Source organism: Rutidosis leptorrhynchoides, chromosome 4 (assembly GCF_046630445.1).
Source record: "Rutidosis leptorrhynchoides isolate AG116_Rl617_1_P2 chromosome 4, CSIRO_AGI_Rlap_v1, whole genome shotgun sequence".
NCBI lineage: Eukaryota > Viridiplantae > Streptophyta > Magnoliopsida > Asterales > Asteraceae > Rutidosis > Rutidosis leptorrhynchoides.
Window position 1 is genome coordinate 191222357 of NC_092336.1, and position 72089 is coordinate 191294445.

Below are 72089 nucleotides of genomic sequence, written 5' to 3' on the forward strand. Positions count from 1 at the left end.
GAAAACCAAAATCACAAGAACAATAACGAAAAAGAGTTAATCACCAAAAAGACTAATGTATTTTGGACCAAAAAGACTAATGTATTTTGGTCATTCTGTGCTTTGTTCTAATATTCAGTATTCTAGTAAACAATCAAAACCAAAAGGATTAAAGTATAATATGGCATGGTTATATAACTATTAACACATGCCTCATTTTCGGATTAACTCTACAGAGATTTAGGGTACGATAGACGTTACCAACCACCCTACGAACATTGCAATGCCATTTAACATGTAAAGGGTGGAGTTCTTCTTACTGGCAACATCCAGATACCTACATACGAACATGTAATAATAATCAATCTTTGGTCTTTAAATGTTAAAATAAAATTTGAAAGTGTTTTTTGGGGCCAATGATTACCATCTTAGATTCACAAAAGGAGTCGTGATCTCCGTAAAAAGAACAATAAGGATATAAAACTGAACTTGACCACTTATGAGGGATTGAACAATGGCGAACAACGATAGCCCATGGTGCCAAAACTGTCAAAGCAAGAGAGATTAAAATCAATAACAATAAAGATACAATGAAAGGTTAATAATGCTTTAAAGGGTCTTAAGTAATCAAAAGCTTGTTTGGCCCAAGTCAAGATATGGGTATACGTATACTTACGTATTCAGCACCACCTAAAGTCGGATATGTCCATACAATCATCGCGAAATCTGACAAGAAATAGCCAATGGATATCTGCATAAGCACATTCCATTTTCAATGATTTTAGTTTGCGGATCCCACAAATTACAAATATAAACTAAACATACTAAAAATCATATTAAGATCTCAACAATCCATAAAATGAGGACGTTAAATGGTGCAGAATTACGGGGTTGGAAAATGGGCGAGTTGGGTAACAGTGTCAGCTAGATAATCAATGTGTTAACAAGTATGTGAAAACTATGAGTAAACATATATGTATAAAATTCTACTCCGTAATAAACTGATTTGAGATGTTGAAGACATGTGTCTAACATGTTCAGCAATCATCAACCCGCTTGAACCATTTCATTTCTTGTAAGCTAATACACTTAGAGTAAAAATGGGTCAAAATTGCCACCTCTATAAAAAGTGCAAATAAAAAGACATACCCCAAGTAGAGTGTCGGATGATACAGAAGATCGATTGATAATCAATTCTTTTTGGCCGTGTTCGTCAAAAAGATTTGAAATGACCAAAAAGTACAGAGAACCAATGGCAGCAAACATTGCATGGAACGTCGAAAAGCCCCTAAATCCGTAAACTAAGACCAAGTTAGCTCATAAAAGGATAATAGTAAGCTTTAGGCAACAGAACCATTCAAGGAATAAGTAAAATTACCGATTTTTCCATTCAAGTTTCTTCTTTTTATCAAGTTTAATAAATCCTTCATAGACCAAGGGGCTAATTATGCCCGTCAATTCATAAACCTTCAACACAAAACTGTAACCTGCTTAGAATTCGAGGAAAAATACAGCACGTCTATATAAACAGTCAAAGAGAACTTATTAGACACTTAATGACCTTTGATTTTAAACTAACTAAAATGTTATGGTTCGTTAGGATTATTGCAACTTGCCCAGTTAGTAGCGATAATCATATTTATGGATGTTTGGATGTTTGCTTTGAAAGTGATTATCTGATTAACCTGTAATTGTACCCTTATTTGATCTATTACATTCTTTTTACATAAGTTGTGAAATACTCTACCCCATGAAAACTGAATATCACTAGTTTAAGCAACAAAAACACATCCAAACACCATCTATCACAGCACATATAGTTCATGTGATTATTCAATAATCAATATCATATCATTACTATAAGATTCTAGATTTTCAAGGCATAGTAATCACTTTGAAAATGGCGATTACACATTTCATTTAATTAATCTTTTTTTGGTTTTTGGTCAACAATTATAAGCTACTCTACTTTAGCACTTTTTGACTTTTTGTTTCAAGTTACAATTCAACATAATACTCATGGTGCAACACATTGTTCAATCAAACTGGAATCTATGTACTATCTATTCCATTTTATATATATACCATAAAAAAATATAACCACAACCCAAAAGTAAAATACACAAAATTAAAAGCAAAACTACTTACAGTTTTACACATAATAATTCCTCCAAAAACAGCAGACAACCACAAGATTTGGTTACTTAAAGTAGCATGATCAGAAATAGTCTCATAAGCAGAAACAGCATAATCCATATTTCTTCCTTCCATAATTCTTTTTGCTTGCAAAAATCTAAGCAAAAAACCAAAACTGCATAAAAATCACACCTTAAACAAAATTAACAAACACCCACTTCAAGATTCACACAACCCCATAAACCCATAACAAAAAGTTGCAAAATTGATTAAAAAAAAAAAAAAAACTAAAACTTACTCGGGTGTGTGAATAGGTACAAAAAGTAAACGTTATAGGTGGAAAAAGCTAATAATCCCTGAGTTATGAAGATTGTAATCGGGTAATTGATAACGCCAGGAAGTAGATTTTAAATTATTGCTTGCTCATATAAAGATTGTACTTACAAACGGAAATTATTTTATTTAGTTCATAAATAAATAATGTATATGTATATGAAATAGTTTTAAACTGGGGTGATGATGTGGATAAAAAAAACTTGAAGGCAGATAAATGGTTGATGTTTGTTGGATATTTACAGTAGACCGCACAACTGAGAAGACCTTTGATTTTTGGGCCCCTTTAGAACGGTCACCGGTGTGGGGGCAATAATTTTTTATTTATTTATATAGTTAGTGTTATAATTTTGTAGGCTTATAACTACCTTTAGTGGCCTAGTTCTTGACTGTAGACTACTAATAAGAATATGAGAGAATATATTTAGTGTGTGTTTTATAAACTCATAACACACATATTTATACTCAAAAAATCTACTATACAATATCTATAATAATAATAAAATTAACATCCAATTTAACTTTTATAACACTCCCCCTTAGATGACAATTTTATTAGAGAATAACTAGTATTGCCTCGTTAAAAACCTTGATAAAGAAAACTCATTGGGATAAAACTTTAGCTAAGGGAAAAAGAGTGCAGCATAGAGTTGACTCCCCCTCAAGTAGGCAACGCCTGAATTGTTACATCTTCTGAACATGCCTCATGCCAATATTATGAATGTGTGTTCTGAAAATAGCAGTTGGAAGTGCTTTGGTGAAAAGGTCAGCAGAGTTTTTGCTGGACTGAACATATCTCATTTCAATCTGGTTGTCCTTAATGAGATTTTGAGTGTATGAGAAGAATCTAGGAGGTATGTGTTTTGTTCGGTCACTTTTGATATACCCTTCTTTCATCTGTGTTATGCAAGCTACATTATCTTCATAGATAGTTGTTGGACTTTTATTGCGTTCTAGTCCACAAGAATCAGTAATGAGTTGTGTCATTGATCTCAACCAAAAACATTCCCGAGTAGCTTCATGTAATGCAATCACTTCGGCATGATTTGATGATGTTGCAACAAGTGTTTGTTTTTGAGAACGCCATGATATTGCGGTACCTCCATTTAGGAATACATATCCATTTTGAGATTTAGCTTTATGTGGATCAGATAAATAACCTGCATCTGCATAACCAACCAAATCTTGTTTCGATTCGTTAGAATAAAATAATCCTAAATCAGTAGTTCCTCGAAGGTATCGAAATATGTGTTTGATCCCATTCCAGTGTCTTTTGGTAGGAGCTGAGCTGAACCTTGCCAACAAATTAACTGCAAAAGAAATGTCAGGTCTTGTACAATTTGTAAGATACATAAGAGCTCCAATTGCACTAAGATATGGTACTTCTGGTCCTAGGATATCTTCATGATCTTCACAGGGACGAAATGGATCAGTGTCAACATTAAGTGATCTAACAACCATAGGAGTACTTAATGGTTTTGCCTTGTCCATATTAAAACGTTTTAAAATCTTTTCAGTATATGTTGTTTGATGTACAAGTAAACCATTAGGCATATGTTCAATTTGTAAACCAAGGCAATACTTAGTTTTTCCGAGATCTTTCATTTCAAATTCTTTCTTTAGAAGTTGAATGGCTTCATGGATCTCTTTATTTGTACCTATGATATTAAGACCATTGACATAAATAACTACGATATATATCTGGTCATTGTTTTCATAATTAAAACACATGTGCAAATAAGTTTATATGTATACACTTTTCTTATCAAGTAATCACTTAATCCGTTATACTATTGTATCAACCCATATAAAAATCTTTGTGATTCAATGGAATACATTTCTTTAGGTTTTGCGTTAGATGTTTCTGATACCTTAAACCCTTCAGGTATATTCATATATATCACTATCAAGTGATCCATATAGATAAGTAGTAACAACATCCATGAGATGCATTTAAGTAACTACCAGGTTGATTAAGTATCTAATAAGTAATTGTATCCATTACATAAGGATAAGTTTTCCTCATAATTCATTTCTGGTCTTTGTGGGAAACCTTGAGTTACAAGTCTAGTTTTGCCTTGTATCTTCATTTGCACATTTCTTTTTCGGATAAAAATTCATTTATATCCCATACGTTTCACATCTTTAAAAGTGATAACGATTGATCCGAAAACTTTTCTTTTATTGAGTGATTCTAATTCAGCTCGTATTGCTCCTTTCTGTTGAGCTCAATCATGTCTATTTTGATATTCAATGACAGATTTTGGTTCCAGATCATCATCTTTATTCATGATGTCATTGTAACATTATATGAAAATATCTCATCAAGATTTTTCATTTCATTTCAGTTCCATAATATTGCATAATTTATTGCAATTTATGTATTTACATTTATCAATATCCTCTGCAGAAGGAATATTGATTTGTGGTTCTTCTTGAACACTTTTTTTTTACCTCATTATCAGCTGATTTTTCTTTTCTAGGATTTTTATCTTTTGAACCAATTTGTCTTCCACGTTTCAGACGTGGCGAAGACTCATGAGTGACATTATTGCCAGCTTTTGGAATTTCAATTCTAGCTTAAGCATTTACTGCTGGTATATATGATTTAGTCACTCTTTTTGTATCTTTAAATGCATAAAGTAATTAATTTGCAAGTTTTTGCATATGCATTATTTTTAAACTTTCGTTTATTCTTTTGTGCGAGTTCTATATACCTTAATTGATGTTTACATAATGAAGCATCTTTTTATTTATTTTTCATTTCTCCCCCTAATATAGGGAACAATGTTTCATTAAAGTGACAATCAGCAAAATGTGCTGTAAAACATCACCCGTCATGGGTTCAATATATCTTATGATTGAAGATGTTTCATATCCAACACATATTTCCATCCTTCTTTGAGGAATCATTTATTGTGGTGGTGCAATTAAAAATACACTGCACAACCAAATGTTCTAAGATGGAAAATATTTGGCTCTCGACCAAAATTAAGTTGGTAATGGAGAATATTTATGACTTGCACTTGGTTTAATGCAAATTAATGTCGCATCATGTAATTTTACATGTCCCCATATAAATATTGAGAGTTTTGTACTCATTTCCAATTGTCTAGTTATTAGCTGCAAGCGTTTATCTATTGATTTAGCTAAACCAATTTTGTGTATGCACATGAGTAACTGGATGTTCAACAACAATCCCTGTAGACATATAATAATCATTCAATACTTGAGATGTTAACTCACCAGCATTATCAAGTCTCATCCTTTTAATGATGTAATCAGAATAATGTGTTCTCAATTTAATAATTTGTGCAAGAAACTTTGCAAATGCCATATTACGGCTTGATAACACACAAACATGAGACCATCCGCTAGATGCGTCTATTAGAATCATGAAATATCAAAATGGTCCACATGATGGATGAATTGGTCCATATATATTCCCTTGAATTCTTTCAAGAAATATTGGTGATTCTTTCTCAATATGCTTTTCATTAATCACCATATGCACTTTTAATCATATGCGCTGCGCTTTTCATCATATGCGCTTTTCATCATATGCGCTTTTTATCATATGCACTTTTAATCATATACGCGCTTTTCATCATATGCGCTTTTCGGTGCTACATAGATATTTCTCATTATCTGTTATCATTTACTGATAATCATATCCATTATGATATATATATATATATATATATATATATATATATATATATATATATATATATATATCAGGGAAACTCAATTAATTTCTCTTTGATTTTGAGAAAACAAGGCATTGTTTATCAGAAAATTTTTACCATTTGGTAATATGAATTTTTGCCTTTTCCGTTCCTTATATCAAGTTTGCAAGACCTGATATAGTATTTATAATTCCTTCATTTGATTTAAATCAATAAAATATTTCTTAGATTTGATCATAGTGTGTATGTTACCATTATCTGCAAACAAGTTATAATCTGAGAAAGAACCGCATTAGAAAGCGACTTAACAATCGTACTAGTAACCTAGTAGCAATAGTCATGATAAGCCCAATTAATCATCATAAAACTGGACTCCACATAATTTATTTATTTTATTATTTTTTTTATTAATTTTTTTTTTTGCATAAAATAATATATATCAAATATAACGTAACATTTCAAATATTAAATTACCATGTAAATCGATCTAATATATCAAAGGTCTGTGAATTATATTCACTTGAAAGATATGCATATTAAGTATACAACTAATTTATGTACAGATCAAATATATTTCTAATCTTAAAAGATCATGATGATTATCAATTATGCATTAAATATTAAAATAATCCAACATGCAATTTATCGTGATTTAAAAAAAAAAAATTGCATCAGTGTATAGCACATATAATCATGTATATGGCGAGAGTTTAAAAGAGTACACCGATCTCAAAATAATATGCCAATCTAATCCACTAACTTATTAATCAATTAGATTAATAATAGCATAGGTCATGATATAACAAATTAATATAACCACTTTTTCCAAGTTTCATGTTAGACCAATTAAAAACTTACAAGGTAGCAACCATAACCATGTAGCATATATAATCACAATATATACATATATACATATATAAGTATAAAATTACTTGATGCATACATCAAATACACCAAGTATACTTTGTCTTAAAAAATCATGATTATGATTCATCAATATTCATTTCATAAATAGAATATTCCTAGTCAATACAAAACGTAAATCAATGATTATATTCATCATGCATAAGACACAAAAATAGTTATTCTATCCGAAGATAACTAGACACAAATATGTTCTATAACATGCTCATATGTAGTCGGTTTATATAATCATACAAGTTAAAACAGTATACCACAATATGATAACATGAGAGTAGCAGATCATAGTATTGCAATAAATATATATATATATATATATATATATATATATATATATATATATATATATATATATATATATATATATATATATATATATATTCTTCTTTTTGGAATAAAATAATATTCACAACTATTTAATTACTTCATTGATCTAATGTGTTAATAACTCAAACGAGAAATATCCAGTTTACGACTACATATTGTAACATCCCGCCTTTTTCCGTTTAACTATTTAAATCCCGTTATATGTTTATAACATCTCCCATTAATACGTGTTTTAAAAATATCTCGTCTAGGTAATTCACGCACCCGCAACCGAACTTGAGGACTAGTTTCGCCAAAATTCCAAAGAGGTGACTAGCCTTTGACTAGTCAACCCCCACCCCCATCTTTTCTTTTTCATTTTCCCTTTTCTTCTTCTACTTCCATATTTTCTCTCAATTTCTCAAACAAGGAATCATCATCTAAATCCAAGCTAGCGGGTGTCTTGTAAAACAAATTACATATTTGAAATCCTTGCAACTTCCTCTTCGATTCCGTACCGACTTCATCAAGTTTGGGTAACTTTCTAAAATCACTAGATTTTGTGTTCTTGATATTTTTGAACTTATAAAGTTGTTAATTAGTGTCTATGGCTCAAGTCTAACATGAATATATGATTTATATGCTCGATTTCATTATTTGAAGTAACTAGCTTGAGTATGAACTTTGGTGTGTTTGATTTGGTGATTTGGTTTTTTGAATGTTGTTAAATGTTATAAATGCATGTATTAAATGTGTTCCTAGTATCACTAGCTTCAAATTGATGTGTAGGTTGCTTGAGAAAACTCCATAAACTTGATTAGTGATTTTGGTGAATTCGGGTTAGGGTTTGATAAGCTTGAAATGAATATTTGATGCATTGAATGACATGAATTGTAGTTAGTAAGTAGTTAGTTGTATTGTATGCTCGATTACCTACAAAACGGCATGTTATATGTATGCATTAAATGCCCGAATCATAAATGTGCACTTATCAAATTTGTGTATTAAATGTGTGCATTAATTGATCATTTACTTTGGAAAGCCGATTGTTAAAAATAACATTTTTGGTTGGTGAAATGTATTTAGTTGTGTTCTTTGTCAAATTACCTTTCTAACGATATAAGATACGAGTTCTAAGTATTAGCGGTTTGCGAGTTATGCTTGAAAGTGTTTGGAATTGAGACTTGGACATTTGAGACTGACCAGGTACCAGTTCCCGTGTATTGTCGCGGCGCGACAATTTGGGGCCGCGGCGCGGCCTAAGCCGTGTCCAGTTTCTGACCTCTTTGGTCAAAATACGAAAAATGTTTGGCACACTATGGACCTCCGATTCACATGAGACTTGTTCTAACATGCTTATATATGAATAAAAACCTCAGAAAAATAGTTCGGGACCCGACCCGAACGTGTTGACTTTCGTTGACTTTGACCGATCAAAGTTTGACTTTTTGTCAAACTTAACCAAATGATTATGCAACCTTCCTAACTTGTTTCTGTACTTGTATCTTGCATGAAACTTGACAATTTGATTCACATGCTACATAATCGAGTCGTAACGAGCCATAGGACTAATTATACATCTTTGACCTATCGTATTTACCGTTATTGATACGACCTATTGGTTTAGGTCAAGACTAGCACTATCCTTCGCACACGTTACTTTGTGAAGTACTTTTCATACGTGCACTCAAGGTGAGATCATAGTCCCATCCTTCAAACAACTTTTATGCTTTAAACTATGGGATGAGAAACATATACGTATCATACTTTTACACTTTAAACACAAGTACGAAAACGAACATTCCACGTACGGGTTTGAACAAAAAGCCTCAATTCAATTATCATTAGTTACACTTGCAGGGTGTAAACGTGAACTTATATTATGTGATCACATGGGCTTGACGAGCCTCATTCGGACGGTTCGCTACCGTTAGCGGATGAAATATATTTTCGGGTCTAGTGTATGTTCTAACACTACGCGAAGGGTGCAAAACAGTTAAGTTTGATAATTGGGTGCCCGCGAAACAAATAACAACTTTGGAATGCAAATGATTTAGATAATCATATTATATTAAATCTTGTGGTTCAAATGCAACGTTTACTAAAACACCTATGATTTCACCAACGTTTTCGTTGACAGTTTTCTATATGTTTTCTCAGGTCCTTGAAAGCTACTTGATACATACTTCCGCACTCTTTTTGATACTTGCTTGGATGTCGAGTATACATACATAGATGGAGCGTCTTTTGACTACTTTAAATTGTGTCGCATAGGTTTCATTCGTACGTTAAACATTGTAATGTAACTAGTCTTTTGAACTACATTTGTAAACTTGAAACATCCTTTTTCTTATAAAATAAATGCGACATATTTTGGTCAAAAGTCATAATAAAGACTTATGACCACGCAACGGGACCGAAGTAGTCGGCGCCGTCAAACATGATTTGGTCGGGTCGCTACAGATGATATCAGAGCGTTGGTTGTAGGGATTTAGAGTTCATTGGTGTCAACCCCGAGTCATAGGGTACATTGGTGAGTCTAGACTACAACCGGCATATAGACTTGAAGTAGGAATTACTTGACTATTTGTGCATTTATACTCGAACGCTTCTACTCATATCTACTCTTATTTCATCTAAATCTCACGTTGTTTAATTTGATTGACACGCCACCTTGACTATATGAAATAATGTTGAATGCACATATGAATCAGGGTAATATAATTTCCAGGATTATATTACGGTGACTCACATGAACGTTCCGACATTATGAAATAAAGAATTTAAGGCGAGTCAAGGAAAATTTTCTCTCTATCTTTATTCCATATCACGGTTAGTATTATTTAGAATACTAACCAACGGTATTCTTTTGTTTTGAAGGAACAATGCCTCCTCGTCGTGCACCACACCGTGAAACACCCGAACAAGCTCTACAACGCATGATAGCCACCGCCGTAGATGCGGCCATGGCCGGTCACTCATCCAACAACAATAACAATAATAATAACAACAACCAAAACAACAACAACAACAATGGAGCCGGTAACTCAAACGAGGGATGCTCCTATAAAGCCTTCATGGGGTGCAAACCTCACACTTTTGATGGAACCGGGGGACCGGTTGTGCTCACCCGATGGTTTGAGCAAACGGAAGCCGTCTTTAGCATAAGTGGTTGTCGGGACCAAGACAAGGTCAAATACTCCACTCACACTTTCGCCGGTGTCGCTCTTACATGGTGGAATACTTATGTACAATCGGTGGGTACCGATGAAGTTCACGCCCTCTCTTGGGCCGATTTAAGGGAAAAGATGGTCATCGAATATTTCCCTCGCGAAGAAACCCGAAAGCTCGAACAAGAGCTAAGAACCTTGGAGGCGGTCGGAAACGATCTCAATGCCTATAATCAACGATTCGCCGAACTATCCTTGATGTGCCCAAACCTCGTGAACCCCGAATCTCAAAGGGTCGAACTTTATATGTATGGTCTTCCAAAGAGCATCAAACAAGGGGTGATGTCATCCAAACCCGCTAACCTACAACAAGCTTTGAACATGGCCCGCCAATTGATCAAAACGGTTGACGAAATCGTAGTACCGGCGCCTAAAGCCGAGGACAAGTCGGGTAACAACAAAAGAAAATGGGAAGCCCCTCAATCAAGCAACAACTACAACAACAACTTCACCAAAAAGCCTTTCACCTCCGACGCCAAGAAAAGTTATGGCGGAAATAAACCCTTTTGCAACAAATGCCACAAACACCACTATGGTGAATGTAGCAATCTATTTTGCCACCGGTGCCAAAGGGGTGGTCATGTGGCCAACGATTGTAGAAGTGCCGCCCCCGTCGCTCAAAAGGTGCCCAATGCACCAAAATCGGGTACTTGTTATGAATGTGGCCAAACGGGTCATTTTAGAAATGCCTGTCCGAAGAAGAAAGCCAACCCCAACACACGCGGCCGAGCTTTCAACATCAACACCGAGGAAGCCCGAGATGACAATGAATTAGTCACGGGTACGTTTCTCCTCAACAACACTTATGTTACTTGTTTATTCGATTCGGGTGCCGATAAGAGTTTTGTATCCAAGACTTTGACTCATTCTTTTAGCACTCCACCACTTCCACTAGATACCACTTATACCATTGAAGTGGCTAACGGGAAACTATTAAGTGCCGACACATATTACCGGGGGTGTACGTTAAACATTTTGGGTAAGGAATTTGAAATTGACTTGATACCCATGGAACTAGGAAGCTTTGATGTAATAATCGGTATGAATTGGTTAGTCAAAACGAAATCTCACATCCTTTGTGATCTTAATGCAATCCGAATTCCTATCGAGAATGGTGAACCTTTGATTGTTTATGGCGATAAGAGTTGCACCAGACTTAACCTCGTTTCGTGCCTTAAAGTTAGAAAACTACTCCGTAAGGGTTGTTTTGCGATCCTTGCCCACGTTAAGAAAGTCGAGTTCGATGAGAAGCATATCGATGATGTGCCTATTGTTAGTGACTTTTTTGATGTATTTCCCGACGAATTGCCAGGTCTTCCACCCCATCGACCGGTTGAATTCCAAATCGATCTTATTCCGGGAGCCGCACCCGTAGCACGTGCACCATATAGACTCGCTCCATCCGAAATGCAAGACTTGCAAAGTTAAATCCAAGAACTACTTGATCGTGGTTTTATCCAACCTAGCCATTCACCTTGGGGCGCTCCGATTTTGTTTGTTAAAAAGAAAGACGGATCCCTACGAATGTGCATTGATTATCGTGAACTAAACAAATTGACGGTTAAGAACTGATATCCTTTTCCTCGCATCGATGACCTCTTTGATCAATTACAAGGGTCTTGCGTATATTCAAAAATCGATCTCCGCTCGGGTTATCATCAATTAAGGGTTAAGGGGGAAGATGTCTCCAAAACCGCTTTCCGAACTCGTTATGGTAGTTATGAATTTCTTGTAATGCCATTTGGTCTCACTAACGTACCGGCGGTGTTCATGGATCTTATGAACCGCGTGTGCAAACCGTATCTTGACAAATTCGTTATCGTGTTCATCGATGATATTTTGGTCTATTCAAAAAGCGAAGAAGAACACGAGGAACACCTCCGACTTGTGCTTGAACTTTTAAGACAAGAAAGACTCTATGCCAAATTCTCCAAGTGTGAATTTTGGTTGAAGGAAGTTCAATTTCTTGGTCATGTTGTAAGTGACCAAGGTATTAAAGTTGATCCATCAAAAATCGAAGCCATTAGTAAATGGGAAACTCCTACTACTCCGACTCACATTCGTCAATTCTTGGGTCTCGCCGGGTACTATCGTAGATTCATCGAAAACTTCTCTTTGGTTGCACGTCCTCTAACCGCATTAACTCACAAGGGAAAGAAATTCATTTGGGCGACCGAGCAAGAATCCGCGTTCCAAATCTTGAAGACAAAGCTTACCACCGCTCCTATCTTGTCACTTCCCGAAGGCAACGATGATTTTGTTGTGTATTGCGACGCCTCGAAACATGGTTTTGGGTGTGTGTTGATGCAACGAACGAAAGTCATTTCTTATGCTTCTCGACAACTCAAAATTCATGAACGAAACTACACGACACATGATCTCGAACTCGGAGACGTTGTCTTTGAACTTAAAATGTGGAGACACTATCTTTATGGAACCAAGAGTACTATCTTTACCGATCACAAAAGTCTCCAACACATCTTCGATCAAAAGCAACTAAACATGAGACAACGAAGGTGGATTGAAACCTTAAACGATTACGATTGCGAACTTCGTTACCATCCCGGGAAGGCAAACATAGTAGCCGATGCCTTAAGTCGAAAAGAAAGAGCGGTGCCTCTTCGTGTCCGAGCCTTAAACATCACCATCCACACCAACCTTAATAGCCAAATTCGGGTAGCCCAAGATGAGGCTCTCAAGGATGAAAACGTTTCACACGAGCTCTTGAACATTCTCGTCTCTCGATTCGAAACTAAGGAAACCGGACTCCGATATTTCGCCGGAAGGATTTGGGTGCCTAGTTATGGGAACCTACGAAGTCTCATTTTAGATGAAGCCCATAAGTCACGATACTCGATCCACCCCGGTGCCAATAAGATGTACCACGACCTTAAACAACAATATTGGTGGCCGAACATCAAAAGGGACGTAGCTACTTATGTTTCCAAGTGTTTGACATGTTCCAAAGTCAAAGCCGAACACCAAAGACCGTCCGGACTACTTCAACAACCCGAGATCCCGCAATGGAAGTGGGAAAGGATAACGATGGATTTTATCACCAAACTACCAAAAACGACGGGCGGTTATGATACCATTTGGGTTATTGTTGACCGTCTCACCAAATCCGCACACTTTCTTGCCATGAAGGAGACCGACAAAATGGAGAAACTTGCGCAACTTTACATTAAAGAAATCGTAGCCCGACACGGTGTACCTTTATCGATTATCTCCGACCGAGATGGCCGTTTTGTTTCTAGATTTTGGCGTACCTTGCAAGAAGCGTTGGGAACGCGTTTAGACATGAGCCATATCATCCTCAAACCGATGGACAAAGCGAACGTACAATTCAAACCTTGGAGGACATGTTACGAGCTTGCGTGGTTGATTTTGGAAAAGCTTGGGACAAGCACTTACCTCTCGCCGAGTTCTCTTACAACAATAGTTATCACGCGAGTATTAAAGCCGCACCTTTTGAAGCGCTATACGGCCGAAAATGTCGTTCACCTCTTTGTTGGGCCGAGGTAGGCGACGTGCAAATCACCGGACCCGAACTCATTCACGAAACCACCGAGAAGATCGTACAAATCCGAGATAGGCTCCGGACGGCCCGGAGTCGTCAAAAGTGCTACACCGACAAAAGACGCAACGACCTCGAATTTCAAGTCGGTGACCGAGTAATGTTAAAAGTTGCACCTTGGAAAGGTGTAATCCGTTTTGGGAAACGCGGGAAGCTAAATCCGCGGTATATTGGTCCTTTCGAAATCTTGGAGCGTATTGGAAACGTTACTTATCGTTTAGATCTTCCGCCTCAATTGAACTCCGTTCATCCTACCTTCCATGTATCTAACTTGAAAAAGTGTCTTGCCGAACCCGATATCGTCATCCCTCTCGAGGAACTTACTATTGATGACAAGCTTCATTTTGTGGAGGAACCGGTTGAAATTGTGGACACCTCAGTCAAGACATTGAAACAAAGCCGAATCCCGATTGTTAAAGTCCGTTGGAACGCCAAAAGAGGACCCGAGTTTACTTGGGAAAGGCAAGATCAAATGCAAAAGAAATACCCTCATTTATTCCCAATTCCGGAAACGCAGGATTCTGAGGAAGAAACAACGACTACTACGCCTACTTAAATTTCGGTACGAAATTTCTTTTAAGGAGTAGGTAATGTAACATCCCGCCTTTTTCCGTTTACTTTTCCGTTTAACTATTTAAATCCCGTTATATGTTTATAACATCTCCCGTTAATACGTGTTTTAAAAATATCTCGTCTAGGTAATTCACGCACCCACAACCGAACTTGAGGGACTAGTTTCGCCAAAATGCCAAAGAGGTGACTAGCCTTTGACTAGTCAACCCCCACCCCCATCTTTTCTTTTTCATTTTCCCTTTTCTTCTTCTACTTCCATATTTTCTCTCAATTTCTCAAACAAGAAATCATCATCTAAATCCAAGCTAGCGGGTGTCTTGCAAAACAAATTACATATTTGAAATCCTTGCAACTTCCTCTTCGATTCCATACCGACTTCATCAAGTTTGGGTAACTTTCTAAAATCACTAGATTTTGTGTTCTTGATATTTTTGAACTTATAAAGTTGTTAATTAGTGTCTATGGCTCAAGTCTAACATGAATATATGATTTATATGCTCGATTTTATTATTTGAAGTAACTAGCTTGAGTATGAACTTTGGTGTGTTTGATTTGGTGATTTGGTTGTTTGAATGTTGTTAAATATTATAAATGCATGTATTAAATATGTTCCTAGTATCACTAGCTTCAAATTGATGTGTAGGTTGCTTGAGAAAACTCCATAAACTTGATTAGTGATTTTGATGAATTCGGGTTAGGGTTTGATAAGCTTGAAATGAATATTTGATGCATTGAATGACATGAATTGTAGTTAGTAAGTAGTTAGTTGTATTGTATGCTCGATTACCTACAAAACGGCATGTTATATGTATGCATTAAATGCCCGAATCATAAATGTGCACTTATCAAATTTGTGTATTAAATGTGTGCATTAATTGATCATTTACTTTGGAAAGCCGATTGTTACAAATAACATTTTTGGTTGGTGAAATGTATTTAGTTGTGTTCTTTGTCAAATTACCTTTCTAACGATATAAGATACGAGTTCTAAGTATTAGCGGTTTGCGAGTTATGCTTGAAAGTGTTTGGAATTGAGACTTGGACATTTGAGACTGACCAGGTACCAGTTCCCGTGTATTGTCGCGGCGCGACAATTTGGGGCCGCGGCGCGGTGATAGTGCTCCAAATGAACATATATTTAGTATCAATATCCCTCCGATATGTAAAGATTTCAGTTGCAATTGTTCCATTTTCATGTAATATTCATTTATATTAAATAAGTGCGAAGACAAAAGGCGAAAACAACGAATTGAAGACGCAAAGGTCCAAAAAGCTCAAAAGTACAAGATACAATTAAAAAGGTTCAATTTATTGATAAGGAACGTCTAAAAATGACAAGAGTACAAGTTACGAAACGCAAAGTACAAAATATCTAAGCGTACGCAAGGACGTTCGAAAATCCGGAACCAGGACATGAGTCAACTATTAACGCCCGACGCAACGGACTAAAAATTACAAGTCTACTATGCACAAGAATATAATATAATATATAAATAATTATATTAATTATTTATATTTTATATTTATATATAAAAAACGTCGGCAAAGAAGATCCAAAGGGATGTGAGCTGTATTCCATATCCCCGCGACTCGCGGAGTTCTCAGGCACAAAGTGCCGCGACTCGCGGAGCACAGAAATTTCAGAATCCCTATAAAAGGTCGCGAATTCTGACGAGTTTTATAACATAATAATAATAATACTCCGTATAATATAAATAAATATATATATATATAGTATAGATTAGTGTTATATTAGATTAGTTCGGGTTATGTAAAGGTTATTTTACGGGTTTTCGAAGTCGAAATTCTGTCCGTGTAACACTACGCGATAAATACTCAATGTAAGTTATGTTCTCCTTTTTAAATTAATGTCTCGTAACTAAGTTATTATTATGCTTATTTGAGCCGAAGTAATCATGATGTTGGGCTAATTACTAAAATTGGGTAATTGGGCTTTGTACCATAATTGGGGTTTGGACAAAAGAACGACACTTGTGGAAATTAGACTATGGGCTATTAATGGGCTTTATATTTGTTTAACTAAATGATAGTTTGTTAATGTTAATATAAAGATTTACAATTGGGCGTCCCTATAAATTACCATATACACTCGATCGGACACGATGGGCGGGGTATTTATATGTACGAATAATCGTTCATTTAACCGGACACGGGAATGGATTAATAGTCAATGGACTCATTAAAACAGGGGTGAAATTACATTCAAGGGTAATTGGTGTAATTGTTAACAAAGTAGTAAAACCTTGGTTTACACGCAGTCGATAACCTGGTGTATTCATTAAACAAAGTATTAAAACCTTGTTACAATTCGAATCCCCAATTAGTTGGAATATTTAACTTCGGGTATAAGAATAATTTGTTGAGGACACTCGCACTTTATATTTATGACTGATGGACTGTTATGGACAAAAACCAGACGGACATATTAAATAATCCAGGACAAAGGACAATTAACCCATGGGCATAAAACTAAAATCAACACGTCAAACATCATGATTACGGAAGTTTAAATAAGCATAATTCTTTTATTTCATATTTAATTTCCTTTATTTTATATTTAATTGCACTTCTAATTATCGCACTTTTATTTATTGTTATTTAATCGCACTTTTAATTATCGTACTTTTTAATTATCGTAAGTTTATTTTATCGCACTTTTATTATTCGCAATTTAATTATCGTCATTTATCTTTACGCTTAAAATATAGAATCGACAAACCGGTCATTAAACGGTAAACCCCCTTTTATATATTATTATATATAATTATATATATTTTGTACAAATATAGTTGTTTAAAAATATAGTGTGCAATAAGCCCGCTCCCTGTGGAACGAACCGGACTTACTAAAAACTATACTACTCTACGATTAGGTACACTGCCTATAGTGTTGTAGCAAGGTTTAGGTATATCCCATCTGTAAATAAATATATAAAACTTGTGTAATCTGTATCGCTTTTCGTATCAAAAATATAATACTATTTCGTACCCCCACGCTACCACATCAAGTTTTTGGCGCCGCTGCCGGGGACTCGGCAAAACGCTATATTTTTAATTTATTTTTGTATAAATATATTTTTATATATTTTTAGAAAAACAATATAAAAAAAAAAAAAACACGTTTTTCAATCTCCGCGACTTGCGGAGGTTTTCTGGTACGGATCACCGCGACTCGCGGAGCCGCCCTGGCAGACTTGACCACGGAACCCTAATCGCATTTAATACGGAGTATATTAATTATTATTATTTTTAAAACCCTAATTAGTTTAATTAATTTAATATTTAGTTTTAATTTTAATTAATTAGTAATAATTAATTTTAATTAGTTTTATTTATATATAAAAATTAATACTATTATAAAATAAATATAAAAATAAGTAATTTTATCACTTTTTGTAATTTGTATCCTTTTATTTAGTGTAATCGTAATATTTTGTATATTTTTCATTCGCAATTAGTTTTAAAATTAGTTTTTCCGTAGTTATTTTATATGTATAGATTCTTAGGCTTTGCCTTAAAATCCCTTAAGTGCTTTTTCTTTAGATTAAAATTTAGGCGCTTTAGAATTTTGCGAAGCCGTTTTTCGCTTTAGTTTTAAATAGATTTTAGTGCCTTTAAGTAATTGACGTTTTCTGAATAAAATTGCATTTACCTTTAGACCTTTAGGCGCAACTTTTTAGATATAATTTTTAGACTTTTAAGTTACGATGCGCTATTTTCTTATTTTTTTTTTTCGACGTTTTTCGACGCGCATTCTTTTTCTTTATTATTTCTCGACGCTTTAGTTTTTAGGACTTAGAAATTTTCTCTATTTCTTATCTAATATCTCAAACGGAAAGAAAAATTATTTAAGCGGTTAAATTAATGGACGTTGACATTTTTCTGCTTCGTAGTAATAGTTGGATTTGTTAGTGGCTGAGTTGTGGCTTTTCCGATTTAAAGGTGCCTGGCTCCCTGCTACATCTTTTGGCTATTCGAAACGTGGGCAAAAGCAGAAAAGTCTATTAATTGGACAACTTATATAAGTTTTTCTATTTTTATAACTAATAGGATAATTAGTGAACGCACCACATTGTAGCTAAAAATTTGTCCATCGCAATAAAATGGAAAATTTTGAAAACAGGGCCTTGGAAACTCTTTTTGAACTCCAAAATCAATTAAATCAATACCCTCAAACGAGTGTTGATAACAATTCATTCGGTCAATCTTGGATCGCGAACGACGAAACAATAACTGGTTGTGAAATCTGTGGAGATTATCACTCAACATGGGAATGTTACTATTACGTTCCTATGGAAAATTACGCACCCACGGAACCTGAATGGAACGATTACGAAGAATACAATTCAAATTGGGATTATTCCCAAGAATATATCCAAAGTCAACAACCAGAAGACGAGGAAAATTACGTGTCCGAAAATTCTTTAAACATTATAAAAATCAAACTCGAAGAACTCGATGCTCAAAATGAACAAATGAGAGAGTTTGTAAACCGGCAAGCTGAAACTCTATCAAATTACACACCTGTTGATCTGAGGAGACATGTTCAAAAAAATCCCATATCATCGAATTTTGATGAATTCGAGAGCTCCGAAATCACCAACTACCCCGATGATACTTTTTATTCAGTCTTACCAAATTCACAACATATCGACACATTAGCCTCTACCGACAAAATCATCAATCCATCAATGAATGATGAAGAAGAAATAAGGGTGACAAATTGGTACTCTTGGGAAAACGATAACGTTGAAAATTTTAACCCCGAGACCAAACCGAACTTCACCATTCCACAACCTTCAAACCCAATATTCTCTATAGAAGAGTCATCTACCGAAGATGAACTACGAGCTGTAATAGATAATGACACCTCAGATTTCACCCAATTGGGTAATAGAGGTGAAAACTTTGATCCCGAGAATAACCGGAAGGAAATATTAGGAATTGTCCACCCTATAGAAATATGTATGTCGGTATATATCGATCCATTTGACCAAGAACCAGAAAAGAGACATATCCATTTACTAAAAGCTACACTTAAAAAAGAATTAAGTAGTGACGATCGGGTGAGTCTAAACTTTAAACCCATTGATATATTATACACCACCCGAGATATAAATAATTGGCTCACTATTCTAATTCGTGGAACTTATTCTACCGACTTCACATGTCGTCAGCTAAGTGTGGGGAAGTCTAACCCCACTTAACTTTAAATTAGGGGTTCGGGTTAGTGCATAACTCGTTAATAAAAATACACGATGAGTTAGGGTAAAAGACGCTTTTCCAAATATTAGTAAACAGTTCAGAAAACCAACCGTTTTTGAAAAAAAACATGTGTGATAAAACAACAAAAGGAATGAACGATGAGGCGCGCCATCTATCATTCGAAGAGCTTTGTAAGTACAAACTAGGTTTCTTAATCACTTTTCTACACTAATAACCCTCATGAATTTATAATTATAGTCTGATTTCATGCAAATGAGGGCATTGCATGATCTCAAGTGTGGGGAAGGGTTATAAATTCTCTCGGGTTTGCACTTGGTTTATTTGCCAAATTTTGTGAAAATTTGAAAATTTTTCAATTAAATGAAGTCAAAATTATGTTTATACATATTTATGAACGATGAAAACTAGGTGTTAATACCGAAATTATCGTTACCTCGAAAAGGACATAAATTGAGAAACAACCCAAAATGCTTGAATTCATTTAAGAATGGAATAAAGGAGAATAAAAAGGCAAAGAAAGAAACTAAGTGTGGGGAGAATGTACCAAGTTATTCAATTAAAAACTATCTATCACATGTTTCTGTAAAGTTTATTGCAAGTGCTTTTGTTTTGGACTAAATTAACTGTTTTACCCGATTTACTGTAATGAAAGATGGATCTACACGATGAATCAATTCCATCATTTAAAGGAAGTAAAGTCTTCCGAAAAAGAAACGCGCTTCTTGATTTAGGTCAAGAAGTTGTCGTTCAGACCAGCTGTAGGTTGACGAAAAATCTAGAAAAGTCAACACTAAAATCAGCAGGAAATCCACGGACCTCAGCATAAAACAGGGTCGCCAGGTGGTCAGATTTATCCTAACCATGAGAAGGATTTATCTCGTACAATGGGGGGCACAGTGCAAATTAGCTTGATAAGACTAATGAATCAGATCCCCAGAAAAGGATAATCTCCTTAAAGATTAAAAATCAGCTTTTAAGACTGATAATACTCAATCCTAGAGATTGACCTTAAAGATTGAGAATTCAAACTCATGGAATTCGATGATATCTAAACTCGAGCATGAACGAGAAAATATTTTGATCAAAAATAAAACCGATTTGTTTTCTGAAAACCCATTTTCAATGCGTTCATTACCTTTGAACGTAAAATCCTAGGAATTCACCTGGAATTCATTAGGTCACCTGAACAAATCGGGTGTCAACCGTAAGAACGGTGGTTGCATAGCATGGTCGGAGACAGGACCTTTTGCCAAGACCGAAAAACTATAGGGTGATCTTTACTAATTGCTCCTACAAAGGATAGTATTGCATCCGACACATTAAAGACCATAATCAAAAGCATGTCACGGGACATTGCCTTAACAGTTGCTTGTTCATCGCTTTCCTTTACAACCGGACGGTAGTTTACTGAAAGGTAATATACGGGACAAGTAAACTGGACGTGTTGCTTTCCTAATACAAGGTTAGCAAGTGGGTGACACAAAACCATAAGTTTTGAGCTAAAATTTTCAAATCTGAAACCCACCAACCCACAAAAATATTTTGCAAACACCGGTGAAGGGTTATTCCGGAAAACCTGTCTAGGGTAAAATCTAGCATGAATTTTCAAAAGATCAAATGTTTTTATAAAGATCCAATTTCCTAACGGATCTAAATTTTCATAGTCATGTGGGACTGTAAACCACAAATGCTACTATCATTGTTTATACCGCCGTATCAAAATCACTGATGTACAAAGTGTGAAGAATAAAGAAGTGATTCTAGTGTGTTTTATTTCAAGACTGTATTGCTTGAGGACAAGCAACGTTCAAGTGTGGGGATATTTGATAGTGCTCCAAATGAACATATATTTAGTATCAATATCCCTCCGATATGTAAAGATTTCAGTTGCAATTGTTCCATTTTCATGTAATATTCATTTATATTAAATAAGTGCGAAGACAAAAGGCGAAAACAACGAATTGAAGACGCAAAGGTCCAAAAAGCTCAAAAGTACAAGATACAATTAAAAAGGTTCAATTTATTGATAAGGAACGTCTAAAAATGACAAGAGTACAAGTTACGAAACGCAAAGTACAAAATATCTAAGCGTACGCAAGGACGTTCGAAAATCCGGAACCAGGACATGAGTCAACTATTAACGCCCGACGCAACGGACTAAAAATTACAAGTCTACTATGCACAAGAATATAATATAATATATAAATAATTATATTAATTATTTATATTTTATATTTATATATAAAAAACGTCGGCAAAGAAGATCCAAAGGGATGTGAGCTGTATTCCATATCCCCGCGACTCGCGAAGTTCTCAGGCACAAAGTGCCGCGACTCGCGGAGCACAGAAATTTCAGAATCCCTATAAAAGGTCGCGAATTCTGACGAGTTTTATAACATAATAATAATAATACTCCGTATAATATAAATAAATATATATATATATAGTATAGATTAGTGTTATATTAGATTAGTTCGGGTTATGTAAAGGTTATTTTACGGGTTTTCGAAGTCGAAATTCTGTCCGTGTAACACTACGCGATAAATACTCAATGTAAGTTATGTTCTCCTTTTTAAATTAATGTCTCGTAACTAAGTTATTATTATGCTTATTTGAGCCGAAGTAATCATGATGTTGGGCTAATTACTAAAATTGGGTAATTGGGCTTTGTACCATAATTGGGGTTTGGACAAAAGAACGACACTTGTGGAAATTAGACTATGGGCTATTAATGGGCTTTATATTTGTTTAACTAAATGATAGTTTGTTAATGTTAATATAAAGATTTACAATTGGGCGTCCCTATAAATTACCATATACACTCGATCGGACACGATGGGCGGGGTATTTATATGTACGAATAATCATTCATTTAACCGGACACGGGAATGGATTAATAGTCAATGGACTCATTAAAACAGGGGTGAAATTACATTCAAGGGTAATTGGTGTAATTGTTAACAAAGTAGTAAAACCTTGGTTTACACGCAGTCGATAACCTGGTGTATTCATTAAACAAAGTATTAAAACCTTGTTACAATTCGAATCCCCAATTAGTTGGAATATTTAACTTCGGGTATAAGAATAATTTGTTGAGGACACTCGCACTTTATATTTATGACTGATGGACTGTTATGGACAAAAACCAGACGGACATATTAAATAATCCAGGACAAAGGACAATTAACCCATGGGCATAAAACTAAAATCAACACGTCAAACATCATGATTACGGAAGTTTAAATAAGCATAATTCTTTTATTTCATATTTAATTTCCTTTATTTTATATTTAATTGCACTTCTAATTATCGCACTTTTATTTACTGTTATTTAATCGCACTTTTAATTATCGTACTTTTTAATTATCGTAAGTTTATTTTATCGCACTTTTATTATTCGCAATTTAATTATCGTCATTTATCTTTACGCTTAAAATATAGAATCGACAAACCGGTCATTAAACGGTAAACCCCCTTTTATATATTATTATATATAATTATATATATTTTGTACAAATATAGTTGTTTAAAAATATAGTGTGCAATAAGCCCGCTCCCTGTGGAACGAACCGGACTTACTAAAAACTATACTACTCTACGATTAGGTACACTGCCTATAGTGTTGTAGCAAGGTTTAGGTATATCCCATCTGTAAATAAATATATAAAACTTGTGCAATCTGTATCGCTTTTCGTATCAAAAATATAATACTATTTCGTACCCCCACGCTACCACATCACGCGGCCTAAGCCGTGTCCAGTTTCTGACCTCTTTGGTCAAAATACGAAAAATGTTTGGCACACTATGGACCTCCGATTCACATGAGACTTGTTCTAACATGCTTATATATGAATAAAAACCTCAGAAAAATAGTTCGGGACCCGACCCGAACGTGTTGACTTTCGTTGACTTTGACCGACCAAAGTTTGACTTTTTGTCAAACTTAACCAAATGATTATGCAACCTTCCTAACTTGTTTCTGTACTTGTATCTTGCATGAAACTTGACAATTTGATTCACATGCTACATAATCGAGTCGTAACGAGCCATAGGACTAATTATACATCTTTGACCTATCGTATTTACCGTTATTGATACGACCTGTTGGTTTAGGTCAAGACTAGCACTATCCTTCGCACACGTTACTTTGTGAAGTACTTTTCATACGTGCACTCAAGGTGAGATCATAGTCCCATCCTTCAAACAACTTTTATGCTTTAAACTATGGGATGAGAAACATATACGTATCATACTTTTACACTTTAAACACAAGTACGAAAACGAACATTTCACGTACGGGTTTGAACAAAAAGCCTCAATTCAATTATCATTAGTTACACTTGCAGGGTGTAAACGTGAACTTATATTATGTGATCACATGGGCTTGACGAGCCTCATTCGGACGGTTCGCTACCGTTAGCGGATGAAATATATTTTCGGGTCTAGTGTATGTTTTAACACTACGCGAAGGGTGCAAAACAGTTAAGTTTGATAATTGGGTGCCCGCGAAACAAATAACAACTTTGGAATGCAAATGATTTAGATAATCATATTATATTAAATCTTGTGGTTCAAATGCAACGTTTACTAAAACACCTATGATTTCACCAACTTTTTCGTTGACAGTTTTCTATATGTTTTCTCAGGTCCTTGAAAGCTACTTGATACATGCTTCCGCACTCTTTTTGATACTTGCTTGGATGTCGAGTATACATGCATAGATGGAGCGTCTTTTGACTACTTTAAATTGTGTCGCATAGGTTTCATTCGTACGTTAAACATTGTAATGTAACTAGTCTTTCGAACTACATTTGTAAACTTGAAACATCCTTTTTCTTATAAAATAAATGCGACATATTTTGGTCAAAAGTCGTAATAAAGACTTATGACCACGCAACGGGACCGAAGTAGTCGGCGCCGTCAAACATGATTTGGTCGGGTCGCTACACATATATATTATAATAATAAAATATATTCAACAACTTAGGCAGAGTTTTGGTATACACAACGTTTGATTTCATAACCTGCTTCATATTATCAAATAAAATATAAATCATATTATACCAATTTTATAGGCTGAATAATCGTTTACATATTCAGTTAACAAAAAAAAAGGAATATATTCGGAACTTATGTTCCTTTCTTATTTTAACTTTTAAGATTTACTTTTAATAAAAATACAAACTAGTTTTTCTATTTTAACTTTTAAGATTTACTTTTAATAAAATACAAACTACTTTTTTTTATTTTAACTTTTAAGATTTACTTTTAATAAAAATACAAACTACTTTTTCTTATTTTAACTTTTAAGATTTACTTTTAATAAAAATACAACCTACTTTTTTTATTTTAACTTTTAAGATTTACTTTTAATAAAAATACAAACTACTTTTCTTATTTTAACTTTTAAGATTTACTTTTAATAAAAATACAAACTACCTTTTCTTATTTTAACTTTTAAGATTATATATTTAAGAATAAACATTAGTATGCATGAAATAAATAATGATTAATTGCATAAGTAATCATAAATGTTAGATAACATATAAAGACCCCATCGTATTCGTATTGATCGGAATTAATCTCGACCCATGGTACCGTGTTGTCAAATGACGTGTTGCGTACATAAAGTACCGTGTTGTCAAATGACGTGTTGCGTACAATCATGAGGTCTTATTAACATAAATATAAATGTTAGTGAAGTTAATAAGAGTTAGATTACATAAAATATAATTCAGGCGGTATAACCGACCATATATAACTTAAATAACATAAATATAAATGTTAGTGAAGTTAATAAAAGTTAGATTACAGAAATATAATTCAGACGGTATAACCGACCATATATAACTTAAATAACATAAATATAAATGTTAGTGAAGTTAATAAAAGTTAGATTATAGAAATATAATTCAGGCGGTATAACCGACCATATATAACTTAAATAACATAAATATAAATGTTAGTGAAGTTAATAAAAGTTAGATAATTTCTTACCTTGATTAGTGACGTGTGCTTGCTTAGATAAACCTTGATTATACGGAGCACTTCGTGCTGATAACGTGTTATAATTTTGTAGGCTTATAACTACCTTTAGTGGCCTAGTTCTTGACAGTAGACTACTAATAAGTATATAGAGAGAATATGAGAGAATATGAGAGAATATGAGAGAATATATTTAGTGTGTGTTTTATAAACTCATAACACACATATTTATACTCAAAAAATCTACTATACAATATCTATAATAATAATAAAATTAACATCCAATTTAACTTTTATAACAGTTAGTTGGTGTTTTTGGTTGTTGTGTTGTGTGGTGAATTTCTAGGAGTTACAATTATACTAGAAGTGTTTTATTTTATGTTATTACCATTAGTTATTCATTTTGACTTCAACTCTGTATATAATTTTGAAAATTCTTATTAACGTCAATTTTCACCGATTAATTTTCATTTTTACCGGCTAACGGCTTATAAGTACCAGTACTTGTCTAAAACTCCTTAGCGGGCTGAATTGCCGATTGACTATTACTCTTCGAACAATGTCCGTGCAATCCCGGATCACGGTGTAGATAGAAACCGTGGAGTGACTTAAGTCAATCTCCCGAGTCAAGCTATGATTTGGACCATCTAACGCTTTGCGAGTAAGTCTTAGTGTTCTACAGATAGAAAGTATTATGTGATAGTGAAAGTGTGTTCTCTGTCATAAGTCCAAATGTCTGAAATATGATGTGTAACGACCCTAGATTTTCCAACGTTTATTTATTAATAATTATTATTATTAATACTTGTGATTAAACGAATGTATGTTATTACATTTACATGTTGCCATGATTGCCCGTACTTGACTTTAATTGCCCGAAACGTCTTTGTGACACACGAAACTTTCACGAATAATATTTTTAGAATATTATTTACATTCATGATTAAGTTTTATTAATCATTTTGACTAACTAAGGTTTCTAGTTAGTTACTTGGGCTTTAATTGGATTAACTTGTTAATTACTTGAACTTGGGGCTTGATTAATGTTAATGGACCTAAGAGGCCCACCCTACTTCTTTAATGGACTTAATTAGCCCATCTTAATGTGTAAGTATCATTTAAGTTACAACTAGATGGATTGAATTCAAATAGAATCTAGTTACTTGTTCATTCCCATGTAAACACACCATATAACCAACTTTTAAGGCTTTACATACAAGAACCTTATGGACAATCTTCTCTTCCTTTCCCCTTGATCATGGCCAACGGTTTGGCACTCCTTGGGGAGTGTTGTAGCTTTCAAATTTTGTTACTTACTCACTAGTTTCATTCACTTTCTCACACACCCAATTTACTTCTCACTTTTCTCTCAACTTTTACTCTCATCTTTTCTCTAAATTCTTGTAAGTAACCAAGATTTTTCTCTCCTATTTTTCCTTGAAAAACCGTCACCTAAACACCATAATCATCATCAATTGTTTGTTTGTTACTTGTTATTGTTTATGGTTTACTTACTTACTAGTTGTTAGTTGTTTACTTACATGTTACAAGAAATCAAACTCTTTACTTTAATTCTTCATTTTATCTTGTTCATAACAAGAACACACAAGAACCTAACTTACTAGTTATGTTCTACATTTAATTTCTTAAAAGATTGTAAGTTCATGTGTTAATTAAAATCATACTTGAAGTTCTTGAAGTAAACTTAAAGTTTACTTTACTTAAAGATCAAACCTTGGTTGAATCTTTAAAAGTATGAACAAACCATGAACCTTTTACTTGTTTACTTAGTTTATCACTTCATTTTATGCACTTTAATTTCTTGTTTATTGGTTGTGATTGGTCAAATGTTACTAGTTAACTTTAATCTCATTAATATTGAACTAAAAGTAACTTTAAAAGTTCAAGAACATGTAAATGAAACTTTTTAATTATAACTTTGTACACTTATGTTAGAACTAGACTTTTGAGTCTTGGATCTTCAAGATCTAACTAAGAACTATGTTCTACTACTTAAGATCTTGATTTCATAAGTTTACTTCAAGTTTGTAACTTGTTATTACTTTTACATTTCATGTATGTGCTAAATCTAAGACTTTGATGAAACTTTGGTTCATCAAAACACTTGCAACACTTAAGTGAGTTGTGCTTCATGTCTTAGACTTGCACTTGGGTTATGATGGTCAAACCATGGTAAAGATGATGTAAACACATCAAAGAGTTGTACACTTGAAGCTATATGCATCAAGGATGAGAACCATGATGAACATCAAGCACCAAGACCACCGGAACTCACTTTTAACTTCCTGTTTTCTGTTTACAGCCCTCTGTCCTACTGTTTATGTAACAGACCAGTAGACCTGGGCTGCTGAGACCTTGATTTTCAAATAGATCTTTTCGAGTAGATAATTTTTCATATAAGACTCGTCTTAATCTGAGTTACGGTTTAGGATTTATGGCCCTCCGATCGTCACTATGACCTTTTAACGTTGTGCAGAAATTTCTGACCTACTCGCACTTAGACCGTCGTCACGGTCAAATGAAGACGAGTTTGCTTCTATAAATTTTACCACACTTAAAGGACTCATATACGGAGTCATGGCCACTGGTCTCACCTTAATTCAGTAAGGGTAGAGGCCGTGGCGACTGACTGAAATCAGCTTTTGTTTTAAACTACTTTCATAAACAAAACTTACTTTACGCCTTTTGTTTGATGATGAAAGATGATGACCCTTAAGACCTTATTTACATACTTTTAAACCTATTAAGACGATTTATTGACTTAGTACTATTTGCCTTAGATTGAGGACCTTCGGACCGATTACTTGCACACCTTTTCCGAACCGACTTTACGACTACATTATCATTGTGAGTTATAGCATTCCCATTTTACTTTAACTTATTTTGGGAACTGAGAATACATGCGGATTTTATGTTTTACATACTAGGCATGAGTACTTAAACTTATATATGTGTGGGTTATACAACGGCATAAACATTCCCTTTAGCTCGGTAACGTTTAATCATTGGTTTTTAAACCGTGAACGCGAATCTTAGATATGGATCCATTGGGTTTGACATCCCCACTCAGGCTAGTCGCGCTAGTATTTAACGAGTGTTTAATACTTCGTAAACATACGCACTTGCCAAGTGTACTTTCAGGGGGTGATATATTATTAAACGTTAAGTTAGTTACCGAGTGCCCACGATTGAGCATATACTTAAACATACTGATTTGGATTACTGTTTTGAAACGCTCTTTGTAGCACTGAAATCTCGTGGCCTACCTTACATACTGTTATACTTAAACTATAGCTCACCAACCTTTGTGTTGACGTTTTTAAGCATGTTTTTCTCAGGTGCTTGAGGTTAGCTTCCGCTGTGTACTAGTCGGGCTGTAGACACCCGTTGCTTAGAGTTGTCGTTGCATGAACTACTTTATCCTGCATTCATACTTTACTACTTTTGAACTATGACTTGTAACGACCGTTGTGGTTACATACACTTATTATTTGCTTCTACTTAGTGAAACATGCTTTTGGATTGTAAAACAATTGGTGTTAGTTATGACGTCACCTTTTATTAATGAATGCAAACTCTTTTTGAAAACGCATATAGTACTTAACCTTGTAATGATCCTGTTGTTGATGGTCCGTACATGATGATTTAGTACGGGGCGTCACATTTGGTATCAGAGCATTGGTTGTAGGGAATTAGGATGCATTAGTGAGTCTAAGACCGACCCGAGTCAGATTCACTAATAGGACTAATCTACAACTTGCTAGTTTACTTGTTTCCGCTGAACTTACTGCATGCTGCTGCTTACTTTTACTGCTATATGTCGTATGCTATTACTTGCTTCCACTACTGCATGCTATTATCTGCTTTCGATTGCATGCTACTGTGTTATATTACTGCATGTTACCGTTTACTACTACTGCATGCCACTGCTTACTTCTACTGCTGTATGAACTTACTGCATACTACCGTTTCCTCTTACTGCTATGTAAACTCGCTGTATGCATTTGCTTATTCTCGCTACGGTGTGCTACTGTCTGCTTCTAATATGTTACTTCGGTATGATACTGTTACTATTGCCCTGCTACGTGCTGTTGTAAATGATCTAGGCTGCTGTAGTTGATATGCCTGATTACGCTCTTGCTACATGCCTACTATTCGCTATACCGGCTTGGAGAACTTATCCTTTCCAGTTCAGATATTTTCCTGAACTACTTTCCCACTCGTCTAACCCTAAGAACTAGTAGTGTAATCCACCTGTTACTACTGTTCCACCATTCTAGAGATCGAAACATTACTTCACGCAATCTAGAAGATTGTTCAGTTGACACATACCCTGTACGCTTTCATGACCGTCACTTAACTCTTTCATTCTTCACCACTGCTCGATGATCTAATAACACTTCTGGACTTAGGTCCCTACCACTCATAGAAATTGGAGAAGTCGGGAAGGCATTCCCTTTAATGAGGTCATAGTGTCTTCTACTAATGCTCAGCCATACCCAAAGACTTGTGAGTCGCCTCGAGACATATCGTATCACTACTTGCTACACGTACAACCCGACGCTAAACCCGGATTGAATATCTAGAAGGAACCTAACAACGTTACCTGAATCCGAACCTTTGAAGAAACTTCAGGACACTTAGGCATTAATACATGATCTACGGAACCTACGCACCCACATCGAGAAATTGTGAGATTAGTTATGTCGATTCTGTTTTGAGATGGCATAGATAAAGCACTATTAGATGAAATTTAGTATAACTGGAAGTAATCACATTACATTGACCATATGGAATGATGTTGGAATGAACGTACGATTTAGCACAATATAATGACGCCAGGCCAGCGTGATTATATTGAGGTAAATCATGCAGAAGTTCCAATGTTACTACATGAGGAATATGAGGTGATCTAGGGAAAACTTTGGCAGGGATCACTTGAGCATACGCATTATAGTCTGTTAAAGGTAGGGAATGAATAACCACGTAGCCCAGATACTGTACAAGAGGGGCCTTGATTTCAGAATTGATAACCCGAAAATTTGTTATAGATGTCGACACCCTGGATATTTAAGGAGAAAGCCCTCAAATAGGAAAAACCTTGTACTGACTTGCGCTAGAGCAATCGTTATCTCAGTTATAAAAACTCACATGGATCCTGATTTTAGTTAGGGTACGTTTCATCACAACGTTTTATTGTCTCAAGGTTGTTTAATACTGGAGCAATAGAAACCATATATCTAAGAACCTTAGTGTTATAACTAATAAGCCAATAACAACCATGAGGGTTAAGTATTCTATAGGACAAGCAATTGGTAAGCTAAGAAAGATAACAGAGTAATTTAAGGTAGTACTTTAAGATTAACAGGTGGGTCATTTGGAGATGACCTCATATTAATCAAACTTGGGAGTTTTAATGTAGTAGTTGAAAAGGATTAGTTACCTACGTACAGGCATATGTTATTTGAGAAGGTTGATAAAACTTCACGGCAATATAGTAAGATTGGTTGGAATGAACCTTAAGATTAACCTAACACCCACCAGTTTGGGAAATTGGATGCAATAGTTGACATGAACTTTAAGATTAACCTAATACTCATCAAGTTAGGAAGCTTGACGAAATAGTTGGAACGAACTGACTTTCAAGGATGAAAGCGATGGATAGTTATAGTGAGAAAATTTTTCGTATACCACGCGAGAATGGCAAGCTGAAATCCGTCTAGGTTATTGTTGACCGCTTCACCAAGTCTGCTCACTTTCTACCCACAAGAGAAACCGATACAATGGACAAACTTGCACAACAATACTTAAAGGAAATTGTATTCCGTCACCTCAGCAATCCAAATTCTATATTGAAGATTTCCCAAGAATCTCATTTGATACTCATTCTTATGCAACTCTAAATCCTAACGTATCACGAGGAATTTATTATTCGATGATAACCACAACATCATCCTTCTTACCTTGATATTAGTCATACCGGTTCGAAATTTTCTTGAAATCAATGAGTGGTTAACTCTCATCCTCATACTCTCCCATTCGTATCTCACTCATAAGCAACAACTTCACACTTAAGCATTTTTGGTCAAAGGATTTATGCCCTACTAATAGTTGTCAATCACATATAAATTCAATGGTTTTTATTTACCTCAAACATCACTCGAAATTTTCAAAAATCTTTTACTCAATCCTTATCAACCTTTTCCAACTTGTAACTTCCGAAATATGAAAATTTTGTCTGCCAAAACTCTTACACACATTATTTTATTATGCTATCCTCTCAAAGTTAAAAAAAAAGATTTTATTTTGTTCGTCATTCGCACAAAATTTTAAAATCGTATACGTTATATAAAATAAAGTAAATGATTTCTTATTTTTGACAAACACATGTAGAATTTTACTTTCACAAATCAAACCTTTTGTTCAAGATATATTTTACTTTGAATGGTACGGGTTGTACGTAACCCTAGTTTACTAGAACTTCGTTTCTTTCCATACATTGTCACCTTAAACAATTCCTATAAAATTTTTCGTTGCTTGCTATGTATAAAATTCTTCGTTGCTCATTCGTACCCAAGTCATCGTGAAGACTTTGCAACCGTCGAAATCGAGAGATTCATGTGTGTATGTATTAAAGACACTTCTACCACGTCATTCAGGGCCTTTGGGCATCCACTGACACTTAAACCATTCAAAACTATTACGTTACCCCATGTATTTATTCCACCACACCTGTTGGAACAGTACTCTTTCTTGCATAACTCTAAGTCCTGACTCATTCCAAGAGATTCTCATTTAGTGGTATTAATGCCATCATTATTCCGACTTTAACACTAGTCATAACCTGTTTGGCACTTTGCAAATTCAAGAAGCAATTAACTTCTCATCCTCGTACTCTATCCTTCGTACCTCACTTTTAGCAACGGCTTCGCACGTAAATATTTTTGGCCCAAAGACTTGTGTCCTAATAATTAATAAAACTACATTTATGTCTTTAGTTTTCACTACCTAGTAACTGGTCACCCGATGATTCAAAGCTTTTCCACTCAATCTTTTCCAACTCGTAACCTTTGCAATACGAAGAATTATGTTTATCAAGATTTTTACACGTTGTTTATTTGTGCGGTCCTCACAAGGTGTACAGACAATGAAAGTACCAAAAACTTTTCTGTCACTTATACGATTTATAAAATCATATATGTATAAATTTATATTTACTTATTTTGATACTAAGTTATATCTTCAAATTATTTAAAAACCGCTCCTTTATCGAGTTACTCAACTTAAGTCAAATAGTTTTGTGCAAAATGGTACACGTTGTACCAACTTCTAAATTTACTAGGAACTTCGTTCCGTTTATGTTGTCACAACAAACGTTTAAAGGTTTTGTTTTGTTTTTTTCAAAATTCCCTTAGTTGTTTTTATTAAAGGTTTTCATATTAAACTACACCATGTATAGATCACACTTTTTCTCGCCCTCTGTTAGAGATGAAACTTACTATTAAGATCTTTGTTAAAAACTCTTGAGCCACTTTGGATGGCGGTCTTATAAAATTTTGTTAGAAAATTTTTGCACCATAAAATGTTCTTTTAAAGCTAGACATGACAAAACGCGGGCCGATAAATCAGTTTTCTGAGGTACACTCATTGGTTATCCTATTGTAGGAAAGGTGCTAGGTGGGTTACTGTTCTCAATACTTCACGGTTAAACGCAATACCCTCGTAAACATCATCTCTATGAATCAGTATGTTGAGATACAAGAATCATTTTGGAGATTCTTTTCACTCGTAATAAACCATTCTATAGGACCAAGAGTTCACGTATCTTCTCATCCGCTCGTCCCCTTAAGTACGCAGATAAATTCAGAATGAACCACATGAAGAGTTCACTCTCACGCCTTTCGTGTGACTTTCTTTTGGAAATGCAATATAAGATACTTGAGAACCTAGGAATATCGTTATCCCTTTTGGGAAGAGACTGCTTAAAACATCTACGTCACTCAGGTGGATACTCTATATATTTCTTCCCTCATTGGTTGCAACTGTATGTTGCTCTAGTTAACGTTAACCCTAACTTCAACATGTAATTGAAAGGATGAAGTTACATTGCGGAACTGTGTTTTCATTTCATCCAAGGATAGGTTCACCTGCAGTATGGTAAACTAGGTGATATCCCTCATTGTTCGTTCAGATAGTTCTGAAGACACTATGAATATTTATGGCTTGCAAGTCTGATTGGTCACATTTAGCTAAAATTTCAATTCACTTATTCAAATGAAACGTTCTTAAGTAGCGGATTCCTTATGCCTATGGTCTCCTTTCGAAATCATGGGGTTAGTAAAATCCGTGGCTAACACTATCCAGACATCCAATCGCATGGTTGTGATCACCATGTTTTCCATTCTACCTGTCAGCTTCGTATTACGACATAAACGCTCGATGTTCTAAATGAGTTTAGAAACATTCATGATGCATTTCACGCATCTAGCTCACCGAAGATGCCTGTAAGGCTAAACACACCATCTTTCCTTTGTGGATATACATTCAGATGACATACTCATGTTAGTCAGAAACGAAATCGATTTGTTGATCTCTTAGGACAAGAGACTTAGTTAATGGCATGTACCCATCCTTACTTTTATACACAGAAATACCTTTCAAGGTAAATAACACACTTCTGAGCCATGAGTCTCACAAAACTTTGATACGCCCTTCTTATTCGAATACAGTACCATTGTTTGGTCACTCCTCAAAATTTCGGGATGAAATTTTCTTTAACAGGTGGGTAATGTAACGACCCTAGATTTTCTAATGTTTATTTATTAATAATTATTATTATAAATACTTGTGATTAAACGAATGTATGTTATTACATTTACATGTTGCCATGATTGCCCGTACTTGACTTTAATTGCCAGAAACGTCTTTGTGACACACGAAACTTTCACGAATAATATTTTTAGAATATTATTTACATTCATGATTAAGTTTTATTAATCATTTTGACTAACTAAGGTTTCTAGTTAGTTACTTGGGCTTTAATTGGATTAACTTGTTAATTACTTGAACTTGGGCCTTGATTAATGTTAATGGACCTAAGAGGCCCACCCTACTTCTTTAATGGACTTAATTAGCCCATCTTAATGTGTAAGTATCATTTAAGTTACAACTAGATGGATTGAATTCAAATAGAATCTAGTTACTTGTTCATTCCCATGTAAACACACCATATAACCAACTTTTAAGGCTTTACATACAAGAACCTTATGGACAATCTTCTCTTCCTTTCCCCTTGATCATGGCCGACGGTTTGGCACTCCTTGGGGAGTGTTGTAGCTTTCAAATTTTGTTACTTACTCACTAGTTTCATTCACTTTCTCACACACACAATTTACTTCTCACTTTTCTCTCAACTTTTACTCTCATCTTTTCTCTAAATTCTTGTAAGTAACCAAGATTTTTCTCTCCTCTTTTTCCTTGAAAAACCGTCACCTAAACACCATAATCATCATCAATTGTTTGTTTGTTACTTGTTATTGTTTATGATTTACTTACTTACTAGTTGTTAGTTGTTTACTTACATGTTACAAGAAATCAAACTCTTTACTTTAATTCTTCATTTTATCTTGTTCATAACAAGAACACACAAGAACCTAACTTACTAGTTATGTTCTACATTTAATTTCTTAAAAGATTGTAAGTTCATATGTTAATTAAAATCATACTTGAAGTTCTTGAAGTAAACTTAAAGTTTACTTTACTTAAAGATCAAACCTTGGTTGAATCTTTAAAAGTATGAACAAACCATGAACCTTTTACTTGTTTACTTAGTTTATCACTTCATTTTATGCAATTTAATTTCTTGTTTGTTGGTTGTGATTGGTCAAATGTTACTAGTTAACTTTGATCTCATTAATCTTGAACTAAAAGTAACTTTAAAAGTTCAAGAACATGTAAATGAAACTTTTTAATTATAACTTTGTACACTTATGTTAGATCTAGACTTTTGAGTCTTGGATCTTCAAGATCTAACTAAGAACTATGTTCTACTACTTAAGATCTTGATTTCATAAGTTTACTTCAAGTTTGTAACTTGTTATTACTTTTACATTTCATGTATGTGCTAAATCTAAGACTTTGATGAAACTTTGGTTCATCAAAACACTTGCAACACTTAAGTGAGTTGTGCTTCATGTCTTAGACTTGCACTTGGGTTATGATGGTCAAACCATGGTAAAGATGATGTAAACACATCAAAGATTTGTACACTTGAAGCTATATGCATCAAGGATGAGAACCATGATGAACATCAAGCACTAAGACCACCGGAACTCATTTTTAACTTCATGTTTTCTGTTTACAGCCCTCTGTCCTACTGTTTCTGTAACATACCAGTAGACCTGGGCTGCTGAAACCATGATTTTAAAATAGATCTTTTCGATTAGATAATTTTTCATATAAGACTCGTCTTAATCTGAGTTACGGTTTAGGATTTATGGCCCTCCGATCGTCACTATGACCTTTTAACGTTGTGCAGAAATTTCTGACCTACTCGCACTTAGACCGTTGCCACGGTCAAACGAAGATGAGTTTGCTTCTGTAAACTTTACCACACTTAAAGGACTCATATACGGAGCCATGGCCACTGGTCTCACCTTAATTCAGTAATGGTAGAGGCCGTGGCGACTGACTGAAATTAGCCTTTGTTTTAAACTACTTTCATAAACAAAACTTACTTTACACCTTTTGTTTGATGATGGATGATGATGACCCTTAAGACCTTATTTACATACTTTTAAACCTATTAAGACGATTTACTGACTTAGTACTATTTGCCTTAGGTTGAGGACCTTCGGACCGATTACTTGCACACCTTTTCCGAACCGACTTTACAACTACATTATCATTGTGAGTTATAGCATTTCCTTTTTTACTTTAACTTATTTTGGGAACTGAGAATACATGCCGATTTTATGTTTTACATACTAGGCACGAGTACTTAAACTTATATATGTGTGGGTTATACAACGGCATAAACATTCCCTTTAGCTCGGTAACGTTTAATCATTGGTTTTTGAACCGTGAACGCGAATCATAGATATGGATCCATAGGGTTTGACATCCCCACTCGGGCTAGTCGCGCTAGTATTTAATGAGTGTTTAATACTTCGTAAACATACACACTTGCCAAGTGTACTTTCAGGGGGTGATATATTATTAAACGTTAAGTTAGTTATCGAGTGCCTACGGTTGAGCATATACTTAAACATACTGATTTGGATTACTGTTTTGAAACGCTCTTTGTAGCACTGAAATCTCGTGGCCTACCTTACATACTGTTATACTTAAACTATAGCTCACCAACCTTTGTGTTGACGTTTTTAAGCATGTTTTTCTCAGGTGCTTGAGGTTAGCTTCCGCTGTGTACTAGTCGTGCTGTAGACACCCGTTGCTTAGAGTTGTCGTCGCATGAACTACTTTATCCTGCATTCATACTTTACTACTTTTGAACTATGACTTGTAATGACCGTTGTGGTCACATACACTTATTATTTGCTTCTACTTAGTGAAGCATGCTTTTGGATTGTAAAACAATTGGCGTTAGTTATGACGTCACCTTTTATTAATGAATGCAAACTCTTTTTGAAAACGCATATAGTACTTAACCTTGTAATGATCCTGTTGTTGATGGTCCGTACATGATGATTTAGTACGGGGCGTCACATGATGATCCAGGTGTCCGATTTATAGGTGTCTGAGGTCTCCGGATTGTTCGAAAATACGTGTCACGCTATCATTGATTGATTAATGCGAAAAGTACGTAACCGACTTTGAGCTTTATGCTGACGTGAAATGTATGCTGCTCACGTGTTCCATACTCATATATTTAGGGCTTATGTATTTGAAGCGGACTGCAAGCTTATGCAAAACGTTGGGCGGCATGTCCTGTCATTTATTAATATTTCTTGACGAAGAACGCTGAACATTTTATTGTAAAAAATACTTTTAACTCTTCTTTTGATTATTTTTTAGAGAATTTTTCGTCCTATAATGTCTGTTTTATCCGTGCAGACCATATGGTACACCATTAAGTCCCCACAGTTTGATGGTTGCATTTTGATATTCTATGTGCTGAGTTGAGTTGAGAATTCTTTCAAAATGGTCTTTGTCTTTGTAGTTCATGTTCTCCTAGATTGCGGTTCCCTGTAATTTGTTAGACATTTTTTTTATTCGACTATTTACTCGTATGATGTGTTTAACGAACTTTGTTTGGCAGTTTTAACATTAACTATAGTTGTAACTTTTAAAAGTGAATGTCAAGTCTATCATTCTACTTACATGATTGTCGAGCAGAATGAAGCTACATCCATGTGGCCTTAGATTGTTTGGTTTTTTTGCTACTCAACACCTGTACACTGCTGCTTTGATTATTTTCAGTCTATCTCCCAGATTCAGAGCTGATATTGGTGTCACTTATATTTGTTGATCCATTATGCAATATCATGAATATTAGTATGCTATGTAGTATGTTCCTGTAGGTATTATATATGTAATAAACAGAACAGTTGCCAATCAAATTTGTATAGCACATATGGGTCTTGGTTGTAATGGATTGTGAATGGGTACATGCTACAATTATTCAATTAAAAGGTTTTAATTTATTCAAATCTTCACTGTATACTATTAAGCCAATTCTCAATATATACTAAAAAGGTACATGTCATAAAGATGTTAATAGGGAAGAACAACAGTATAACGATCTGAATTGATATTCTCAGTGTTATTTCATTATAAAACATACTAACCAATATATAGTGCAAGAATACATAAACCTAATGGCTAGACATTATGGGCCCTTATAGATTGGGCTAAGAAATATATGCTAACATCCCCCCGCAGTTGGAGCGGGAGTACTCCGGATGCTCAAACTGGATCTGAACTCTTCAAATAATACAAACGGTAGACCCTTGGTGAAGATGCCAGCAAACTGATATCTGGACGGAACATGTAAGACCCGTACCTGTCCCTGAGCAACTAGATCACGAACAAAGTGAATATCAATTTCGATATGCTTAGTCCGTTGATGTTGAACCGGATTAGTAGAGAGATAGACAGAGCTGACATTATCATAATAAACCAGTGTGGCTGAAGTAAGGGGACAGTGAAGCTCTCGTAAAAGATTTCAAACCCAGCAAGTCTCGGCAACAGCATTGGCAACTCCACGGTATTCTGCCTCTGCACTGGAACGGGAGGGCGTGAGTTGTCGTTTGGACAACCATGATAGAAGGTTGTTGCCGAGAAAAAGACAATAACCAGAAGGAGAGCGTCTAGTAGTTGGGAAGCCAGCCCAGTCAGCATCAAAGTAAGCAACCAATGTAGTCGGAGAAGACGCATAGAGCTGTAGACCAAGATCGATAGTGCCCTGAATATAGCGAATGATCCGTTTGAGGGCATGCATATGCTGCTCGCGAGGATCATGCATGAAGAGGCAAATCTGTTGTACGGCATAAGAGATGTCAGGACAAGTAAATGTGAGATACTGTAAAGCGCCTGCAAGGCTGCGGTACAGAGTTGGGTCTTTCACAGCAGGGCTGTGACTGGTAAGTTTGGCCCCTGGTTTAACTGTGGTCCTGCAAGGATGACATGTGGGCATACCCGCCCGCTCAATAATCTCGGTAGCGTACTGTTTCTGAGATAAGAACATTCCGGAGGCAGTACGAGTCACAGTAATACCAAGAAAATAGTTCAAAGGGCCCAAATCTATCATGGCAAATTCCTTATGTAAGGAATTGATGATCCGCTGTAGTAAATATGTGGAAGAAGCAGTCAACACAATGTCATCAACATACAAAAGCAGGTAGGCTGTATCAGATCCCTGGCAGTAAATGAAAAGAGAGGTGTCACAACGGCTTTGGTGAAAGCCAACCCTCGGAGCATAACCGGAAAACCACTGAAACCATGCGCGAGGGGCTGCTTAAGTCCGTATAATGATTTCTGCAATAAGCAGACATGATCCGGGTATTGAGGATCACGAAACCCGGGAGGCTGATGCATATAGATAGTCTCAGTAAGTTGTCCGTGTAGAAATGCGTTCTTGACATCTAGCTGGTGGACAGGCCACTGTCTAGAAACCGCCAAACTAAGAACTGTGCGTATGGATGCTGGTTTAACAACCGAACTAAAAGTCTGATCACAATCAATGCCAACCTGCTGGCATTGACCGTTAGCAACGAGTCGAGCCTTATACCTGCTTAAATTACCTTTTTCATTATACTTGTGCTTGAATAGCCATATGGAGCGAACTATGTTTGTGTCCGATGGGCGAGGCACAAGTTTCCAAGTACCGTTGTTAATTAAAGCATTATATTCATCAGTCATAGCTTGTTTCCAATTATAGTGGTGAAGAGCTTCAGGGTAAGTACAGGGAATAGGAGATATGGTGATTGTGTGAAGGTTGAGACGTTGGACCGGTTTGGTGGTACCAAGGCGGGTGCCGGTGATCATAGGATGAGTGGAGAGAGAAGTAGATGCAGATGTAGCCTCGATAGGAGGAAGCTGTGGCTCCGAATGATGTGGAGGTGTAGGGTCGGTAGCCTCAGTAGAAGGAGGCTGTGGCTCCGGATGATGTGAAGGTGTGGGGTCGGTAGCCTCAGTAGGAGGAGGCTGTGTCTTCGGTGGTATATGAAATGTTCTGGAAAAAAAATTTGGAGGTGGGGGATCCAGAAAGTCATAGGATGGAGGTTGAGTGGGAGTCATTGAACCGAATAGGGAACATGTCTCATCAAATGTGACATGTCGAGAGAGTATAATTTTTTTGGTGGTAAGATCCAGATAGCGGTAACCCCGGTGATTGGACGGGTACCCAAGAAAAATATATGGAGTGGAGCGAGGAGCAAGTTTGTGTGTGGTAGGAAGGTGAGGGTAGCATAGGCAACTGAAGACTCGAAGAGTGGTGTAGTTAGGTTTTTGTTTGTAGAGATGGAAGTGTGGGATGTCATGATTGATGGCGAAAGAGGGAAGAATGTTAAGTAGGTAGGCTGTCATGTGGAGAGCTTCCACCCAATATGTGGGCGGGAGATGAGCTTGAAATAGTAGGGTGCGAATTAGATTGTTAATGGTGCGGAGCATGCATTCGAACTTCCCGTTTTGCTGAGAGGTGTGAGGACAAAAGAACCGAAATTGAATACCATTAGTTTGAAGAAGTTGATGGAAAGCAGTGTTATCGAATTCACCCCCATTATCACATTGAAAAGCTTTGATTTCTTTGTTAAATTGAGTGCGAACAAATGTACGAAATTGTATGAATGTGGTAAGTGCATCAGATTTATTACGTAACGGAAAAACCCAAACGTAATACGAAAAATGATCAAGAAATATAATATAATATTTTAAACCACTAAGACTAGCAATAGGAGATGTCCATAAATCCGAATGGATAATATCAAAGGTAGCAGTAACATGAGAACTAGAAACAGAAAATGGGAGTCGCACGTGTTTGCCAAGTTGGCACGCATGGCAAAGAACAGGGGACGACGATTTATTACAAATAATATCTTTATTAGAAAGGAGTCTTCGAAAAACATCATGTCCGAGATGTCCGAGACGCTGATGCCAGGTAACAGGACTGGTGAGATGAGCTTCCTGAGAAGAGTTGGAGGTGGGTGATGTAAGTGGGTAGAGATCTCCGGTGCTATCACATCGGAGAAGCAGACGATGCGTCAGATAATCTTTCACAGAAAAACCAAAAGGATCGAATCCAACAGAAACTAGATTATCACGGGTAAACTGACGAACATATATGAGGTTTTTAATGATGTTAGGTGAAATGTCCCGTTCATATTGATTATAAACGTTCCATATTAATTGATTTCGCCGCGAGCTTTTGACCTCTATATGAGACGTTTTTCAAAGACTGCATTCATTTTTAAAACAACCATAACCTTTATTTTATCGATAAAGGTTTAAAAAGTATTACGTAGATTATCAAATAATGATAATCTAAAATATACCGTTTACACACGACCATTACATAATGGTTTACAATAAGAATATATTACATCAAAATAAGTTTCTTGAATGCAGTTTTAACACATTATCATACAAGCATGGACTCCAAATCTTGTCCTTATTTTAGTATGCAACAGCGGAAGCTCTTAATAATCACCTGAGAATAAACATGCTTAAAACATCAACAAAAATGTTGGTGAGTTATAGATTTAACCTATATATTATCAAATCATAATAATAGACCACAAGATTTCATTTTTATAACACATCTCATATCAGGCATTTCGATAACTGCATAGAGACAAAAATCATTCATATGGTGAACACCTAGTAACCGACATTAACAAGATACATATAGAATATCCCCATCATTCCGGGACACCCATCGGACATGATAAACTCGAAGTACTAAAGCATTCCAAATTCCATAATGGGGGTTGTTAGTTTCTGTAGATCTACCTTTAGGATTCGCGTCAATTAGGGGCCAGTTCCCTAATTCTTAGGCTACAAAGCTAAAAGGGGCATATTCGGTTTAATAATTCAACCATAGAATGTAGTTTCGATTACTTGTGTCTATTTCGTAAAACATTTATAAAACTGCATGTATTCTCATCCCAAAAATATTAGATTTTAAAAGTGGGACTATAACTCACTTTCACAGATTTTTACTTCGTCGGGAAGTAAGACTTGGCCACTGATCGATTCACGAACCTATGACAAATATGTACATATATATCAAAGTATGTTCAAAATATATTTACAACGTTTTTTTATTACGTTTTAATGATTTGAGTTTGTTAAGTCAGCAGTCCTCGTTAGTAACCTACAACTAGTTGTCTACAGTTAGATGTACAAAAATAAAGCAATATATGTTATCTCGAATCAATCCACGACCCAGTGTCTACAAGTCTCAGACTCGATCACAACTCAAAGTATATATATTATTTTGGAATCAACCTCAACCTTGTATAGCTAACTCAAACATTACTGCATATAGAGTGTCTATGGTTGTTCCGAAATATATATATAGATGGGTCGATATGACATGTCAAAACATTGTATACGTGTCTATGGTATCCCAAGATTTCATAATATGTATAATACAATATAAATTAGTTAGGATATGTTTAGTCTAGATTTGTTACAAAATTTTCGTAGCTAAAACTAACAAATTTATCCAATTTTGTTTTACCCGTCATTTCTTCGTTTCAAATCCGTTTTGAGTGATTCAAGTTGCTATGGTTTCATATTGAACTTAAGTTTATGAATCTAAACAGAAAAAGTATAAGTTTATAGTCGAAAATACAGGTTACAAGTCAATATTATAAGAGGTAGTCATTTCAGTCGAAAGAACGACGTCTTGATGACCATTTTGAAAAACATACTTCCACTTTGAGTTTAACCATGATTTTTGGATATAGTTTCATGTTCATAAGAAAAATCATTTTTCCAGAAGAACAACTTTTAAATCAAAGTTTATCATAGTTTTTAATTAACTAACCCAAAACAGCCCGCGGTGTTACTATGACGGCGTATGTCTGGTATTACGGTGTTCTTCGTGTTTTCAGGTTTTAAATCATTAATTTAGCATATCATATAGATATAGAACATGTATTTAGTTTATTAGCATATCATATAGATATAGAACATGTGTTTAGTTTATTTTAAAATTCAAGTTAGAGGGATTAACTTTGTTTTGCGAGCAAGTTTAGAATTAACTAAACTATGTTCTAGTGATTACAAGTTTAAATCTTCGAATAAGATGGTTTTATATGTATGAATCGAATGATGTTATGAACATCATTACTACCTTAATTTTAGTAGGTAAACCTACTAGAAATGAGAAAAATTGATCTAGCTTCAAAGGATTCTTGGATGGCTTGAAAGTTCTTGAAGTAGAATCATGACACGAAAACAAGTTCAAGTAAGATTTCCACTCGAAATAAGATAGTTATAGTTATAGAAATTGAATCAAAGTTTGAATATGAGTATTACCTTGTATTATAAAGATATCTTACTATAAATAAGAAAGATTTCTTGAGCTTAGATGATTACTTGGATTGGATTAGAAAGCTTGGAAGTAATCTTGCAAACTTGATAGTATTCTTGATTTTATGAAACTAGAACTTATAGAATTTATGAAGAACACTTAGAACTTGAAGATAGAACTTGAGAGAGATCAATTAGATGAAGAAAATTGAAGAATGAAAATGTTTGTAGGTGTTTTTGGTCATTGGTATATGGATTAGATATAAAGGATGTGTAAGTTTGTTTTCATGTAAATAATTCATGAATGATTTATAATATTTTTTTTGTAATTTTGTGAGATATTTCATACTAGTTGCCAAATGATGGTTCCCACATATTTAATGACTCATATGGGCTACTAAGGAGCTAATGATTAAGTGTATATACCAATAGTATATACATCTTAGAAGCTGTGTAATGTACGAGTACGAATACGGGTGCATACGAGTAGAACTGTTGATGAAAATGAATGAGGATGTAATTGTAAGCATTTTTGTTAAGTAGAAGTATTTTGATATATGTCATGAATTCTTCCAAAAGTGTATTAATACATCTTAATACATTACATGTATATACATTTAACTGAGTCGTTAAGTCATCGTTAGTCGTTACATGTAAGTGTTGTTTTGAAACCTTTAGGTTAACGATCTTGTTAAATGTAATTAATTCATTGTTATTATACTTAAATGAGATGTTAAATTGTTATGTTAATATGATAACATGGTGTATGAATATATCTTAACATCATTATATATATATATATATATATATATATATATATATATATATATATATATATATATATATATATATATATATAAAATACTATTACAACGATAATCGTTACATATATATATATATATATATTGTTTCGAAATCCTTAAGTTAGTAGTCTCATCTTACTTGTATAATTCATTGTTAATACACTCAATGATATACTTAATTATCATTTTATCATGTTAAATATAGTATATCAATATCTTATTACAATACATATGTATTTAGTAAGACATTATTATAACCATAATCGTTATGTATATCATTTCGAGCTTCATAATTCAATATTCTCATTTTTATGTATATCACACATTGTTAATATACCTAGTGAGATTCTTACATAACATAATCTCATTTTAACCATATATATGTCCATATATATAATATCATGTCGTTTTTACAAGTTTTAACGTTCGTGAATCGCCGGTCAACTTGGGTGGTCAATTGTCTACATGAAACTCATAACAAATAATCAAGTCTTAACAAGTCTGATTGCTTAACATATTGGAAACATTTAATCATGTTAATATTAGATATCATTTAATATATATAATTATGGAAAAGTTCGGGTCACTACAGTACCTACCCGTTAAATAAATTTCGTCCCGAAATTTTAAGCTGTAGTAGGTGTTGACGAATCTTCTGGAAATAGGTGCGGGTATTTCTTCTTCATCTGATCTTCACACTCCCAGGTGAACTCGGGTCCTCTACGAGCATTCCATCGAACCTTAATAATTGGTATCTTGTTTTGCTTAGGTCTTTTAACCTCACGATCCATTATTTCGACGGGTTCTTCAATGAACTGAAGTTTTTCGTTGATTTGGATTTCGTCTAATGGAATAGTGAGATCGTCTTTAGCAAAATATTTCTTCAAATTCGAGACGTGGAAAGTGTTATGTACAGCCGCGAGTTGTTGAGGTAACTCAAGTTGGTAGGCTACTGGTCGGACACGATCTATAATCTTGAATGGTCCAATGTACCTTGGGTTTAGTTTCACCCGTTTACCAAATCGAACAATGCCTTTCCAAGGTGAAACCTTAAGCATAACCATTTCTCCAATCTCAAATTCTATATCTTTTCTTTTACTGTCCGCGTAGCTCTTTTGTCGACTCTGGGCAATTTTCAATCGTTGTTGAATTTGGATGATTTTCTCGGTAGTTTCTTGTATTATCTCCGGACCCGTAATCTGTCTATCCCCCACTTCACTCCAACAAATCAGAGACCTGCACTTTCTACCATAAAGTGCCTCAAACGGCGCCATTTCAATACTCGAATGGTAACTGTTGTTGTAGGAAAATTCTGCTAACGGTAGGTGTCGATCCCAACTGTTTCCGAAATCGATAACACATGCTCGTAGCATGTCTTCAAGGGTATGTATCGTCCTTTCACTTTGCCCATCAGTTTATGGATGATAAGCAGTACTTATGTCTAGACGAGTCCCCAATGCTTGTTGCAGTGTCTGCCAAAACCTTGAAACAAATCTGCCATCCCTATCAGAGATAATGGAGATTGGTATTCCATGTATGGAGACAACTTCCTTTAAATATAATCGCGCCAACTTCTCCATTTTATCATCTTTTCTCATTGGCAGAAAGTGTGCTGATTTGGTAAGAAGGTCAACTATTACCCAAATAGTATCATAACCACTTGCAGTCCTTGGAAATTTAGTAATGAAATCCATGATAATGTTTTCCCATTTCCATTATGGGATTTCAGGTTATTGAAGTAGACCCGATGGTTTCTGCTGTTCAGCTTTGACTTTAGAACACGTCAAATATTCTCCTACGTATTTAGCAATATCAGCTTTCATACCCGGCCACTAAAAGTGTTTCTTGAGATCTTTGTACATCTTCCCCGCTCCAGGATGTATTGAATATCTAGTTTTATGTGCTTCCTTAAGTACCTTTTCTGTCATATCTCCAAACTTTGGTACCCAAATTCTTTCAGCCCTATACCGGGTTCCGTCTTCCCGAATATTAAGATGTTTCTCCGATCCTTTAGGTATTTCATTCTTCAACTTTCCTTCTTTTACAACTCCCTGCTGCGCCTCCTTTATTTGAGTAGTAAGGTTAGTACGAATAATTATATTCATAGCTTTTACCCGCATAGGTTCTCTGTCCTTTCTACTCAAAGCGTCGGCTACCATATTCGCCTTCCCTGGGTGGTAACGAATCTCAAAATCGTAATCATTTAATAATTCAATCCATCTACGCTACCTCATGTTCAGTTGTTTCTAATTAAATATATCCTGGAGACTTTTGTGGTCGGTATATATGATAATTTTGACCCCATATAAGTAGTGTCTCCAAGTCCTTTAATGCAAAAACAACCGCACCTAATTCCAAATCATGTGTCGTATAATTCGGCTCGTGAATCTTCAATTGTCTAGACGCATAAGCAATTACCTTCGTTCGTTGCATTAATACACAACCGAGGCCTTGCTTTGAGGCGTCACAATATATCACAAAATCATCATTCCCTTCAGGCAATGATAATATAGGTGTCGTAGTTAACTTTTTCTTCAACAATTGAAACGCTTTCTCCTGCTCATCCTTCCATTCAAATTTCTTCGCTTTATACGTTAATGCAGTCAAGGGTTTTGCTATTTTGGAAAAATCTTGGATGAATCTTCTGTAGTAACCAGCTAGTCCTAAAAATTAGCGTATATATGCTTCGGAGTTTTTGGGGTTTCCCATTTTTCAACGGTTTCAATCTTTGCCGGATCCACCTGAATACCTTCTTTGTTCACTATGTGACCGAGAAATTGAACTTCTTCTAACCAAAATGCACACTTTGAAAAGTTAGCGAACAGTTTTTCTTTCCTTAACAACTCTAGCACTTTTCTCAAATGTTCTTCATGCTCTTGATCATTCTTTGAGTAGATAAGTATGTCATCGATGAAGACAATGACAAACTTATCAAGATATGGCCTACACACTCGGTTCATGAGGTCTATGAATACAGCTGGTGCGTTAGTTAAACCAAACGGCATAACTATAAACTCGTAATGACCGTAACGCGTCCTAAAAGCAGTCTTCAGAATATCATCCTCCTTCACCCGCATTTGATGATATTCGGAACGTAAATCAATCTTTGAATAAACTGACGAACCTTGTAGTTGATCAAATAAGTCATCGATTCTCGGTAGTGGGTAACGGTTCTTGATGGTAAGTTTGTTCAACTCTCGGTAGTCGATACACAACCTGAATGTAACATCTTTCTTCTTGACAAACAAAACAGGGGCTCCCACGGTGACGTGCTTGGTCGAATGAAACCTCGCTCTAAAAGTTCCTGTAATTGGCTCTGGAGTTCCTTCATTTCGCTGGGTGCAAGTCTATATGGAGCACGGGCTATTGGTGCAGCTCCTGGTACCAAGTCTATTTGAAATTCAACGGATCGGTGTGGAGGTAATCCCGATAATTCTTTTGGAAATACATCGGGAAACTCTTTTGCGACGGGAACATCATTGATGTTCTTTTCTTCGGTTTGTACTTTTTCGACATGTGCTAGAACAGCATAGCAACCTTTTCTTATTAGTTTTTGTGCCTTCAAATTACTAATAAGATTTAGCTTCGCGTTGCTCTTTTCTCCGTACACCATTAAGGGTTTTCCTTTTTCTCGTATGATGCGAATCACATTTTTGTAACAAACGATCTCTGATTTCACCTCTTTCAACCAGTCCATGCCGATTATCACATCAAAACTCCCTAACTCTATTGGTATCAAATCAATCTTAAATGTTTCGCTAACCAGTTTAATTTCTCGATTCCGACATATATTATCTGCTGAAATTAATAACCCTTTTACAAATGCGTCGATTTTCTCCTCTTCATCTTCGAACGCTCTCGGGCACAATAAGAACAACTCCGTGAATCGTCGTTCGTATGTGGTAATATCGAATCCTTGTGTTCGTAATCCCTTAAGCTCTACTTTTAGCTTGTTGACCTCGCTTCTGGGACGATACTGCTCAGTCATCAGATGTTTGAATGCTGACTATGGTTGTGCGTACGCAGCATCTTGTCCCACTTGTTCTAGATAGGTATTCCACCATGTTAACGCAGTACCTGTAAAGGTATGCGTAGCGTACTTTACTTTGTCTTCTTTAGTACACTTACTTATGACAAACACCGATTCAACCTTTTCGGTCCACCGTTTTAATCCGATTGGACCCTCGATTCCATCGAATTCCAGAGGTTTACAGGCAATGAATTCTTTGTAGGAACATCCTACACGATTTCTTATGGTGTTATTTGCATTGCTAGATTCAGAGTTATTGTGGTTGTTTTGCATTGCAGCCTGTACTGCAGCTATGTTTGCTGCAAGGAAAACATGGAAGTCTTCCTCGCTCATGTTCAAATTCTGACGAGTCGTCGGTGCCATTTCCTTCAAAAATAGCCCAAAAGAAATAAGTTAATCATATAGAATATTAAGAGTAGTCAATAGTATTTCGTAGCATAATATGAACTCATTTATAAAAGCTTTTTATTCATATTAGCGTTTTATAGTTTTAATTCGGGTAGTACCTACCCGTTAAGTTCATACTTAGTAGCTAATATACCATTCAACTACTACAATTCTATATGAAAAACTGATTATAATAATATTTCGCATTCAAACTTTTATACAAAAATTTACAAACTTACAATACCGCTATTATACATATAGCATGAATGAAATGAACCGTCCTAATCCATCTGGACGAAGTCTTCAACAGTTGGTCCCATTGCGAGGTTCTAACCTCTATATGCCATGAACGACTCCATGTAATATGAGCAATTGTACAGCGGAAGATTTCTTTCATACCTGAGAATAAACATGCTTTAAAGTGTCAACCAAATGGTTGGTGAGTTCATAAGTTTATCATAAAACAATAAAATTCATCATTTTGATAGACCACAAGATTTAAATCAAGCATGGTACAAATGGGCCCGAATCCTATACCCACCTGTAATGTACATGCGATATCTTTTAAATACAGTACACATTTCTCGTGTACGAAACAATTTTCATAAATCATAGTAACCGTACACATATCTTGTGCACAAAAATAACATACACATAACCTGTGTATAAAATCATTCTCTCGATATATAACATTCACATCAACTGGTGGCAATTATCATGTCCACATAATTCAATGGTGGCAATTATCATGTCCACATAATTCAATGGTGGCAATTATCATGTCCACATAATTCACTAATAATCCGCAGAACTTCTGTCTGCATAATAATTCATTCGAGGAATGTTTTGCTTGTGCCTATCTCGTCAAACATTTATAAAAGCATTTCATGTAATCGCAGTCCAAAATATATTTCAAAAGCATTTAATAAAGCAGTTGTAAAAAAAACAGCGCATGTATTCTCAGTCCTAAAAATATAAAGAGTAAAAGGGAGCAAATGAACTCACTCTACAATATTTTGTAGTAAAAATATTCATACGACGGAACTGGACAATGCAAGGTTGGCCTCGGATTCACGAACCTATATCATTTGTATATATATTAAAACATATGATGGAAGTTACATAATTTCATTTATTAATATATGTTATTTATGTAATTGTAGTTATATAAACGTTATTCTTAAATTTCATTTAAAATCTTATACTTATATTATATCTTAAATTATGTGTTATATAGATAAATTTAATTTATTTAACTTATATCTTTTATATCACTAATATTCATTATAATATATTAATAACACTACTTTATATTAAGGTTTATATATAATAAAAGAAAATATATATTTTTATATTTTACTTGATATATTTTTACATATAGCTTAGTTAACATTTAATAACAAAAATATAGTGATATATAATATTAATATTATTGTAATATTTTTTTTTTATAAAAATATCGATTCGTAATAATACTAACATGGTAAGAATTATGATACTAGTGATAGTAATATTAATAACAATAATAGTGTTAGTTTTATTAATGATAAAGATAATAACTTTACTAATTTTTGATAAAAATAATAGTTTTAATAAAATAATAAATTTGATAATTTTCAAATATAATGATACCTTACTTTGATAATATAATGATAATAATGATAACAGTGTTAGTAATAATAAGTTTTATCATAAACTTCGTGTTAAATTTGTAACATAATTCTATAGTTCCTATAACTTAAGGTTGTAACCATCTTCATAATAATAATAATAATAATAATAATAATAATAATAATAATAATAATAATAATAATAATAATAATAATAATAATAATAATAATAATAATAATAATAATAATCATATTTGTAACCATATTCATAAAAAAATATTAGTAATTGATAATCTTTCTCATGGTACATATATTAGTAGTAATAATAATAATAATACATATAATAGTAACAATATTACCAATAACTATAATAATAATAATCATAGTAATAACAATAATAATAATAAAAAAACAAATGAGACTACCTCAAGAAATAGGATTTCTAAAAAAAATGTCCCTGCCACGGATCGAACCCGCGACCTCTGGCTACACAACACGCCCACTAAACCATCTGAGCTGACTTGCATTTTTGATTTAACATCCATTCCAAATATAATTAACCCGTTCGTGTTCGTCCTATTAATAAGCCCAAGAAGCAAGTAATAAGCCCAATTGAATTGGGTCTAATAAATGGTACGTGTATGTTGTAGCAGAAACAGAACACGATAGCCACAGCAACCATGTAGCTTTTACGGCCTAATCATGTATCATCATAATTACGGTTCATCATCTTTATCAACGTGTATTAATAGAAACGATTAATGTAACATGATGATCACTTGGGGTTTTCGAATAATAACCGAAACATAAATATGTGACGAGTACAAGAGCGAGTAAACAACACTTCAGATCATTATCATCATAATCATCATTCATCTTTATCATCATGGCATGTAACAGAAGACATAGACCAAGCAGGAAAATAGCAAATAGCAGCAACAATTGACAACATATTACGTGGATTCCGTGTTATCCTATGAGGAACGCGTAATGTTTGGCCAATTTCAGAATCCACTTTATTCTTACACGAAACGTGTATTGTTATCAAGAAATTACGAGGATCGTGTACAGGTACTAGGCTCGCTGTATTGTTTTCTTCCTCTACTATTCGACCAGAAAGCAGTTCCAGTGGGTAAGGTTCTTCAGTTTAATTAAACAGAAAAATAAAAGCATAGTAACTGCAGTTTGAAACTATTAAGAATGGCAGTGGTGATGGAAAAAGGTTTTGGTTGTGGTTTAGCGATGGGGACTGAAACAGAAAAATAGAAATAGCAGCTGCTATTAGCTGCAGTATCTCGATCATAGTATTGGAAGTTTAATAGATGGATTCGTGCTGTTTCACTGTAACAGAAACCCGACGGTATTAAAGCAACAATAGTTAATTGATTGTTTATGCATTTGTTTTGGTTGTCAAGGAGATGTAGTATTAGATTAATGGTTGTTGAAGGTAATTCTCCACGACAGAAGGTAGAAGAAGGAGCAATTAATCAATGTGGTGATTGGTTTGGTTGAGATGGTGATTCTAACAGAAAAAAAAATAAAAAAAATAAAAATGGGTTTATGTAGTGGTGGTTTGTGGCGGTAATTAGTGGAAGATGGTGACGGAGATGGTGGAGGTAGAGGTCGATGGATGGTGGCGTTTCAAGGGTGTTTGCAGGCGGCGGTTAATGGTGATCAAGATGGTGACGACTTATTAATGAAGAATGTGAAAGAAAGTTGTGGTGATCTAGTTGGTTGATGAATGTAATACATATCACATAAATATATAAAGAAGATATTCTAAATCTTTATTAAAAGAGAAAAGTATAATAGAAGACAAATGGTTTTTGTTGTGTTTTGAGATTTGACGTAAAACAGAAAGTTGGTGGTAGTTGTTGTAATGTATCCATCTATTATGTATATATATAGACTATCATATATTCATATCATATCATATAGAGTCAAAAGGATACAGTAATATACTTTAATGATATTCAATTGAAATCAAAAAATATATATATAGATAGGTAGGTTCGTGGTTTGGTTAAAGACTAAACAAAATATTAGTTGGAAAGGTGAGGTAGTAAATATTGTTGGCAATCAAGTTGTTTCATGTCTCTATCTATACATATAATAACATATAATCATACAAGAATTTCAAAAGGTAAACAGTAATCTTAATTGATTAGATTTCAGTTAGCCATTACACACATGAGAAAAAGAATGGGTCCATCCCTTGGGTGTATGGTCGATGCAAACACAAAAAGAAAGTGGGGACTAATTTTTGGAGATATTATTTATTCCCACACATGACAACTCATAATCCACCCATCTATCTCTATACGTACCACACTTTAAATATATTAGGTTTTTACTATTATTATTATTATTATTATTTTTTTCAGCTCTATTGGAATCAAACGAACAAAACAGATGGAGATTGAGCTTAAAGAGAAGAAAGGAGAATTGGTTCCCAATGATGAGTTGATCACGTGAAGGCAAAAGGAAAGAGAAGTAGGAGGCAATTTTATATTATTCATCTACAATCATTTTTGGTACAACACGAATATTAAGATAAATGTGTGTGTGTGTGTTGAGTTTTAGCTCATAAGTGAAGTAGAATAAATAATATAAGTATCTGTTGGTGTATGTCGATCAACAAGAAAAATATAAAGTGCTCATGATTTTACGTGTAAACAAGGAAGAAAAAATATCCGTGATAAGTTGTTTGGTACTGACACTATTTTTATTACATGTGCAAATCTGTAACCTTATGTGCATAAAAGTTTACTAAAATGAGTTTGTATGTTAAATGTATTTTAACAAACCTAATTTTACTTAATCTACTTACGGAACAACGTTATTTAATTCTTCATAAATTTGTTTTAAACTTGTTTAATAACAATTGAGATGACAAACGGAAATTACAATCGTTTAATAATTATATTGGATATGTTTTATAGATATATAGATACATTTTAATAACAAGTTTTATCGTATCGTATGTTATTTTACATAATTAGTTCTAACAACTAAATCATACACTATTTTATTAACGTGTTTCAAGTTATAATATATATACATATCTATTTACAGACAGTGGTTCGTGAATCGTCGAGAATGGTCAAAGTTAAATGAATGTAATGAAAACAATTCAAGAATTTTGAGACTCGGGATTACAGACTTTACTTATCATGTCAAAAATATTAAATCGTATCGAGAGTTTGATTTAAAATTAGTCAAAATTTTCCGGGTCGTCACAGTACCTACCCGTTAAAGAAATTTCATCCCCAAATTTGATCGAGGCCGTTATGGTTAACAATAAGGATGTTTTCATGATGAATATGAATTGATAAATAGAGTTTTATCATCATTGAGTAATATGAATAAGACAATTCGATTACTCGAAGAGTACGAGTGAGGCTTTCACTAAATAGTGAAATGAGAAAGACAAGTTTCATCATAACTTTTGACTAGTCATGGTTGAATTCCGGAATTCAAGGGATTTCAAAGAAAATCTTCGTTATCTATATAAGATTTGATTCGTCAGTGATTAAGGAAATTAAGATCTCTTTAATTAAATGCGGTCATCTGCCTTGATTGCACTGTCGGATATTTCCATTATAAATTTACCTCTTCCGTTTCATTATTCTCACCATTCCTATACTTTCTTCCTTAATCCATACTTCTAAAGATTGTAAAAATGCTTAATCCAAACTGATCCTTGTCCTTCTTCTAACAATCGCTTATGTCTTCCTCCTTTTTCATTTACCACCGGAGAAATCTGTTAACTTCTACTATTACCTTAGGGTTATAGTGTTTTTCATTCTCCCGTGTATTTATGTTGTTATCCTCATTGATATGCACGGTTTGTAATTTATGTGTTTTTGTCGGGCTTTATATTTTCCCTTACAACTCGGAGTTCCATGCTTTTGTTTTCTCCTTCCCAACTTTAAGTAAAGCGAATAATGGTCCAGAATTCGTAGGTATGGAGTTTCGAATGAATTTAATGTTCTAAACAAGAAAGAATGTAATCGCACGATTTGATTTGTCAAATTACCTGAGTCACTGAGAATAGAACTATCAAGAACATACTTTCTTGATATGTTCAGAAGTGAAGCAGAATGAAAGAGTTATGTAACATGGCACGTGATGACGTTATAGTCTGTGAATCATCACGTCCCATATGAAACTCAGCATGACTTACTGTAATATAATCATGTTGATCAAGTATCATTATATTATACTAACTCATGCATCAATTTCCAACACTACTCCAGAAATCATTCGTAATTTAAACTCGAATTTTAAAGAAATTTAGTAACTAAAATGGTTTCCTTTATGATGTAATACGGATAGCACAAAAAGATAACTAATTTCGGATGAGAAGAGTTATGAAAATATCCTCAGAAATATCGAAGATATTTATGATGATATTTTGGGATTTCTAAGTTCGATGGTTGATGAAGAAAGATTTTCCGCAAGATTTTAACATGAGTACGGAGCAAGATATTCGTTGAAGGTTTCATCGGATCCAAAATTACCTAGATTCTTTGAATATATGGTATGGTCCTTGTATTTGGCCTAGGTCTCCTTCATGGTTTACTCAATCTGTTTTCAGTACCAAATTTTCTATCGAGCGTTCCCAACACTCTCTTCTTTATCATCAAACTTTTGACCGTTTAGACCATCTACAATTTTTTTCTGTTTCCTCTGCGTTTAATGCTACGATATCTGAATCATCAGTTATCATTCCGAAGTGGTTTCAAGAGAATTGTGTTTTTAGATGATTAAACGCTGATGGTAACATGGTAGAATATGAAAGGTTCCCCGGTAACAATAAAAGAGCACGCATATATATCAAAGTTATAATAAGGTTGTTTCAAACGAAAAGTCGAAGTTGATTTGCTGGAGCTGTGACGAAATTGACTAATTTGAAAAAGGGATTGCAAAGTTATTTTCGGTAATAACAACGCCAAAGGAGCTAGCACAGATACGTGTTAAACGTTTACTCAGGTTCCGAGAGTTTTCAAGTGCATAACTATATTCATCAATCTCTTCTTACGTAGATGAAATACGGTTGGTTCATCCTCTCGATTGAGGTGTTTTCAAGAATCACGAAAGGTTTGAACGCAGATTGTAATCGTCGAAATACAATGAGGTTTAAGATGAGATCAAGTGGCAAACTAGAAGAATTATTTAGATTCATATGTTATAATCAATATTTTAATTCATCTTAATTGTCCCATGTCATTAGTCCACAGTCGATAGTCCACAGTTAATAGTCCAATAATTCATATATAATTTAATATATAATATTCGAATTAATTAATACGTATCTTGACCCGTGTACATGTCTCAGACTCGATCACAACTCAAACTATATATATTATTGTAGAATCAACCTCAACCCTGTATAGCTAACTCCTGCATTACTGCATATAGAGTGTCTATGGTTATTCCAAATAATATATATAGATGCGTCGATATGATATGTCAAACCTTGTATACGTGTCTCGATATTTAAAGTGCGTAAAATAAATAACAAAAATTAAATGACGATAAATAAAATTGCGAGAATTAAAATTGCGATAAATAAAATGCGATAAATAAATTGTGATAGTTAAAATGTAATACGAAATTAACTGTTAGCAATGAACAGTTAGCTAGGATCTTGTTAGCGTGGTTTCTTTACAAAATTTCATATTGTTAATTAGTCTGTTTCTAATCAATTTTTATTGTGTCCATTATTTCTTCCATATGCCACTTGTTGGATTCTGATAGATCAAAATCCAAATATGAAATTGAATTTGAATGAAAATAGTTATTCTTTGGTGAACGGATACGTATATCGGTGGTTGTAAATAGGATAGTAAATGATCGTTGAATCAAATTCGAAGAATGTACAGTGTAACTTATTAATGTGAAATCTAAATATTCCTTGGGTATTACCTACCCGTTAAAATATTTTCACCATTAACAGTTTGTACAAAAGAATTTTTAATTACAATCTATATAAAAATATATATACATATATATTTTCTTCAGAATGAGTCAATATAATATTAGACTCATTTGAGTTTCAGTTTGCGCTAGAATAAGTAATCTCTAAAACTATTAGGAACCACATATTCTTGGTAGAATATTAATGAAGTTATGGATCAATACTTCATCGTTCATTGCTGTTGGTACTTCTTGGTATCTATGGTGCGTATGATGTTGATGTTCGTGGGACAGATTGTGAAATTGAGGCTTGGGATGTGAATGTTGTTGTTGGTGGTACTGTTGATGCCGGTAATGTTGCTGAAGCTGGTACATTTTGTACCATATTTTTCAAATTGATTACCCGAGCGTGAAGTTCGTTGACTTCTTCTATTATTCCTGGATGATTGTTTGTCGGAACGAGCAGATGAATAAGGTTTTGAATTTGAGATAGTATATAATCATGGCGAGATATTCGAGTAATGAGGGTGAAAATGGTGTTTCGGATTGGTTCGCCGGTAAGGGCTTCAGGTTCATCGTCCAGAGATGAATTTGGTTGGTGGAAAGGATTACCTTCTTCTCATCTCCACTGATTAAGTCGACTACGAACCCATCAAATGAATTGAGGATGGATGATTGGTTAATTCTTTCTGGTGATGCTGCTTTCGGAGCTTAGGTGAAACTCCATATCAGAATAGTTGTCAAAATTTGAGGAATTCGAACTGGTTGAAGGATTCACTCGTACGATCAGATAAAGGATTTTCGATAAGAAATAGATTATAGGATGTAGATTAGTACGCTTCAATACATAATTTACATATGCATATATAATACTAAAATCCCATAAGTTACGGAGGAATCTACGGAAGCTATCAGGCAAAGGTAACAATAACAGATATGTTAAGATATGAATTAGTAGATATGCTAAAATATGAATTTTGTCTATTACACTAATCATGCAATCCAGGTAGCAAGATATGTCTAGATTAAGAATGATAAGCAAGTGATTCCCTAAGAATGATAAGCAGATAATTTTTGACACGAAATGATAAGCAAAACTTTTGACATGCAGGCACGGTCGAAGTCCAGACTCACTAATGCATCTAAACAACTATCAGTTAGACACACTAATGCAAGACCTGGTTCGCTAAGACCACCACTCTGATACCAACTGAAATGCCCCGTCCTAATCCATCTGGACGAAGTCTTCAACAGTTGGTCCCATTGTGAGGTTCTGACCTCTATATTCCATGAACGACTCCATGTAATATGAGCAATTGTACAGCGGAAGATTTCTTTCATACCTGAGAATAAACATGCTTTAAAGTGTCAACCAAATGGTTGGTGAGTTCATAAGTTTATCATAAAACAATAAAATTCATCATTTTGATAGACCACAAGATTTAAATCAAGCATGGTACAAATGGGCCCGAATCCTATACCCACCTGTAATGTACATGCGATATCTTTTAAATACAGTACACATTTCTCGTGTACGAATTTTTTTTCATAAATCATAGTAACCGTACACATATCTTATGCACAAAAATAACATACACATAACCCGTGTATAAAATCATTCTCTCGATATATAACATTCACATCAACTGGTGGCAATTATCATGTCCACATAATTCAATGGTGGCAATTATCATGTCCACATAATTCACTAATAATCCGCAGAACTTCTATCTGCATAATAATTCATTCGAGGAATGTTTTGCTTGTGCCTATCTCGTCAAACATTTATAAAAGCATTTCATGTAATCGCAGTCCAAAATATATTTCAAAAGCATTTAATAAAGCAATTGTAAAAAAAACAGCGCATGTATTCTCAGTCCCAAAAATATAAAGAGTAAAAGGGAGCAAATGAACTCACTCTACAATATTTTGTAGTAAAAATATTCATACGACGGAACTGGACAATGCAAGGTTGGCCTCGGATTCACGAACCTATATCATTTGTATATATATTAAAACATATGATGGAAGTTACATAATTTCATTTATTAATATATGTTATTTATGTAATTGTAGTTATATAAACGTTATTCTTAAATTTCATTTAAAATCTTATACTTATATTATATCTTAAATTATGTGTTATATAGATAAATTTAATATATTTAACTTATATCTTTTATATCACTAATATTCATTATAATATATTAATAACACTACTTTATATTAAGGTTTATATATAATAAAAGAAAATATATATTTTTATATTTTACTTGATATATTTTTACATATAGCTTAGTTAATATTTAATAACAAAAATATAGTGATATATAATATTAATATTATTGTAATGTTTTTTTTTTTATAAAAATATCGATTCATAATAATACTAACATGGTAAGAATGATGATACAAGTGATAGTAATATTAATAACAATAATAGTGTTAGTTTTATTAATGATAAAGATAATAACTTTACTAATTTTTGATAAAAATAATAGTTTTAATAAAATAATAAATTTGATAATTTTCAAATATAATGATACCTTACTTTGATAATATAATGATAATAATGATAACAGTGTTAGTAATAATAAGTTTTATCATAAACTTCGTGTTAAATTTGTAACATATATCTATAGTTCCTATAACTTAAGGTTGTAACCATCTTCATAATAATAATAATAATCATATTTGTAACCATATTCATAAAAAAATATTAGTAATTGATAATCTTTCTCATGGTACTTATATTAGTAGTAATAATAATAATAATAATACAAATAATAGTAACAATATTACCAATAACTATAATAATAATAATCATAGTAATAACAATAATAATAATAAAAAAAACAAATGAGACTTCCTCAATAAATAGGATTTCTAAAAAAAATGTCCCTGCCACGGATCGAACCCACGACCTCTGGCTACACAACACGCCCACTAAACCATCTGAGCTGAATTGCATTTTTGATTTAACACCCATTCCAAATATAATTAACCCGTTCGTGTTCGTCCTATTAATAAGCCCAAGAAGCAAGTAATAAGCCTAATTGAATTGGGTCTAATAAATGGTACGTGTGTGTTGTAGCAGAAACAGAACACGATAGCCACAGCAGCCATGTAGCTTTTATGGCCTAATCATGTATCATCATAATTATGGTTCATCATTTTTATCAACGTGTATTAATAGAAATGATTAATGTAACATGATGATCACTTGGGGTTTTCGAACAATAACCGAAACATAAATATGTGACGAGTACAAGAGCGAGTAAACAACACTTCAGATCATTATCATCATAATCATCATTCATCTTTATCATCGTGGCATGGAACAGAAGACATAGACCAAGCAGGAAAATAGCAAATAGCAGCAACAATTGACAACATATTACGCGGATTCCGTGTTATCCTATGAGGAACGCGTAATGTTTGGCCAATTTCAGAATCCACTTTATTCTTACACGAAATGTGTATTGTTATCAAGAAATTACGAGGATCGTGTACAGGTACTAGGCTCGCTGTATTGTTTTCTTCCTCTACTATTCGACCAGAAAGTAGTTCCAGTGGGTAAGGTTCTTCAGTTTAATTAAAGAGAAAAATAAAAGCATAGTAACTGCAGTTTGAAACTATTAAGAATGGCAGTGGTGATGGATAAAGGTTTTGGTTGTGGTTTTGCGATGGGGACTGAAACAGAAAAATAGAAATAGCAGCTGCTATTAGCTGCAGTATCTCGATCATAGTATTGGAAGTTTAATAGATGGATTCGTGGTGTTTCACTGTAACAGAAACCCGACGGTATTAAAGCAACAATAGTTAATCGATTGTTTATGCATTTGTTTTGGTTGTCAAGGAGATGTAGTATTAGATTAATGGTTGTTGAAGGTAATTCTCCATGACAGAAGGTAGAAGAAGGAGCAATTAATCAATGTGGTGATTGGTTTGGTTGAGATGGTGATTCTAACAGAAAAAAAATAAAAATGGGTTTATGTAGTGGTGGTTTGTGGCAGTAATTAGTGGAAGATGGTGACGGAGATGGTGGAGGTAGAGGTCGATGGATGGTGGCGTTTCAAGGGTGTTTGCAGGCGGCGGTTAATGGTGATCAAGATGGTGACGACTTATTAATGAAGAATGTGAAAGAAAGTTGTGGTGATCTAGTTGGTTGATGAATGTAATACATATCACATAAATATATAAAGAAGATATTCTAAATCTTTATTAAAAGAGAAAAGTATAATAGAAGACAAATGGTTTTTGTTGTGTTTTGAGATTTGACGTAAAACAGAAAGTTGGTGGTAGTTGTTGTAATGTATCCATCTATTATGTATATATATAGACTATCATATATTCATATCATATCATATAGAGTCAAAAGGATACATTAATATACTTTAATGATATTCAATTGAAATCAAAAAATATATATATAGATAGGTGGGTTCGTGGTTTGGTTAAAGACTAAACAAAATATTAGTTGGAAAGGTGAGGTAGTAAATATTGTTGGAAATCAAGTTGTTTCATGTCTCTATCTATACATATAATAACATATAATCATACAAGAATTTCAAAAGGTAAACAGTAATCTTAATTGATTAGATTTCAGTTAGCCATTACACACATGAGAAAAAGAATGGACCCATCCCTTGGGTGTATGGTCGATGCAAACACAAAAAGAAAGTGGGGACTAATTTTTGGAGATATTATTTATTCCCACACATGACAACTCATAATCCACCCATCTATCTCTATACATACCACACTTTAAATATATTAGGTTTTTACTATTATTATTATTATTATTATTTTTTTCAGCTCTATTGGAATCAAACGAACAAAACAGAGGGAGATTGAGCTTAAAGAGAAGAAAGGAGAATTGGTTCCCAATGATGAGTTGATCACGTGAAGGCAAAAGGAAAGAGAAGTAGGAGGCAATTTTATATTATTCATCTACAATCATTTTTGGTACAACACGAATATTAGGATAAATGTGTGTGTGTGTGTGTGTGTGTTGAGTTTTAGCTCATAAGTGAAGTAGAATAAATAATATAAGTATCTGTTGGTGTATGTCGATCAACAAGAAAAATATAAAGTGCTCATGATTTTACGTGTAAACAAGGAAGAAAAAATATCCGTGACAAGTTATTTGGTACTGACACTATTTTTATTACATGTGCAAATCTGTAACCTTGTGTGCATAAAAATTTACTAAAATGAGTTTGTATGTTAAATGTATTTTAACAAACCTAATTTTACTTAATCTACTTACGGAACAACGTTATTTAATTCTTCATAAATTTGTTTTAAACTTGTTTAATAACAATTGAGATGACAAACGAAAATTACAATCGTTTAATAATTATATTGGATATGTTTTATAGATATATAGATACATTTTAATAACAAGTTTTATCGTATCGTATGTTATTTTACATAATTAGTTCTAACAACTAAATCATACACTATTTTATTAACGTATTTCAAGTTATAATATATATACATATCTATTTACAGACAGTGGTTCGTGAATCGTCGGGAATGGTCGAAGTTAAATGAATGTAATGAAAACAATTCAAAAATTTTGAGACTCGGGATTACAGACTTTGCTTATCGTGTCAAAAATATTAAATCGTATCGAGAGTTTGATTTAAAATTAGTCGAAATTTTCCGGGTCGTCACAATGAAATATAGCACACAATCACTATGATACAAAATAGTTGTGACAACAATCCTAGTTAATACGCAAGTTGTTCAGCAAAGGCAATAAAAACACGTAATTCATAAGTCCAAAAACAATTCATGCATTTTGGTTTTACTAAGACTACTTCTCATCCTTGGTCTTGTGGAAAATAACCGTCATGACTGTTGGCTAGGCAGCATGTTGTAACTTCGTCAAAAGGATGAGGGTTTCGTAATACCCAACAGCCCCGTAATAATCTAAAAACCTTGTTTGTCACCCCAACTACTGAATCCGTCACTTGTGGGAATGTTTTATTTAACAGTCATAATCCGATGTTCTTTTTCTCACTTTGGTGAGAAGCGAACATCACTAACCCGTAAGCATAACATGCTTCTTTATGTTGCATGTTAGAAGCTCTTTCTAACTCACGAAGTCCTAGGTTGGGATATGTTGAGTCAAAATAGGTTCTCAACCCGTAGCATAAAATTACATTTAGGTTCCCCGCATTTAACGCTTTAAAGAAAACACGGCGTAACTTACGGTCTCCCCAATGTGATATTTACAAGTGATATTCGTTTAAATAATAAGAGGTGAAGACAAAAGACAGATTCGATGATTTGAAGACACAAACGACCAAAAAGCTCAAAAGTACAAAGTACAATCAAAGTGGTTCCAATTATTGATGAGAAACGTCTCAAAATTACAAAAGTACAAGACGCAAAACGCAAAGTACAAGGTATTGAATTGTACGCAAGGACGTTCAAAAATCCGGAACCGGGAACAAAGTCAACTCTCAACGCTCGATGCAACGGACTGAAAATTTCAAGTCAACTATGCCTATAAATATAATATAATATATATATAATTATAATAAAATTATATATATATATATATATATATATATATATATATATATATATATATATATATATTATATATTATAAAAATCCGGCGGCTATACTGTTGCAAAGCTGAAAGACAGCTGGAACCGACGGCCATGCGATCGCATGGCCTGGAGGAAGAAATCCCATGCGATCGCATGGCAAGCTGGGACAGGCCTCACCTATAAATCTCACATGTTTTGGACGTAAAAAACACACCTTTTTCTAATTTCTTTCTCTTATCTAATGTACCAAGTATCACTCAAATTAGTAATCTCAATTTGTAATTTTAATTTTAAGTTAGTGATAATAATAAGGTTGGGTTAGTCAAATGTTTTAAAGTCTTGTAAGTCGGAACTCTGTCCGTATAACGCTACGCTATTAATACCCACTGTAAGTTATGTTTATGTTATTTTCATTAATGTATCGTAGCTAAGTTATTATTATACTTATCTAAGCCGAAGTAATCATGATGTTGGGCTAAAATATTTAAAATTGGGTAATTGGGCTTTGTACCATAATTGGGGTTTGGACAAAAGAACGACACTTGTGGAAATTAGACTATGGGCTATTAATGGGCTTTATATTTGTTTAACTAAATGATAGTTTGTTAATTTTAATATAAAGATTTACAATTGGACGTACCTATAAATAACCATATACACTCGATTGGACACTATGGGCTGGATATTTATATGTACGTATAATCGTTCATTTAACCGGACACGGGAATGGATTAATAGTCTATGGAATTATTAAAACAGGAGTGAAATTATGTACAAGGACACTTGGCATAATTGATAACAAAGTATTAAAATCTTGGGTTACACGCAGTCGATATCCTGGTGTAATTATTAAACAAAGTATTAAGACCTTGTTACAGTTTAAGTCTCCAATTAGTTGGAATATTTGACTTCGGATATAAGGATAATTTGACGAGGATACTCGCACTTTATATTTATGACTGATGGACTGTTATGGACAAAAACCAGACGGACATATTGAATAATCCAGGACAAAGGACAATTAACCCATGGGAATAAACTAAAATCAACACGTCAAACATCATGATTACGGAAGTTTAAATAAGCATAATTCCTTTATTTTCATATTTAATTGCACTTCTAATTATCGCTCTTTTATTTATTATCATTGTATTTAATTGCACTTTTAATTATCTTACTTTTTAATTATCTCACTTTTATTTATCGCAATTTCATTATCATTATTTACTTTACGCTTTAAATTAAGTCTTTTATTTATTTAATATTTTACATTAGGTTTTAACTGCGACTATTCAAAAATTCTGAGACTCAACATAACAGACTTTGCTTATCGTGTCGGAAACATATAAAGATTAAAGTTTAAATTTGGTCGGAAATTCCCGGGTCATCACAGTACCTACCCGTTAAAGAAATTTCGTCCCGAAATTTGAGTGGGATGGTCATGGATGACAATAAGTATGTTTTCATGACAATTATGAGTTGATAAATAGAGTTTTATCAACATTGAGTTTCATAAAGTACGTGAAACTACATTCTATGGTTGAATTTTCGAAATCGAATATGCCCCTTTTTATTAAGTCTGGTAATCTAAGAATTAGGGAACAGACACCCTAATTGACGCTAATCCTAAAGATAGATCTATTGGGCCTAACAAACCCCATCCAAAGTACCGGATGCTTTAGTACTTCGAAATTTATATCATATCCGAAGGGTGTCTCGGAATGATGAGGATATTCTTATATATGCATCTTGTTAATGTCGGTTTCCAGGTGTTCACCATATGAATGATTTTTATCTCTATGTATGGGATGTATATTGAAATATGAAATCTTGTGGTCTATTGTTACGATTTGATATATATAGGTTAAACCTATAACTCACCAACATTTTTGTTGACGTTTAAAGCATGTTTATTCTCAGGTGAATATTAAGAGCTTTCGCTGTTGCATACTAAAATAAGGACAAGATTTGGAGTCCATGTTTGTATGATATTATGTAAAAACTGCATTCAAGAAACATATGTCGATGTAATATATTTCTATTGTAAACCATTATGTAATGGTCGTGTGTAAACAGTATATTTTAGATTATCATTATTTGATAATCTACGTAATGCTTTTGAAACCTTTATTGATAAGATAAAGGTTATGGTTGTTTTAAAAATGAATGCAGTCTTTGAAAAACGTCTCATATAGAGGTCAAAACCTCGCAACAAAATCAATTAATATGGAACGTTTATAATCAATATGAACGGGACATTTCAGTTCATTAAACGGTAAAAACCCCCTTTTTATAATAATAATATTACTTATATATATATTTGTATTTTTATAAGTTAAACTAATATAGCGTTAAGCTTGTTTAAAAGATTTCCTGTGGAACGAACCGGACTAACTAAAAACTACACTACTGTACGATTAGGTACACTGCCTATAAGTGTTGTAGCAAGGTTTATGTATATCCATTCTATAAATAAATAAATATCTTGTGTAAAATTGTATCGTATTTAATAGTTATTTCATTGTAAAAATAATACTATTTCCTAGTACACCTCGCACACATCAAGTATTTTTGGCGCCGCTGCCGGGGACAATTCTGCTTAAATACCGGAAGTGCAGCGCTATATATAAAAAAAAAGATTTTTATTAATTTTTAGTTTACTTTTATAAAAATACGTTTTTGTAAAAATACGTTTTAAATATACAAAAATATAAAAGAAAAACAAAATATATATATATATTTAAGAGTTTGTTACATATATATATATATATATATATATATATATATATATATATATATATATAATTATAAAGTTTCTTTATTTTTATTTTAGTTTTTAAAATTAAATTTTTATTTAAGTTATATAAATATTATATATATATATATATATATATATATATATATATATATATATATATATATATATATATATATATATTTAAAACAGAAAACTGAAAAAAAAATATAAAAAAACTCTCGGCCCGATCACTGTTACAGCCCAACCCTGGCCCGAAATCTTTATCCATGCGATCGCATGGATTTTTAAAGCGAGGACCATGCGATCGCATGGCCCTGTCTGACACGCCCTAATTGACTTTCCTCTGCAATCATTACGGAGTAATTATTATTATTATTATTTAATTTAAACCCTAATTAGGGTTAGATTATTTAATTAGTTAATTTAGTTTTTATTTAATTTGTATTTTAAGTTTAATTAGTTTAATTAAATTATAAAATTAATACTTTTATAAAATAAATAATATAAAAATAATATTTTTATAAAAATTGTACTTTTTACAACTTTAAGATTATTTTTATATTTTGTAACGTTTAATTTGTTTTAGCGTAATATTTGTATTTTTCGCTCGTATTTAGTTTTAAGTCATAGTTTTTGCCATAGTTATTTTTACTTCTAGATTTTTAGGCTTTGCCGTAAAATCCTTTAAGTGCTTTTTCTTTAGACTAAGATTTAGATGCTTTAGAATTTTGCGACGCCGTTTTTATATTTTAGTACCTTTTTAAGTTATTGCCATTTGGGATATAGAATTTCTTTTAAGCTTTAATATTTTTAGACCCAACTTTTAATTTTTAGTTTTTAGTTCCTTTTTAAGTTTCGACGCGCTACATTCTTATTTTTATTTTTTGACTTTTTATTTTTCTACCTTTTTCGATGCGCTCTTTTTCTTTCTTATTTCTCGACATTCTAGTTTTAGGACTTAGATCTTTTTTTCTATTTCTTCTCTAAAATTTCTTTAAATTACGAAAAATTATTTTAAGTGGTTAAATTGATAGACATCAAAATTTTCTGGTTCGTAGTAATAGTTGGATTTGTACGTGGACAGGGTTATTGGAGCCAAACAGTACTCAATTATATTGAGACCAAACGAATCCTGCCCCTCTGCTGCATCTTTTGGCTATTCAAAACGTGGGCAAAATCAGAAAAGTCTATTAATTTGATAACTTATATAATTTTTCTTATTTTTATAACTAATAGGATATTCAGTGAATGCACCGAGCAAAATGTTCACCACCTGTAACTCGATTAGGACATCTAGCAAATATTGTCACCGTTGATTTTTCTTTAGAATCGTCATCCAGTCGACCAAGTACTCCAATTTAAATTTCCGATAATCCATTTTTTGAACCCGACCTCACAATTGAGAATCCGGAGAATAGTCAGGGATAATTCATAGATCCTGAACCATTAATCTTGCCTCCGGAACCACCAATCATTCAAACAGAGATTGTTGAGGAACCTACCATTAAATCAGAATCCTATAGTGATTCAGATTCAACAAATTCAATTATGGAGAATCTGGAACCTCTAAGTATGGAAGACCGAATGAGAGCTAAACGCACTGGCCAAGGTCACGCAATTACTCAACCTGACATTAATGCGCCAGATTATGAAATCAAAGGACAAATTCTACACATGGTAACTAATCAATGCCAATTTAGTGGTGCATCGAAGGAAGATCCAAATGAACATCTTCGTTCCTTTAATAGGATCTGCACTCTATTTAAAATAAGAGAAGTGGAGGATGAACAGATATATCTCATGTTATTTCCCTGGACTTTAAAGGGAGAAGCCAAAGATTGGTTAGAATCATTACCTGAAGGGGCGATTGATACATGGGACGTTTTAGTTGAAAAATTTCTTAAACAATTCTTTCCGGTATCTAAAGCCGAGAGACTTCAAGGAGAAATTGTTACGTTCACACAGAAGCCAAATGAAACTCTATATGAGGCTTGGACAAGATTTGGAAAGTTATTAAGAGGATGTCCGCAACATGGTTTAGACACCTGTCAAATAGTACAAATATTCTACCAAGGATGCAACATCACAACAAGAAAAGACATCGATATAGCAGCTGGTGGTTCCATTATGAAGAAAACAGCAACTGATGCTTACAAAATTATTGATAACACTGCTTCCTACTCACATGAGTGGCACCAAGAAAAAGATATCGTTAGATCATCTAAAGCAGCTAGAGCCGATTCTAGCTATGACTTAGATTCCATTTCTGCAAAGATAGATGCTGTCGAGAGACGAATGGAAAAGATGACTAAAGATATCCACTCAATACGAATTAGTTTTGAGCAGTGTGGAGGACCACATTTGACAAAAGATTGTCTCAGTATTGAACTAACAATGGAACAAAGAGAGAATGTTTCATACATAAACCAAAGGCCTGGAAATAATTATCAGAATAATTATCAACCGCCAAGACCGATCTACAATCAAAATCAGAATTATAACCGAAATATTCCATACAACAACCAACAAGGTCCTAGCAATCAATAAGTATCCAATAATACTTACAACCACCAAAGACCTGTTTTTCAAAACAAACTACCACAAACCGATGATAAAAAGCCAAATTTAGAAGATATGATGTCGAAGCTAGTTGATTCTCAAACACAATTTTTCACATCTCAGAAACAAACTAATGAACAAAATGCTCAAGCATTTAGAAATCAACAAGCTTCTATTCAAAATCTGAAACAAGAAGTGAGCAACCTAGCAAGGTTGATAGGTGAAAGAAAACCGGGAAGTCTACCTAGTGATACTAATGCTAACCCCCGGAATGAAACAGCTAATGCCATTACCACAAGAAGTGGTATCACACTTAAACCACCTGAAATACCTGTAATTTCTGATAATGCTATTCCTACTCCACAAGAACCACAATCTGATCAAGATAAGGAAAAAGAACCGGTAGTTGAAAAGGTTAATGAAGATAACACAGTTAAGGCTAAACCTTATGTTAAACCATACCAATCACCACTTCCTTACCCAAGTAAAATGAGAAAAGAGAGACTTGAAGCCGAGCAATCCAAATTCTTGGATATGTTTAAACAGATTAATGTAAATCTTTCTTTCATTGATGTGATTTCAGGAATGCCTAGATATGCTAAATTCTTGAAAGATCTAATCACAAATAGAAAGAAAATGGAAGAACTCTCGGCTGTTACTATGAATGCTAATTGTTCTGCAGTGCTGTTGAATAAGATACCAGAAAAATTATCAGATTCAGGAAGTTTCACAATTCCATGTTTTCTGGGTAGTCTTAGTTCAATAGAAGCATTGGCAGACTTAGGTGCTAGTATAAATCTAATGCCGTATTCACTATACACTAAACTAGACCTTGGAGAATTGAAACCAACACGAATAAGTATACAACTAGCCGATAGATCAGTAAAATATCCTAGAGGGATAATGGAGAACATGCTAGTTAAAGTTGGTACTTTAGTATTTCCAGTAGATTTTGTTATTCTGGATATGGAAGAAGATTCTCAAGTTCCTCTCATATTAGGAAGACCATTCTTAAACACGGCTAAAGCAATGATAGACGTGTTTGGTAAGAAATTGACCCTAAGTATAGAGGACGAGAGTGTTACCTTTTCTGTTAATAGAGCAATGCAACAACCGCAATCTGCAGATGATACATGTTATTATATTCAAACTATAGAATCACATGCAGAATTGTTAGAAGAATTTCCAGAATTACAAGGAACATGAGAATGTTCTTTAGGAGAAAGTACTGAACCAATTGATGAAACTGAAATGTTAGCTACACTTATGGCTAATGGATATGAACCAACAACAGAAGAAATTCAAATTCAAATGTTAGCTACACTTATTGCACACATAAAATCCTTATGGAAGAAGGTCATAAAACGTATGTGCAACGCCAACGAAGACTAAATCCTAATATGCAAGATGTTATTAAGAAAGAAATTATTAAACTACTTGAAGCAGGTTTAATTTATCCAATCTCTGGTAGTCCATGGGTAAGCCCAGTTCAATGCGTACCTAAGAAGGGTGGCATGACTGTCATCACAAATGAGAAAAATGAGCTTATTCCTACTAGGACTGTAACAGGATGGCGTGTTTGTATTGATTATAGAAAATTAAATGATGCCACCAGAAAAGATCACTTTCCCTTACCTTTTATTGATCAAATGTTGGAAAGATTAGCCGAAAATAGTTACTATTGTTTTCTTGATGGTTTTTCCGGATATTTTCAAATTCCAATAGCACCCGAGGACCAAGAGAAAACCACATTCACGTGCCCTTATGGTACTTTTGCTTACAAACGCATGCCGTTTGGACTTTGCAACGCCCCTGCAACCTTTCAAAGGTGCATGATGATGATCTTTCACGACATGATAGAAGAATGCATGGAAGTTTTCATGGATGACTTTTCAGTCTTTGGTGATGCATTTGAAACATGTCTAGTTAATCTTGAACGAATGCTTATTAGATGCGAACAATCAAATCTAGTACTTAATTGGGAGAAATGCCATTTCATGGTTAAAGAAGGCATCGTTCTTGGTCATAAAATTTCAAAGGAAGGAATTGAAGTAGATAGAGCTAAAGTAGATGTAATTGCTAAACTTCCACTCCTATGAGGATTTAGGAATTTTCTAGGGCATGCCGGTTTTTACCGATGTTTTATAAAAGATTTTTCTAAAATTGCCACTCCTATGAATAAACTCCTAGAAAAGGATGCTCCATTCATCTTTTCAGATGAATGCATCAAATCTTTTAATATACTTAAAGAGAAACTCACTAATGCACCGATCATGATAACTCCAAATTGGAATCTACCGTTTGAACTTATGTGCAATGCAAGTAATTTTGCAATGGGAGCCGTTTTAGGACAAAGGATTGAAAAACGATTTCAACATATTTATTATGCTAGTAAGACGTTACAAGGAGCATAAACAAATTATATAACTACTGAAAAAGAACTCCTTTCTATTGTCTTTGCTTTTGACAAATTTCGTTCATATCTCGTTCTAGCAAAAACGGTGGTCTATACCGGCCATTCTACTCTTAGATACCTATTTTCAAAACAAGATGCTAAGCCACGATTAATCTGTTAGATCTTACTCTTACAAGAGTTCGATATTGAAATCCGAGATAAAAAGGGAGCAGAAAATCTCGCCGCTGATCATCTTTCTCGTCTTGAAAATCCTGAATTAGAAGTTCTAAATGAATCGGCCATACAAGACAACTTTCCTGATGAATATCTATTGAAGATAGATTATAATGAAATTCCATGGTTTGCAGACTATGCAAACTACTTAGTATGTGGATTCCTTGAAAAAGGATTATCATACCAAAAACGAAAGAAATTCTTTAGTGATATAAAACACTATTTCTGGGAAGATCCACATTTGTTTAAAAGTTGTCCCAATGGAATAATACGCCGATGTGTATTCGGAAATGAAGCTAGTAAAATCTTAAACCATTGTCACACAGAACCAATAGGAGAACATTATGGGCCTCAACTTACAGCAAGAAAAGTTTATGATGCTGGATTCTATTGGCCTATAATTTTCAAAGACGCACACCTTCTTTGCAAATCCTGTGATGCTTGTCAAAGGGCCGGAAAAATAAGTCAACGTGATAAAATGCCACAAAATTTCATTCAAGTATGTGAAGTATTTGACATTTGGAGTATTGACTTTATGGGTCCATTTCCAAAATCTCATAAAAATCTCTACATTCTCGTTGCCATTGATTATGTATCTAAATGGGCGGAAGCACAAGCTCTCCCAACTAATGATGCACGAGTTGTATTCAACTTTTTAAAACGTTTTTTTGCAAGGTTTGGAACACCGAAAGCTTTAATAAGTGATCGGGGAACTCATTTTTGTAATAATCAACTTGAGAAAGTACTTAAAAGATATGGAGTAACTCATAAAATCTCCACTGCTTATCATCCACAAACAAGTGGACAAGTTGAAAATACCAACCGAGCT

At 34.0% G+C, this 72089-nt stretch overlaps 2 protein-coding genes across 2 annotated transcripts in view; both read right to left on the minus strand.

Moving 5' to 3' along the window:
* LOC139842738 (uncharacterized) overlaps positions 1–2658 on the minus strand; it is a 3439-nt gene extending 781 nt beyond the window's left edge. Inside the window, exons 1-7 of the mRNA XM_071832848.1 lie at positions 2414–2658; positions 2128–2272; positions 1358–1446; positions 1129–1267; positions 656–730; positions 404–525; positions 241–316 (exon numbers count right to left, since the gene is read on the minus strand). Coding sequence (XP_071688949.1) covers positions 241–316; positions 404–525; positions 656–730; positions 1129–1267; positions 1358–1446; positions 2128–2250 — 624 coding nt within the window. The 5' untranslated portion in view covers positions 2251–2272; positions 2414–2658. The remainder of the gene's footprint in view (positions 1–240; positions 317–403; positions 526–655; positions 731–1128; positions 1268–1357; positions 1447–2127; positions 2273–2413) is intronic.
* Positions 2659–39179: 36521 nt separating this feature from the next.
* LOC139841308 (uncharacterized mitochondrial protein AtMg00810-like) lies at positions 39180–39764 on the minus strand. Its single transcript, XM_071831532.1, has one exon. The coding sequence runs from the start codon at positions 39762–39764 to the stop codon at positions 39180–39182; it is 585 nt and encodes a 194-aa protein (XP_071687633.1).
* Between the last annotated feature and the right edge of the window lie 32325 nt (positions 39765–72089).

Bases quoted from the DNA above. Each gene is read 5' to 3' on its own strand.
- LOC139841308 (XM_071831532.1), bottom strand. From the start codon at position 39,764: ATGATAGATTTGGGCCCTTTGAACTATTTTCTTGGTATTACTGTGACT.